The sequence below is a fragment of the Macaca thibetana genome, chromosome 4, assembly GCF_024542745.1.
Source record: "Macaca thibetana thibetana isolate TM-01 chromosome 4, ASM2454274v1, whole genome shotgun sequence".
NCBI classification, from domain to species: Eukaryota; Metazoa; Chordata; class Mammalia; order Primates; family Cercopithecidae; genus Macaca; species Macaca thibetana.
The window spans coordinates 126,060,774-126,132,862 of record NC_065581.1 but is presented as its reverse complement, the minus strand read 5'-3'; the positions used below and the strand labels follow the sequence as shown (position 1 = coordinate 126,132,862).

At 41.2% G+C, this 72,089-nt stretch overlaps 1 protein-coding gene across 1 annotated transcript; it reads left to right on the top strand.

Annotated features, from left to right (window-relative positions):
• Positions 1 to 11,884: 11,884 nt before the first annotated feature.
• Positions 11,885 to 57,838, top strand: HECA (hdc homolog, cell cycle regulator). Its single transcript, XM_050787373.1, has 4 exons — positions 11,885 to 12,472; positions 42,946 to 43,986; positions 51,108 to 51,262; positions 53,971 to 57,838. Exons 1-4 carry the CDS (start codon positions 12,202 to 12,204, stop codon positions 54,133 to 54,135), a joined length of 1,632 nt encoding a protein of 543 aa, XP_050643330.1. The 5' UTR covers positions 11,885 to 12,201; the 3' UTR covers positions 54,136 to 57,838.
• The last annotated feature ends 14,251 nt before the right edge of the window (positions 57,839 to 72,089 follow it).

The following is a 72,089-nucleotide window of genomic DNA, read 5'->3' as shown; positions in this document are numbered from 1 at the left end:
AAATAGCTGTTATTATTTTGAGATACATCTCATCAATACCTAATTTATTGAGAGTTTTTAGCATGAAGGACTGTTGAATTTTGTTGAAGGCCTTTTCTGCATTTATTGAGAAAATCATGTGTTTGGTTCTGTTTATATGATGGATTACGTGTATTGACTTGCGTATGTTGAACCAGCCTTGCATCCCAGGGATGAAGCCCACTTGATCACAGTGGATAAGCTTTTCGATGTGCTGCTGGATTTGGTTTGCCAGTATTTTACTGAGGATTTTCACATCGATGTTCATCAGGGATATTGGTCTAAAATTCTTTTTTTTTGTTGTTGTGTCTCTGCCAGGCTTTGGTATCAGGATGATGCTGGCCTCATAAAATGAGTTAGGGAGGATTCCCTCTTTTTCTGTTGATTGGAATAGTTTCAGAAGGAATGGTACCAGTTCTTCTTTGTACCTCTGGTAGAATTCGGCTGTTAATCCATCTGGTCCTGGGCTTTTTATGGTTGGTAGGCTATTAATTATTGCCTCAATTTCAGAGCCTGTTATTGGTCTATTCAGGGATTCAACTTCTTCCTGGTTTAGTCTTGGGAGGGTGTATGTGTCCAGGAATTTATCCATTTCTTCTAGATTTTCTAGTTTATTTGCATAGAGGTGTTTATAGTATTCTCTGATGGTAGTTTGTATCTCTGTGGGATTGGTGGTGATATTCCCTTTATCATTTTTTAGTGCACCTATTTGATTCTTCTCTTTTCTTCTTTATTAATCTTGCTAGCGGTCTATCACTTTTGTTGATCTTTTCAAAAAACCAGCTCCTGGTTTCATTGATTTTTTGAAGGGTTTTTTTGTGTCTCTATCTCCTTCAGTTCTGCTCTAATCTTAGTTATTTCTTGCCTTCTGCTAGCTTTTGAATTTGTTTGCTCTTGCTTCTCTAGTTCTTTTAATTGTGATGTTAGGGTGTCCATTTGAGATCTTTCCTGCTTTCTCTTGTGGGCATTTCGTGCTATAGATTTCCCTCTACACACTGCTTTAAATGTTTCTCAGAGATTCTGGTACATTGTGTCTTTGTTCTCATTGGTTTCAAAGAACATCTTTATTTCTGCCTTCATTTCGTTATGTACCCAGTAGTCATTCAGGAGCAGGTTGTTCAGTTTGTATGTAGTTGAGTGGTTTTGAGTGAGTTTCTTAATCCTGAGTTCTGGTTTGATTGCGCTGTGGTCTGAGAGACAATTTGTTATAATTTCTGTTCTTTTACATTTGCTGAGGAGTTCTTTACTTCCGACTACGTGGTCAATTTTGGAATAAGTGTTATGTTCACCTAGAACTTTCAAGTCATGATTCATAGTAGATTAATTTTGTCCTTTAAAAGAAAATAAACCAACATAGCAAATATTGGGTTATTTTTTCCACTTGCAGGCTTTACTAGAATAGAAAATGCTAGCAATTTATTTGTGGGTACTGAAACTTATGGTATAGATCTAAACAGAATAAGATGTTGGTGGGATGGCTTTTCTTTAAGATCAAATTTTTGTCTTTAAGTCCCATGATTTTTTTCCCCCTTCAAAATGTCTCCTATAGACATCCTTTTCCTCTGTTCTTCTTTTAACTCCCTAACCCCAAATTCTCATCGTCTCATCCCAACAATGATACAACAGATTTTCAGCTGGCTTCCTTGTCACCGCTTTTTCTATCAAATCAATCCTGAATGTTACTATCAGAGTATTCTTCCAAAACGATATTTTCATCACATCATTCTTATCTAGTAACTTACAATAACTTCTTAGAGCTGGACAAATCAACTTCAAACTTGGGCAAGGCATTGCTTCTCATCATCTCCTCCCCCACTGGCTCCCAGCTTTGTACACTAGAGTGCGCTCTGTTGCAATCTTAGCATCCTGCATGGGTCCCTGGTACAAACTGTCCCTTTAAGGTATCTGTATCTGCATGCAACAGGAAGTGGGGTGTGGTTTGTTCTGGGATGAGACTACAGTTGTATGCTGAAAAGAGTTTATCCTTGACCTAGAACTAGTACTGCTTTTAGAAAAAAAAAAAAATCTTGTTTACAGTTAAAAAGCATAGCACTTACAGTTAAAAAAGAAGAAAGGCAAATAACAACAAAGAATATAACATTTAAATGCTCCTGGTAATAACAACCACTATTTATTGAGTGCTTACTATGCGCTAGGCACTACACATACATTATCAGTCTTAACTCTGAAATAGATACCATTATCCCCATTTCACAAATATCTTGCCCACAATCACACAGCCAGCAAGCCAAAACTGCAACTCGGGAAGTCTGGCTCCATACACAGGCCCCTAACCACAAAATTATAATAACTCTTCATTGGATCTAAAGCTGGCATCTATCCTGAAACCTGAGAATTGCCTGCCCTAGGAAATAACAAATGTTTTCTGCTTACATGCTAGATAGAAGGAATTTCCTCTATCTTGAAGGGAAAGTTTTTTTTTTTGTTTGTTTTTTAAACGAAAGCACACTGTAGTGTGGGTCCAAACAAGGCACAGTGGTACTCTTATCACCCTTGCTTCCACTTTCAAGCAGCTCCTTTAGGTATTGATCAGGTGTTTCATTTTACAAAGAAACCCCACAGATTACCGAGGACAATGTTTTAACCCAAACCAGACCATGGGCCACAGTATGACAAATTGGAGAGTGTGGTAGGATTGGTTCAGAGTAGAGTCCATGCTGTGATCCTCTGTGGGAGACTCTTGAGTAAACCCAACTTGGCAAATTTAATGGTGCAAAAAAATGGCCCAAGCCAGGAAGGCTGCAGAATCAGTGTCTCAGCATTTCAAACAGAATTTTCTAATAAAAATGTTAACACAATATACAAGTAGAGAACTATGACTAGGTGATCAACAGCATATAGGAAGTGGCCATACCTAGAATTTCAGGCATAAGAAGATCTTGTACATGGGATGTTGCCTCCATTGCCTACTACAATATCACAATTTAATCATTTCCCATTGGCTCATAAGAGCTGGTTGTGCACGTCTCTTCCCAACCTTGAGTTCAGTGGCTTGTGCTGATAACCTAAAATTGGCCACAGTAGGAGTATTTATACCATGGGCAACTAGAAATGCTACAAATCAGGGTTCCCTCCCACCTCCCTTCCCAGCCAGTTTAGCAACAGCACAGCACTAAAACTACCTCAAGAGTTGCTTAAAACAGCAACTATTTATTATTTCTCACAATTCTGTGGGTTGACTAGGCTCATCCGGGCAATCTGTTCCATGTGGTAAAGCTGTGGTGACTCATACGGCTATATTCAGCTAAGATAGGATTTCTCAAGCTTGGCACTAGGTTTGGGGCTGGATGATTGTTTGTTGTTGTGTCCTGTGCATTGTAGGCTGTTTAGCAGCATCTCTGGCCTCAACCTACTGGATGCTAGAATCGACAACCAAAAATATCCCTGGACACTGCTAAATGTCCCTAAAGGCAAAATTGCCTGGGGTTGAGAAGCACAGAGCTAAGACCTTGGCTGGGGCTGGAACAAGAATATCCCTTCTCATCTTCCACATGTCCATGATCTTTTATTAAAGAAAAATGTTATTCATGACATTTGTTAGAGATGGTAAGGCAAACTTTTCAAGGGGACTACTACCGTGGAGTTTTGTATTAAGAGAGAGAGATTGGACTAAACTCCAAATACAACAAGAAAAAGTACGGATTTGTAGCCAAGAAGCAGGCATGGGAGTCAGTGGATGGACAATTACTAAGACGAAACATCAAGGTTAGGGGGATTGTGGCCAAACTGACTTGAGAGGATTCTTGCCGAAGGCAGTCCAGGCTGATTTCATATGGAAAGTTGGGGATTTTTATGAAATTGACCCAGCAAGATTCTTGCTAAAAGAGAACTAAGCAGGCTAAGGACAAGGCAAGGTTGGGGCCTCGTCAAAAAGACGAATCAGAGGGACCTGACTCAAGTTTGGTCAAGGACAGAGTCTTTGTCACCTTCTCCATGTGGCCTCTCATCATTCCATAGTCTGTCTCAAGTTTCTTTGCAGCATGGTGGCTGGCTTTTGGGAGAGCAAAAGCAAATTTAGGGTCCAGACTAGAGCAATTGCACTTTTGATGCATTTCTAATCGGTCAAAGCAAGTCACAAGGCCAGGTTAGATTTAAGTAGAAGGCAAATAGACTCCACCTTTTGAAGACAAGAGTAGCACATTTGTGTTCATCTTTAATCCATGCAGTACCATGTTTGCATTTAAGGACTTAGAGCAAATATTCTGCAGGAGGAAAGGAAATCTTAAGACATAATTATCTTCAAGATTGACTGAAATTAACTCCAGAACCATACATAGCAGTCCTTATTACTGGACTAACAGTGAAACTGATTGTTCATATGATGGTAAATTTTTGTTCCATGTAACAATTATAGCATATTTGAAATTTCTTAAAATGGAAGCAATACCATGAATATTCAACTGCTTACATAATTTAGAATTAGTAGTTAATGTATTATATCTTCTGACAGTTTCAGTTTTATAGTTTTGAAGATATTTCCCAAGAAGTCTTCTAAAGAACTGGTTGTTTACAAGAGGGATCCAATATCTGTCTTTTCACCATTGTATCAATACTCACCTGATGGCTAGTGCCAGAAGTAGATTATTTTCTTTTCTTTTTCTTTTCTTTTCTTTCTTTTTTCTTTTTGAGATGGAGTCTCACTCTGTTGCCCAGGCTGGTGTGCAGTGGCACCATCCGGGCTCACCACAACCTCTGCCTCTCAGGTTCAAGCAATTCTCTTGCCTCAGTCTCCCGAGTAGCTGGGATTACAGGCATGCACCACCACACCCAGTTGATTGTTATATTTTTGGTAGAGATGGGTGGGGGTTTCACCATGTTGGCCAGGCTGGTCTCAAACTCCTGACCTTAAGTGATCCGCCTGTCTCAGCCTCCCAAAGTGCTGAGATTACAGGTGTGAGCCACTGTGCCCAGTTAGAAGTAGATTTTTGTTGTTGTTGTTCCAAGGCATTATTTCCCATAAAAATATACAGCAGGACTCTACTTCCACAGAATGTTAATGGGCATTACATGTAAAAAGATTTATAGGTTATATACATTTGGGAAATTCTAAGTTGAGAGTAAACAGGTTTCTTTACTGCTGGACTTTTAAGATCTTTACTATGCTAATATATATTGTGACTCATACAATATACAGTGTTTCCTAGACTTATTTTACCACAGAAATAGAGGCATATCTTATATAACTAGTGTTCCTTAGAATATTCTTGGTAGAAATCATTCCAAGTAGAAATAAAGGAGGAAGCAGAATCTTGAGAGAAAATTCTAGCCAGGATCAATCAAAATAAACTCCAGAAACAAGCAGAGCAGTAGCCTTAGGACTTAGAAAAAAATAGGTGTTCTTGAAGTAGATCCTCAGATCCAACAATGAACTAACTACACTGATTGTGTTTGTTCTAAAAGTCAACAGTTCTTTAACTGCAGGGGCCTGAAACACTTAAGCCAAAGATCTTTTGCAAAAGTTATTGTAAATTAATGAAATTTTATCATCCAAGATCATCAAAGATTCATTAGTTGAAACAGCAGTGTGGAAAGGAAGAACTGGAATAAGGTCTTACCTTTTTCCATGCTTTTTATCTCATAAACTACACTTGAAGTCCTTGAAAATGAGAACTTAAGAGTGCAAGCAGTATATTAATATATTTGTGGTAAGTAGCTTCTAAGATGGTTTTGTTGTTGTTGTTGTTGTTGTTGTTGTTGAAACAGAGTCTTGCTCTGTCGCCCAGGCTGGAGCTCAGTGGTGCAGTCTTGGCTCACTGCAACCTCTGCCTCCCAGGTTCAAGAGATTCTCCTGCCTCGGCCTCCCAATTAGCTGGGATTACAGGTGCGTGCCACCACACCCAGCTAATTTTTGTATTTTTAGTAGAGATAGGGTTTCACCATCTTGGCCAGGCTGGTCTCAAACTCCTGACCTCATGATCCACCCGCCTCAGCTTCCCAAAGTGCTGGGATTACAGGCGTGAGCTACTGCACCTGGCCCTAAGGTGGATTTTAATGATCCCCATCCCTTCGTGTTCATGCCCTTGTGTAATCTCCTCCACCCAAGCTTGGGCTAAATCTGGTGACTTGCTTCCAAGAAACAGAGTACAGCAAAATGATGGATGTTACTTCTGAGATTAGATTACAAAAAAGATTGGCATCTGTCTTATTTACTCTCTCATGCTCCCTGTCTTGCTCCCTTGGATGAAGCCAGCTGCCCTGTTGTGAGCTGCCCCAGGCTGAGGCTCCTGTGGTAAAGAACTGAGGGGAGGTCTGGGGCCAGCAACCCACGAGGAATACTGAATCCTGCTGACAACCCTAAGAGTGAGTTCGGAAATGGATCCTTCCCCAGTTGGCTGACTATAGCCTTGTGAGGACTCAGCTAAGCCATCCCTAGATTACTGATTCACAGAAACTGTGAGATAATAAATGTTTGTTGTTTTAAGCTGTTAAATTGTGGGGTCATTTCTTAGGCAGCAATAGATAACTAGCACCGTATTAAAAGAGGCATTTAGAGAGGGCCAGTGTTGTATTATCTAAGTCAAATCTTGCAGACAGCCTACAGAAGCACTGTGGTTAAGTCAAGCTTTAGAATGGCAGAATAGAAAAGTGCTGATTTTAATTGGGAAGAAACATAGGGGATATTGATAAAAACTAGGTGACAAAAATCTTTGAGATTTCAGTGACACTCCAGAGGAGATATCAGAAATACAAAGTGTAGAAATGGATAATTCCTTGGCCACTGCAATTGCTGATGAAGGTATTGCTATTATATGGGTTCTTGTTATACAAATCGAGACCAAACTGAGCCATTCCTTTTTGGTTTAAATATTATGCTAGCTGAACATAAAAATGTGGTTTTAGAAGAATTCTTTTTTTTCTTCATTAGGTCTGGCTCAAATTATTCTTTCAGGTGCTCCTCTCCATTCTCTTTTATTGAATGAATATGTATTAAACACTTACTATTTGCCAGGCCCTGTTTTATGTATAGGAGATTAACAGAGAAATCCTCACCCTCTTGAAACTTACGTTCTAGTGTGGAAGGACAGACAGTAAACAAAATTAATAAACACAAAAATAAATCTCTTAGGCCAGGCGCGGCCTCTTAGGTGGCTCACGCCTTTAATCTCAGCACTTTGGAAGGCTGAGGCGGGCAGATCGTGAGGTCAGGAGTTCAAGACCAGCCTGGCCAATATGGTGAAACCCCGTCTCTACTAAAAATACAAAAATTAGCTGGGCGTGGTGTCGCACCTGTAATCCCAGCTATTCAGCAGGCTGTGGCAGGAGAATCACTTGAACCTGGGAGGCGGAGTTTGCAGAGAGCAGAGATCACACCACTGCACTTCAGCCTCAGCAATAGAGCGAGACTCCATCTCAAAAAAAAAAAAAAAAAAGTAAATAAATAAATAACTCTCTTGAAGGAAATGTCCTTTTGGGATTACTGGGGCCTAAGATAGTACTGATGTTGAACTGGGACAATAGTATGAGCAAGGAAGGCACAGAGGTTGGAGTAAGCAGCAAGTTCAGGGATCATTCAACAAAATTCTGACCGTTTTTTATGACTGCTTTTATAGATTATGAAAATAATCTGAAAGTCACAACTAAAGGATGGAAAAGGGATTTTAAGGGCAAATATTTGAGAAAAATATTAATATTGGTAATCGGGAACAGCCTAAAGGGACAGTAGATCTATGGAATTTATTAATCAATATTCTTATTTGCTTTAATATTCCATTTTTTCAAAGTTTTTATAATCACAATTGTCATTATTCCTCAAAGAAAACCTGTGGCCATAGGAGAGGCTATTTCCAGAAGAAAAAACTGATGCATAAAGACAATACATTGCTCCAGGTATATTTATTTGAAGTGACCTTTTTAGCAGATCAGGCTTTAGTACCTTTTAACTTATGTTTCCATTGTGGACATATTCTTGTGTGCATTACTGTGTTATCTGCAGAATTCCTTCTGAGCTCCTATATGATCTTTTGGATCAAGGTATATTTGGATATTTGGCTTCTTACCCATATTCTATGTCTTCAATTATCCTTAACACATATATTTTGTACTTTAAACCTAATCCAAACTTAGCTGACCCCAAGAGCTCAGAAGACAGGCACAAAATGTCAAATGAACAAAACTAGGGCACTGAAACAATGACTGCTTATTCCAGTTCAGCCTGAAAATTAGCCCACCCCTTTCTCAAGGGTGTAAATTGTTTGCTTTTGATGCCCTTGATTTGTTGCTGTGCTTTATTTTGTTTTTGCAGTGAAGTGAGCGATAGGGTGGGTGAGGTTTCGGGGAAGGAAACCTGGGATAGAGGTATAATTTTTTTTTTAAGTTTATTTCAGAGCATGAGTTGATCAGGGAAATTGAAGAATGAGAAGGCAAGTGTAGATGTACAGAACAGAGTGGCTTCCTCAGTTCCTTGGAGTTCTTTATACTTCTGGAAGTTTCTAAGGGGAATGTTCCATTGTACCATCTGCCACCTTTTGTCTTTTGGTACGCTGCCTCTCTCTCTCTCACCTTGAGAAATGGTGGGAAAAGGGCTAGGACAGCAGCATAGAACATAGGAAATGGAGTCCTTTAACTTCACCTAAATTTTGTTCCTAACATCTTGATTTTATTATATTGTCTTTGTAGCAATAAAATCGTAACTATTGCCTCTGCATCAAATTTGACTAAGGCTAAAAACAGATTAGCAAGGTTGAGCATGGAAGAAGTGGCAAGCTTCTCCTTCCTCCTTTTCATTTTGTTTCAGTTTGAATAGAAGGAGGTAGCTTACACAATTAACTAGAACAGCAACTGGCTGCATGTCTGGGTGCTTTGAGCCAATTAGGATATTTTTGTGGAAAGTTTCCAATTCTTAATTCTCAGTTATGTAGAGGTGGGAGGCAGCTGGTGTGAATGTCTGTCTGCAGGGTACATGCATACTAACTCTGATCCAATATGGCATGACAGCAATGTGCTTATTCAAGAAAATAATTATCTCAATTTTCTTGTACTCTAACCTAAAATGTCTTCACCTTCATGACTTAAAAAAACAAAACAAAAAAACAGAAAAAAAGAAACGCCAAAGCTAACATCACCAACATATTTTGAGACCTCTAGTGGTATCAATAATGATACTAAGCTAAGTCTGAATGGGCAACACTAATTCACTATCTTCCTCCACAGCTCCATTGTCTTCCCCCGGAAGTCTCCCTTTAACCACCATCATCATTTCCTCTGATTTTCAGAATTTCTTGACTTCACTTGCTCCTTCATCTCTCATTTTTGGTGTCCAGGTGGCCACCAAAGCAATATCCCAGTGTGTAAGCTGCTGTGGTGAGGGATGTGCAGGGAGTATATGGGGACAAGTCTAGTTTTGGGTTGTCAGAGATTTCCTAGAGAATTGATGATTTACCTGAGATTTTAAGGTTTGGAAAAATATAGCCAGAAGAAGAGTGCTTTAGGTATCTTCCATGCAGCAAATTTTTATTGAATACTTACTGTGTGTCAAGGTTTATGCTAGACTCTGTAGAGTTAGAAAGCTAGGCACAATCCCTGCTCTCTTAGCACTTAGGGGATTTCAAGGTAGGGGAGAAATAGACATGAAAATATAAGCACAAAATATCTAACGGGTCACTATCCTCTAATACACATTAGGGAATTAAAAGTTTCATCTTCTTTTTTCTGCTAAACAGTCCAACCAGCAATTTCCCCTGAGTATCCAGTGCTTGCTCCTCCTTGCTGCTCCAGGCTCTGTTATGCACTCTGCTGTGGTTGCCTAGAGCTCCCAATCAGAATCCTCTCTCCATTACCTGAATGTGGGGGAGGGTATTGTTTCCTGTACTTTCCTGTCTGTATCTCTATAGTTCACAATGAGGCAGAGAATAGAGTCTGGAGGCAGGGAACCTAAGGGCGTTTCACCCCGACTTCCTAAACTAAATTGAAAGGAAAACCCTAACTTTCCACACCTAAGTAACAAAAGAACCAGAAGCTGCTCTCTTTGCAAACCCTCAGCTTTTCTGCGTGGCAGATGGGAACTTGGCTGTCGGCAACCCATCAGACTGATTGCGGGTGGAGTCTTTGTTTGCATAGAAGTGCAACTTTGTAACTTCACCTTAGCCTCTGGTTGCTTTTTGAACAGAAGTGTGCAAAAAGTGTGTTTGCACAGAAGTGTGACCTTTATAACTCCACTTCAGCCTCTGATTGGTTGCCGCAAGCAACCAGACCAATTGTGGGCCACCACTTCATTTACATGGTGTGAGGATGAAGTGGCCAGTAGGAAACCTCCAGGGGGTATTTGGACCTGAGAAGATTCTGTATCCGGAACCTTGAGCCACTACTGGGGCCGCTTCCACACTGTGGAGTGTACTTTCACTCTCAATAAATCCCTGCTTTCTTCTTTCCTTGCTTCCTTCTTTCCTTGCTTTGCTGGGCGTTTGGTCCAATTGTTTGTTCAAAATGCCAAGAACCTGGACCACTTGCAGTCAGGACCCTCTAATGGTAACAACAACACCGTGACAGAGCTTTTACCGAAGAGCTAAATTAAAGATTACACTATAAAAGGGGAACACTGTAAAACTGTCAGCTAAACTAGTCTTTCCTCCACAGTTCGTGAGGAAAGAACCTAATTTATACATTCAAGAAATTTATGCTAGCTGTTCTCTGATGTGCCCAAGGCAGATAAAATCTATCCATGGAGGTTTCATTTGAGTGAGAGGGAGATATGCAAGAAATAAGTAAACACGTACATTGCCAACATAATTAGAGATGGAGGAGGAAAATAACAGGGTGGAACTTCTGACAGCTCTCCTGGGAAGGTCTCTGTGGAAGTGATGTATTTGAGCTGAGACCTGAAGGAAGGGAAGGAGTTGGCTGAAAAGGCAGAACAAAATTGCAGAAAGAGATCAAGGGGAGCTCTTCCCAGGGGTCCCCTGCCCTCATGTTGCCTGTCTTCACAGGTATCACCTAATCTCCTACTGCTCATAACCTGGCTACCCATCTTTCAGGACAACTGAGCCCTACGCATAGGGATGGGTTCCCCCCAAGCAGGGACTGCTTCAAAGTCCAGGCAACATCTAGTTACATCCCTGGATGATGGGTCTTGTTTCAATGAATTGTTTTCACCACCAGACTGTGAAGGCTCCCATTCAAGACCCTGGTGTTCATCCCCATTGTCTGGGAACCCTACCCTGTTTCTTTTTTCTTTCTTTTTTTTTTTTTTTTGAGACAGAGTCTTGCTGTGTTGCCCAAGCTGGAGTGCAGTGGCGCGATCTCGGCTTCCAGGTTCAAGTGATTCTCCTGCTTCAGCCTCCCGAGTAGCTGGGACTACAGGCGCACGCCACCACGCCCAGCTAATTTTTTTGTATTTTTAGTAGAGACGGGGTTTCACCATGTTGACCAGGATGGTCTCGATCTCTTGAACTCGTGATCCATCCGCCTCGGCCTTCCAAAGTGCTGGGATTACAGGCATGAGTCACCGCGCCCGGTCCCCTATTTCTTTCATTACTGTTACTGACGGGCATAGCCTTTGAATGAGTTATTAATCCAAAATCCTTTGTTTTCCATTCTTGCTCTAGTCACAGCTTATTTTTCCAGACCATATTGTTCTAAGCCTCAATTACATTAAGGTCAGGAGGCCACCAAAGAACTCCACATGCCACCGCGCTGGCGGGTGGAGCAAGTCAAACAGGGCGGCTCACGAACACCCAGGAGTCCAGGAGGCCGGGGTGGGGACGCCTGGATGACGTCACTGGAGGTGGCCCGGCCCCGCGCGCGGCGTGACGTCACGCGGGCGGTCCCGTCAGCCGTGAGGTCACCTGGTGGGCGCGGCCAGGCCGAATCCCCAGTGTCGTCACGGGAGGGGGCGGGCCCAGAGCGTGTCAGCGCAGCCGAATCAAAACAAGCCGGAGACCCGCCTTTTCCCTCCGGCTCGGGAGAGTCTCGCTCGCGCCCCGGGCCCGCGGCGCCCGCGCGGCTGCGAGCCTCGGGTAGCCGCGTGCCGGCTCCAGGAAGCCGGAGAGGGCGCGGCGGCCGGGATGGCGCGGCACGGGCCGTGCGGCTAGACGGGTGCCGAGGGAATCGCCGGCTCGCGCCCTCCGTTCTTTCCCGGAGCCGGCTTCGCGCAGGGCCGGGAGCGGCCGTGCAGCTGGGATCCGCCTTCGCTGACGCCGGGCACCTACCTGGACGCTCGCGAGCGAGATGCCCAACCCCAAAAACAGCAAAGGCGGCCGCAAAAACAAGCGCGCCAACAGCAGCGGCGACGAGCAGGAAAATGGAGCCGGGGCCCTGGCAGCGGCGGGCGCGGCAGGAGCGGCGGCCGGGGGGGCCCTGGCGGCGGCTGCCGGCTGCGGGGCGGCGGCGGCGGGTACGCCGGGCACCGGAGGCGCGGCGGGCGCAGGAGGCGCGGGGACTGGCGCCGCGAACGCCGCGGCCGCCGCGGGGGCTGCAGCCGCGGGCGATGCCAAAAACGGTAAGACGGGGCTGGCGGGGAGAGCGCCAACTTCCTCCCCGACGGGGACGGCGCGGTGGCGGGGCCCTGGGTGGCGCGGGCGGTGCGTGGACAATGCGAGAGTCAGGAAGTGCTCACCCCGCCCCTCCGCCCCGCCGCGGCTGCCCCTTCGCGGTCCCCACGCCTGGCGGCGGGGACGGATCTGCGGCCCCTGCCGGGTGTCCGCGCGGGGGGCAGCCCGCGCCCCACACTCTGAGGGACTCCAGGCTGCGGCAGCGCTGCCCTCGGGCCCAGCCTGCTGCCCGCGCTGGCACTGCCCCGCCGTGTGTGCCGGGCCGCAGGGAGGAAGGAAGGGAGGAAAGAGCCGCCCAAGTTGAGAAGAATGATCCGACTGAAAACTTAGACACCGGTTCATTCTTCTCGGTGCTCCCAGGCCACCCATAACCCCCGGAGTAAGGGAGAGCCTCAATTCTCAGCACACCCAGGCTTGCTGCGTCGATCGCCACAGGTGAAGAGGCCTCGAGACATTTAGGGCCTCTGTGTTTGCTCTTAATTTTTTGGCTTGCTTGAGGAAGGAAGAGAATCTGAACTTGACTTCCGTTCTCAGCCCGTAGTTAAAAAAAAAAAAATCATTCTCTATGTCATTCTGCTTAACATTGTCAGAAGGAAGCTTTATAATCTTAGGTAGCGCCTGAATGCTCTTTTTGAGGGGACACTTAGGAACTGGCCAAGATGTGACAGGATTTCTGTTCTCATTACAGAGCCGTGGTTTTCGTTAGAAGGTGCTGGGCAAACACTTTTACTCATTTGGACAGTTCTTTGAATTCCTCTAGTCAGGCACTTTTTCCAGGAAGACAACCTAGGTATTTTAATGAAGGGAGACTTGAATTGTTATATCTGGCTTTTAATTTACAGCTTCAGGTTTTCAGGTTTTTAAACCATTCTTTATGTAGATCAGGCACTTTTTTTTTTTTTAGACGGAGTTTAGCAATTTCGCCCAGGCTGGAGTGTAGTGGCGCGATCTCGGCTCACTGCAACCTCCGCCTTCCGGTTTGAAGCGATTCTCCTGCTTCAGCCTCCCGAGTAGCTGGGATTACAGGCCCCCACCACCACGCCGGGCTAATTTGTGTTATTTTTAGTAGAGACAGGGTTTCACCATGTTGGCCAGGCTGGTCTCGAATTCCTGACCTCGTGATCCGCCCATCTCGGCCTCCCAAAGTGCTGGGATTACAGGCGTGAGTCGCCACGCCCGGCCAGATCAGGCACTTTTTAAACAGGGCACCTGCACTTAAAAGCAACCTATAGCGCTCTGAACATAGGCGGCTGAATGTCGCCTGTTAGAAACAGAACTGTAGGCCCCGTTGGCTGTGTCTCTGCAATATTGAAATAGGAAGATTTATTTATTTATTTTCAGAAACAAACTTACCCCGTTTGTGAATGTCTCAATACTAGTTTTGGGTAGCCTGTGTTCTTCATGTTCTTTTGTTTTTCTCCTGGCTTTAACCTTCATTTTGGTATTGATGTGGCAGAGAGAAAGGTGCTCAGACTCTGGGTAGGACAGACTCCTAGCTCAGCCATTTAGAGCTTCGTCATCTTGGAAAGGTCAGTCTTCCTGAGCCTCAATTTCCTCATGTGTAAACTTGAAAAAAAAAATTACCCTGGCTCCCTCCTAGCGTTATTGAGAGGCTCGGAGTGTCCCTTCCCTATTATGCTCCCAGTTCTTGTTATTTTAAAGGTTACATATATAATGAGCTTAAGGTTTCTCACAAAGAGTGCATGAACAATGATGACAGCTTTCGTTTATTCATTCAAAAAAGATTAACTACCTGCAGTGTTCCAAGTACCGTGTTCAATACTAAGGGATCCAGCGGTAATTAAGAGGAGACATCCTGGTCCTCAGGGAGCTTGCATTCCTGTTCTGCTGGTGGTTTTGGTTTGCTCTGCCACCCCCTCCCCCACCGCCTCCTTTTTTTTTTGCCCTATGTGGAAGCCTCAAGTTCTCAGTTTCCTTTTATTTTTCTTACTCCAAAAGATTAGTCCACTTTAAGGTGGTGAGAGGAAATTTTTTTCTTAGGCTACTTGTACCTCCTAGTTTGTACATATCAAACTGGTTAAGGGGCCCCTATTATTCTCTGAAGTGGCAAACTCAAGTATATTTAGCAGCACAGTGTATGTGAAGAGCTGTGTTTCTGATTAGGAGCTTAAGTGAAAGTCAGAGAGAAAAAGGAATGGGCCAACATTCCCATAGTCAGGGGCAGAGAATGTAACTTATATTAGAGGAGTGAACCAGATTTTATGATGCCCAGTTCTTGGTTCTGACTTGGTGTGAAGTCTACGTGAATGATTCACCTTAATTTGAAGAACCCCCCCCCTCAATTCTGCAGTTGATGATAACTGAACTTGTATGCTGAGGACTCCTGTGTGCAAAATCAATGAATACGGAAATTACAAATGCCTTTTTTTTTTTTTTGCTTTGCTTTCTTTCTTTCTTTTTTTCTTTGCTATTTACAGCTATACTTTAGGTTTGGGAGAGGTGTTACTGGTGAATTTTTAAACGAAGGGGCAAGAGATGTGTCAATTCTTAAAATCAACTAAGGACCAATATTTGGATTTTTAATGTTAAAATTGTTATTGGTACTAGTTTTAAGTGTATTTCAATTTTTTACTTAACCGTGACATTAGGTTTTGTAATTACGAATATTACAAATCAAGTAATTATTACAAGAAAGGAGGTACTTGATATTTGCTGAAAATTGTAAATAGTTTGTTTTCACTGTTCAAGTCAGCTATCTGCATCTACAAACATGCAAACTTAATGACTTCACTTAAAATTAATAGTGTTTATTTGTAGTTGTTTGGAGTTTATAGAGTGGTTTTGTGTCTTGTAGCTCTTGGGCAGTGTGGCCACCAGGGCAGGGCAATATTAGCTTTTATTTTGTTCAGTTTGTCAAGTGGGCATAAATACTTATTCTATAAAGGAAGATTACTAGCTAGGGAGAGCTTGGGGAAGCTGTGGTATAGTTGTGGTTGGAGAAGTTGAACTGGCTGCAGTTGTGCATCTTGAGTAAGTTTAATATTCTTAGGATATCATACCTCTAATAATAAATTTATTGGATACTAATTTTAAGATACTAGTTTATGAGGCCTATTTTTCAGGGATTGGAGTAAAAGACCACCCCATCCTCTTCCTACGTAGTAATCTGTCTGCACACATACTGTTTGCATTTTCATTGTAGGTACACAAGATTACCAATGGTTATATTTAGAATCTAGTTATCAAAAGGTAGATATGTAGTTTCATTCTGGTTCCATTAGGCCTCTGCAATTTTGCTTCAGTACTAAAAGTATTTGAAACCTTGATCATGGTATATCTAGTTTTCAATGGGCCTGGCTCTTAAGTACTTTTATAAATTCCTGTTACTGGATGACCATGGTCCATCACTCCACTCATTCCTGACTGACACCAGAACCCGTGGGCAGCAGAGTCTGCCTTAATTCATGGAACTGTTTCTAGCAGATGGAGTTCGTTTGCATAGAGATTGGCTTTCCATTTGGTGGACCTAAATTCAAATTCTGGCTCTTCAAATTGCCTGTCAAATGACCTTGGGCAAGTCATTTAACTTCTCTGAGCCTTGGTTTCTGCTTTGTAAAATGGGATTGTAGTACCTACCCATACAGATGTAGTAAAATATCTATATAATATATTTAAAATAAATAGATTACATACACTAGATAGATTAGAACAATGTCTGACTTACAGTACCAGCTTATGAAGTGTTAGCTGTTTATCTTAGATCCTGGAAATAGTCTGAGCAGAGATACACGTGCTGGAGGTTTACTGGGAGTGCTCTTGGCATCGTTCCTAGTGGAGGAGGGAAGGAAGCAGAATTGGGCAGAAGCAGGAGTTGAACTGTGTTGCATCTGTAACAGAGACCCCAGTTGACCCTCTCTTGGGGAGCTCTGGAGGTGGGATGGCCTTTCAGAATTATCTCACCTTAAATAATAGGGGCAGGGCCTTCTTGCACACACTCCCCTGACTCCCAGTTGACTGATCATTTCAACTTGGGCTCCCTACAGGAAGAGAGTATGACCTTGAGGGTGGCATCTCTTTACCTGGAAACCCTTTGTGGAGAAGGACTCGACTGAGAAGCTTCAGCTCTGAGTGAAAGGAGAGCCATTCTTATTCCCCTAGCATTATGGGTGTCTTCATTTAGACCACCAGTACCATTCACATAATACAGGTGTGGGATAAATATTTCTCACTAACAACTAAATAGACTGTGGAGGAGACTGGGAATTAACCACCTTTATAACAATGTTTCCATGGGAAAATGCGTTCTGAATTCCATATATCTGTTTACAAGTAGTTTTTTTGGAGTACCACCTGCTCACTATGCACAGGATTTGTATTTTGCTGCATATTTAGGTCACTAAAGACACTTTTTATAACCCAGGTTTGTAGTATATTTTAAGTAGTTTCTTTTTAGATGTTTACTTTAATTCCTACTACATTTAAATTACCTATATTCATCAGAAGGAAAATGAAAAATGTTTGCTTGCTGTTTGTTTTCAAATCAAGGAGTATCTGTTGAGGATTTAAGGTATATAGACTACCATTATAATCTTAGAAAACATTTTCTTGCCTTATCTAGAAGTCAGTTTTTTGGGTCTTCAGAAGTGTTTGCCTTTGGATGTTGTCTTTTGAAATTCACCTTTTTAATGGAGATTGGCAGAAAATATTGCCTCATGCATCAAAGATTCTTCCTGTACACTTTGTGTATTAAAGTGAAGAGCTCTTCTGTGCGCCGTTCATGGCACTCTATGCACAGTCTCGTCTTTCTCTCATTCTTTACTTGTTACAGGACCTGTGATCTGTCCTTAAGTTCTAGAAACTAAACCTTCAATGTCAATTTTCCTGTAAGTCCAAAAATTTCATTCTATGGAGAATTGAAAACAGGAGATAAAATGGGAAAATCTCTTGCAGCTTAATCCTCCTATGAGTTTACTTCAGGCTTTTAGCTATGAATAATTTAAAGAACTTGAAGGTATCAGAAGAGATTCTTTACAGGGAAAAAAAAAAAATCTGTCCTGACTCATTTTGATCACCAACTCTTTGGCATTTTTAAGGGCTTTATTTATTTGAAAATATTGTGTAATTTTATTATTTTACCAGTAATAAAATAAGCATTGTAGAAAAAAGCTTTCCTTGCCTTTCTGGTTAAACACATAATTCCACCACTTAAGAGATCAACATTATTAGTATTTTGATATATGTTCTTGCAGCCTTAAATTTTTTTTTCTCACAAAACTTTTAAAAGTACGTATACAGTTTCTGTAAAAAGAAAGTCATATATATTATAATCTGATTTTTACACATAGAATCGTTTGTGGACATTTTAGCAGAGCAGTAAATATACCGGTGCATCGTCATATGTCTGCACCTTGGAAATTTGATCATTCCACTATTGTTTACCTTTAGGTTCTTATTCATATATTTCTGGGCATTTGTCCACTTAATTACTTCATGTTTTAGTTTGTTTCTGCTGCCACAACAAAATACCTCAGTCTGGATAATTTATAACAATAGAATTTTATTTCTCACAGTTCTAGAAGCTGGGAAGTCCAAGGTCACAGCCAGCAGATTCTGTAGCTGGTGAGAATCACAGCATCCTTACATGGCAGAAAAGGTGAAAGGGATGAACTTGTTCCTTCAAGCACTCTTATGAGGGTTCTAATCCCATTTATGAGAGCCCTCATGGCCTAAACACCTTCTTTTTTTTTTTTTTTTTTTTTTTGAGACGAAGCCTCCCTATGTCGCCAGGCTGGAGTGCAGTGGCGTGATCTCCACTCACTGCACCCTCCACCTCCCAGGTTCAAGCGATTCTCCTGCCTCAGCCTCCCTAGTAGCCGGGACTACAGGCACGTGCCACCATGCCTAGCTAATTTTAGTATTTTTAGTAGAGACAGGGTTTCACCATGTTGGTCAGGATGGTCTCGATGTCTTGACCTCATGATCCGCTTGCCTTGGCCTCCCGAAGTGCTGAGATTACAGGCATGAGCCGCCACGCCCGGCCGTGGCCTAAACACCTTCTAAAGGCTCCACCTCATAATACTGTTGCACTGGGGATTAAGTTTCAGCATGAATCTTGGAGGGACACAAACATTCAAACCATAGCATGTACTGAGGAAAAATTCTTCCTATGGACTTGCTATGTCAAAGGATATGCATATTTTCATGACTTTTAATACATGCTGACACATTGCCCTGTTGAAAGGTTGTACCAGTTCGACATTGCTGTGATCAGGGTACTTTTCCCATGGTCTCATCATTCCGTGGTTGTTTTAAAGGGATGCTGGAGAATTGCTCAGCAAATTCTCCAAAATGTCTTAGCAACTGGAGGGCCGCATTTGCATCCGGAATTTGGAGCAGATGCTATCATACATAGGGGGACTTTCCAAGGCTGAATGTATTTCTGCTGGAGACTTCTGTAGTCTTTAGTGATTTGGTAGCATACAGAGATTTTAAAAAGTATTAATGGTGGCTGGGCAATGGTGGCTCACGACTGTAATCCCAGCACTTTTGGAGGCCGAGGCAGGCGGATCACAAGGTCAGGAGTTCGAGACCAGTCTGACCAACATGGTGAAACTCTGTCTCTCTACTAAAAATACAAAAATTAGCCGGGCATGGTTGCGGGCTCCTGCAATCTCAGCTACTCGGGAGGCTGAGGCAGGAGAATTGCTTGAACCCATGAGGTGGAGGTTGCAGTGAGCCGATACCGAGCCATTGCACTCCAGCCTGGCGACAGTGAGACTTCGTCTCAAAAAAATAGTAATAATGTGTAGATGATATTTTAGTAACTGATGATAGAGTTAGTGAAGATGAAAGCATAGACCTTTGAAATTCTGTCTGCATCATGATTCTAATCTTATAAAGTAAGGTCTGGAGTTTTTAAAGTTTTAGTGAAAAAAGACTGGGTACTTCAGGCCTGGATGTAAAGCTAGGTGCCATAACTTACTAGCACAATGGCTTTGGGGCAAGCTATCTAACCTTTCTCAGCCTCTGTTTTCTAAATGCAATCCTTTGGGATGTTTTTTTTGAAGGAAAACAATATATGTGAAAGACTTTGGCACAGGGCCTGGCAGATATGAGGCTTGTCAACAACAACTTTATAAATTTTGTGGTTTGTTCAACCTTATCCAACTAAAAAACTTGTTAAGCCATTGTGCTGTTAAGAACAGACACTAAGACATTAATGTGGAAAAAGACTATAGTACCATGCACGTTTTTATTCAAGCACTGCTTTGATTCAAAATGATTATCTACTCTTCCTCCATCTTCTCTTCCTTATAGTTTACTGGGAAAAAAATCAGATGATTTAGCTAAAAATAAGCAAGCAAAAAGCAACATGTAAAAATGGGTACATCTTCCTTATCTAGAAATAAATGCTGCCGGGCGTGGTGGCTCACGCCTGTAATCCCAGCACTTCAGGAGGCTGAGGCAGGCAGATCACGAGGTCAGGAGATGGAGACCATCTTGGCCAACATGGTGAAACCCCATCTCTACTAAAAATACAAAAATTAGCTAGATGTGGTGGCACGTGCCTGTAATCCCAGCTACTCAGGAGGCTGAGGCAGGAGAATCGCTTGAACCCGGGAGGTGGAGATTGCAGTGAGCCGAGATTGCGCCACTGCACTCTAGTCTGGCGACAGAGCGAGACTCCGTCTCAAAAAAAAAAAAAAAAAAAAAAAAGAAAGAAAGAAATGCAAGTAAGTTATTGTATGTATTAAACAGGGGCAACTGTGAAAGAGCAGGAACATATGAATGGCAGAATATTGGGTTAAATCTAAGTACTGGATTTGAAGATGGAGAAGTCACGTGAGTATGTGGAGTTGTGTAGCTGAAGGAGGTGAGGAGCACAGGTTGTACTTTGGGGGATCAGCCAGGGCTTAGTGTTACTGAGAATTAAACACAAGACCCTTCCCTCTCTCTAGGCAACTACTGGATTCATTAGGTCCTCATTCATTGTTTATGCGCTCATCCATTTACTACATATTTATTATGCACCTACTGTCTCCTATGACTGAGAAGTACAATGTTAAATTATACTTGGGGGCATCAGAATCCACACCCTCAAGGGCTCACTGTGAAGCTGGCAGAGAGACATGGAAACAAGAGCCATGATAAGGTACTGTGGGTACCCAGTGGGGAAAATGATGTTTCCTGGAGGAGGGGACATTTGAGCTGAGTCTTACAGGAAGAGAGACAGTGAATTCTAAAGATAGAGAGAGGATGTTCCAAACAGAGGGAGGTGAGAAAGGGCCTTGAGTTCTGGTTGCTCCAAAAGTTTGATGTGGCTCGTGTCAGGCACTGTGGTAGGACTGGAGGCTGGAAAGGGGGCTGGGTCAGACAGTCAAATCTGGATGTTTTGTAGCCAGTGGAGAACCGCCCCCCTAGGTTTATAAGCAAGGACATGGTCAGCTGAATTTGAAAAGGGGGTAATCATAGGTTGTTGACAAGTTTGTAAAATTATATATTTTAACAGAATGAGTATCTTTTAATACAGCTAATAAAGGATTGGAGGTGGTGCCTGCCATGGACCCTCAGTTGAGGGTCTGCTGATCAATGAAGCAGATTGCACATGGCCCTTGCTGCTTTTCTGCCCATCAGGATGACAGTGTTGCAGGATCCAAGACTCCTGTATGGAAAGCCTGTCTTAATTGTGGGCAGCAGCAGCCCCATGCTTTCTGAGCCATGTGAGGTTACTAATTGAGGTTAACATCAGAGAACTAGATGCCAGGGGGAGGGATTGGGACCATCTGAGCAGATAAGATTTTCTCTAGAGGCAGGGGCTTGTCTCTATGGCTTATTTTTCATACCTAGGTAGAAAGTGTATATCTCTGTGCCAAGTTGTACTAATTATCTTGGTTTGTCATTTTATTTTTGTCAACATCTTACCAGTTTTTAAAACAATAAACTCTAGTGAGGGGAGATGCTATTTTGTACAGTGTGACTGTGTGTGTTTTAATTTTGTATATTTCAGAAAGCTTCCAGTTTTCAGTGGTTAGTGAAATAGCAACTTGCTTTATTTAATCAACAGGATGTTTTAGCTTAATTGTACTTGAGAGCTTTTTATAAACTAGCAAAAAGTCAGTAGCATTTGTAATACTTTAAAACGTTACGATTTTTCAGACAAATTATTTTGGCTAAATTATACAGATAAGGGTAATACTTGAAAAGTCTAAGAGTGAGAAACAAGAAAGATATTAAGAGGAAGCTTAAAAAAAAGTGAGGGAAGAGGAAGACCAAGTGTTGAATGTAGTCACATAATTGCTTAGATGGCATTTAATGAGAAAGTTAGCATTGTTCTCATATATCCTCATAGTGTATTCTGTAGATTTAAATTGTCAAGGAGAAGAAACTTTCTCTACTCTCTTAGGCTTAGTGATTGAGGGTCTGCAAGTTAAACTGGCAAGAGACAGATTGCAAGATAAAAGACATTTAATCATAGAAAAATGTGACTCAAAGGAGTGGTTAGAAGCAGGGGCTTGTATGTTATTTAAATAGGGGAAGGGGGAGGGGAGAAAAGAGAACTTATGGGAAAACAGAGGACTTTTTGGAAAGATAAGTGGGCCTTTTGGAGAATACATGGAAGATACGATCGTTTTGTGGTAATATCAACTTGGTGTGGGGTGAAGACTTCTCATCTCTGGTGATGAGTCACTCTTCCTTGGTTGCTCCTGGGGAGGGGATTTATGTTAATCGAATGCTTTTGAGAGCCTCTGCTTTTAGGCCAGTAAGAGATTTCAGGAGCTTAATCACTTTCAGCTCTTTAATTTTTATGCCACAGTGGCATATTCTGGACCGCTTCAAAATATATTGCCACTCAAATCATATTACCCCCCTTCCCACCAAGAACAATTACAGATAGTCAGATAGGAAAAGATGGTCCAGGTGTCATAATTCACATTTCTCTTTATTTCATTTTATTGGAAATTCATTAAAAATAGAATGCCTTAAGGTCTGTTCCTTCCTAACGCTGATCAAGAGGATGAATTCAGACAAAAGTTAGTAAGGTATCAAATTGCTCAGGTAAGTTAAGCAGCTACTTGCCACATTGAAAATGTATGTTTTTCCCTAGGGGTAAGCATAGGTTTGATTATACTTTAGATCATATTCCTTCAAGTTATAAAGTCATCTCAGGAGAGTCTTTTGACACTAATGTTGAAACTGAATCACAAGTTTTGTTTTCATTTTATAAATGAGCACTCCTGATTGTGATGCTTATTTCAGTATAATATTTAGTATAACACAACTTACTAAGGTAACACACTAGTTGTTATGCTTAACACAGCTCAGTGGGCAGAAGTCAAAACAGAAATGTACAGAATCAAGTTCTGGCTATTTTTGATTGGCAGCAGGTACAGTCTGTAATCTGAGAGCGGGAGCCCGAGATGGCTGGTGATAGGTGTCAATGAACAGACACGGAGAGCCCAGAACAGTGCTGCCAGAAGCCATGAAGAGGGCCTGGCATTAAAAATAAGAAGTGCCTGCAGTGGTGGAGGCAGAATTGTACATACCTAAAAACACAGGGAAGCTCAAAGAATTCTTCTAAATGGTTTCCAGCTCCTTGGATCCGTTCTTACTGGGCAGTGCCTATGTGTCAGTGACTTTCTTTACCTCAGTAATGATACAGTTCCACTATGTTAGGCATATAGTTTTAGTAGTGAAGGTGATACGCTGTAGTGCAGAAGCAAATTAGAGAAGATTCCTGGGTGATTGGTGTGTTGGGGCTGTAGAACTCACAGAAAGGAGAAGCAGCCATTCCTAGTGACAGGAACAGTGAAGATGCCACAGCTCCCCTTTTTTAGTGTTTAATAGGAGTCAGGTGTGATCCCTGTAGTCCGCAGTCTACATTTGAGTATGAGGACAGTAAGCTTCTGAGATGGCCTTCCCTTCTTGCTCTGAGAATAGGCTTGGCTGTAGGGAAGTGTGCCTGACCCCCATGCTGTATAGTTGGAATCTTGATGTTGGGTCCGTCTTGACTCACACACATACGTACAGAAATAATGAAAAACTATATGCAGGTTTTTAGAGGACAGGACTGAAATTCAGTATGAAAACACCAGTATGGTTTTTATACTGAATAGGGACATTTACATTACTTTTAAAAGGTCTTGTGGGTTGGGCATAGTGGCTCATGCCTATAATCCCAGCACTTTAGGAGGCTGAGGTGGGCGAAACACTTGAGTCCAGGAGTTCGAAACCAGCTTGGGCAACATGACAAAACCCCGCCTCTGCAAAAATACAAAAATTAGCCAGATGTGGTGGTGCGTGCCTGTAGTCCCAGCTACTCGGGAGGCTGAGGTGGGAAGATTGCTTGAGCCTAGGAGGAAGGGGTTGCAGTGAGCTGTGTCTGGCCTGGGTGATAGAGCGAGATACTGTCTCAAAAAAGAAAAAAGCCTTATGCTTGTCATTCTGGTACTTGAACTGAAATTACATTTGTAAAACAAAATACTTGACCAAGGGAGCACTTTATTCACACATTGTACACGTATGTTGATCTGATCCTTCCATCACAGAAGGACTTCCTGGTCTTGGCTCGGGAGATTGTGAACATTTGAACTGGCACTTCCTGTACTTAATGGACCAGAGTTCATAACTAGCATGTGATTATCTTTAGGGTAAAGTCCTAGCAGTAGGATCACTGGTTTGATACATATTGCCAAACTGCTCCTACAGACGAGGTTTGCCAGTTTACACCATCAGTGGCGATAGTTTCTTCACACTCTGTAATGTAAATTTCGATAATCATTTTCATCTTTGCCAATCAGATGGATGAAAAATCACATCTCATTGTGTTAATATTTGCATTTGTTGGATTGTCAGTGAATATCTTTTTATATTTATATTGATCATTTGTATTTTTTTTCTTGCTTGTGATTTTTGTCCATTTTACTAATAGGGTATTTGTGTTCTTACTGATTTTCACAAAGTGTTTGTATATTCAGGGTACTTTTTGACATAGCTTTCCCTAGTTTATTGTTTGTTTTTCAGACTTGTTTATGGTTGTCTTTGCTGGTTAGAAATTTTACAGTTTTGTATGATTATGTTAACATCCATATAGAAATAAAGGTAAAGGTAAGGGAGCGTGAGGAAAGTTGTGAAATTACTTGTAGGCAAAGCAGTTTGGGCATGGCATAAAGTTAGCAACTTTGAGTTCATTTGTATACCAGTGCACAGTAATGCTATTACATTTATGAGATTGTGTTTACTTTTTAATTTGGAAGGCTCTGTTTCTCAGAATTGGTTGCAACCCGCCAGGTGTGGTGGCTCACGCCTGTAATCTCAGCACTTTGGGAGGCTGAGGCAGGCAGATCGCTTGAGGTCAAGAGTTCGAGACCAACTTGGCCAACATGGGGAAACCCCATGTCTCTACTAAAAATGCAAAAATTAGCTGGGCATGGTGGTGCATGCCTGTAATCCCCAGCTACTCATGAGGCTGAGAGGTGGAGGTTGCAGTGAGCTGAGATCATGCCTCTGAACTCCAGCTTGGGCATTAGAGCGAGACTCTGTCTCAAAAAAAAAAAAAAAAAAAAAAAAAAAAATTGGTTGCAACTTCTGCTGCCCTCCCTTACCTCCTGTCCGAGTCTCTGGCCACTCACTGCTGTCTTGTCAACAGGTGAGCTCCAGTGCTCAATACCCGTCTCTTCTTGCACATTTCTAAAATCCCTTGTAGTTTTTTTCCAGCTATGTAGGACTTTGACACTTGTAGATAAAGACTCATTATTTACTTGTAATTGCCTCTTCTCAAGAACCAGGCTGCAAACTGAGGCCTCTTAAGGCTAAATTGCCCATAAGTTGCTCATAATAACAGACTTAAATGCTGAATCATAAGAAAGTTCTCGTTTTTCTCCTTCTGGCACTTGAACTGAAATTACATGTGTATATTAATAAAATGAGAACATAGCACTCAACTGAACCAAGAGTTTATTCACATACCATGCATCATGCTGATGCAGGCAGCCTTTGTGCCTTCTCAGATGTCTGTGATTTGGAAGAGGTTTCCAAACTCATTCCTGTTCTAAAGAGTGTGAGATTTGGGAGACACAGGTTATAGGTGAAGATCTGGCTCTGCCATTTTGCAAGACTGCTGAACCTTGCCAAGTCCAAGTTTTATCTGCAAAAGTGAGCATAACATGATACTGTTTGTGATGAGCTTATTTTTCAAACCATAGAGCTGTTTGGAAAAGCAAATTGTTGTGCCATGATTTGGGGATTTTAGTTTTTTCTAGGTGAGTTTTTGGTTCTCTGTTTGTAATGTGGTGTTGGGTGGCTGCTTCCCAACCAGAGATGAATGCACACACTGATTTGTTGGAAGAACCAGTGCTGACCTTGGCTTTCCCCCAGGGAGTTTGCAGTGAATGCTGGTCTTCCAAATCTGTATTCTGCTGCCTGGGGGAGCCTTTCGTTTCTCTGCAAGTTTGGATCTGGGAGCTCTTGCTGTGCAAATTTTGCCCAGAGAATCTGTAGTATTCATTCTCCTGCTGGTCTCAGGGCAAGTCCAGTTTTTTGAACGAGACCTTCTGGAGCTACTGCAAATGGCCTTTCTGATCCCACAGTGGGGAGAAACTGAGGTAACTGAAGTCTTGAGGAGGGTTCTTTCACTAGTGTGAGCATAGCTGACTGGAATTCTTTTGTTGTGATCTGTGGATCAATTCTGTTCCCGAGCTCTCCTGGATTTTGTTATAACAGCAGAGTCCACTTAGATTTTAACCATTTGATCAGCAGAGCCTTGTTTTTGGCCTGTTGTGCTGCATGATTTACAGTGTGCATCTGGATTTGTAATTATGCCTCACATAGTTTATATTTTGATTCGCTTTTCCGCTTTCTCCTCTTTACTTGCCTCTAGGACCATATGGAGTGGAAGTTTGCATGTTGTTGTAAAAGCATTTTGAAATGTTCACCAGACTTTCGTGGTTTCCTTACTTCCCTTTTAGGTTTTGCATTTTAAATTAGGTTATAGAATTGTGAATTTACCAAACTATATTGTGGATTTTATCCAAACAGTTTCTGTGGGTATGAAATACTGGTCATGTGTATGTATCAATATTTTATATGGAATCATTATACTTCTTGGGGTTAGGCTGACAAAAAACAATTTGTTAGCTTCATTCATGAGAGGTATTCAGATTTGAAATTTTTGACTTTGGAATTAATCAGTTTTCCTCAACTTATATTTTAATGTTCTGTGTTATATGTGATCTAAAGATGACTTTGGGGGTAGGAGTGGGGCTAAGAAAAAAAGAAATAGATGATAAAAAATATGACTTTGAATAATTTTAAATAATTTTAAATATTTTTTTCTTGATTAATTTTGGACATATGAATTAGAATTCATTTGGAATACATATTGAATATAATCATAGTTATATAACAAATTCTCTAATGGTGGAAAGTAAGTTTTAGATTTTCTTTGGTAACTCTTTTCACAAATGTTATATTATTTTTCCCCTCTGGTTTTGAAATGAATAGTTTTGGGTCTTTGAGAATGGTCATACCATAAAATTGTATCTGTGTTCCACAAAAGTTAGTAATTGGAAAAGGAATGAACATTTAGTTAAAATATCACTAGCTTAAACTATCAATGGGAGTCTGTAACTCTAAGTTTACTTAGTTTTCCTTAGAAAATTTTATGAAATACTCCCTTGAAATCAAATCATATTATAGCAAGTTGCTTCAAGTTAGTATATGTGAACTGCTAGGCTAAGACATAGTCATGACTGATTGTTGAGTCTAGTTTTCATTTTTACTGAGGTATGGATAAGACTTAGACATGCCCTCTTCTTTGACAAGTTTTTCCTTGTTGCAACAGATTCTATAACTTGCCTGTTGGTTGCTGATGCAGCTTTTCAGAAATAGGCTGTGCAGTGTGGCCCCAGGCAAAAGCTTTGTCTTTTCTCCCCAGAACCTAGCAAAATGACTGCCAGAGTGATCACTATAAAGCATTTTACCAGGTTATTTTGAAGGGATGCAGGGAGCAGAAAGAGTGTATTTCAGGAAGTTCAGCAGGGCAGAAAAGGCCTGTGGAAAACAAAGAAGTGTAAGGATTTCATTTATTTTAGGGTATGCGTAGGGTAAGGAAATGAATTTAGCTACATTGTGCTGAGATTTTATTGATTTAAATACAGTAGTCTTAAAATCATCTTGGGAGTTGGTGTGTTAACTCAATCCATTGATCCAAACAGAATGCAGGCAAGGCAGGCTGAACTTCTGTTTCTCCCGGCAGTGCTTTTTCTGCTACTTAATTTGACATTCTCCATACTGAGAGAATGATGTTTTTTTACATTCTTTCGAAGGAAAATTCTCCTCTTTTGAGTTTAGCAATTCTATTAACTAGAGCAGATTGTCGTTATTTTTTTTTTATTTTTTATTTTTTATTTTTTTGAGACGGAGTCTCGCTCTGTCGCCTAGGCTGGAGTGCGGTGGCTGGATCTCAGCTCACTGCAAGCTCCACCTCCCGGGTTCATGCCATTCTCCTGCCTCAGCCTCCTGAGTAGCTGGGACTACAGGCGCCCGCCACCTCGCCCAGCTAGTTTTTTGTATTTTTTTTAGTAGAGACGGGGTTTCACCGTATTAGCCAGGATGGTCTCGATCTCCTGACCTCGACCTCATGATCCGCCCATCTCGGCCTCCCAAAGTGCTGGGATTACAGGCTTGGGCCACCGCGCCCGGCCTGTCGTTATTTTTAAGGAGTGCAAAGATTGGGGTCAGGAAATCTTTATACTGTAATTGAGTTTAAGTACTTTTTTAACGTGGTCTACTTAGGTTGGTGCAAAAGTAATTTGTGATTTTTGCCATTACTATTTTTACCTACTTTTTTAAGTACTCTAAGGATTAATATGAGGATTGAACATTTTGAATAAGATCCTATTCTTAATTGTAGAACTACATACTACTATCTGGTTACACAAAGCTGTGGGGTCACTGCCTCTCCATATAAGCTGGCTCTGTGCTCTCGATTGTCCTGTGTGCAGTATGGGTGGAAATACAAGAGAGACGGCCACTTACTAGCGGAATGGCCTTGGGCACATCACCAAAGGTGAGCCTTCCTGTGCTCAGAAAAAGTTTGTGGAATCTAGACCAAAGCGATTGTCCTATATCTATTCTGTGAAACTTTGATACTTTTAAGAAACGTTTAGGATAAACTATGATACTATTATCTTCATCCTAATGTTCAGCCTAAACCAGGCATATTCTGGGTCCATATTCTTTTGGCTCTAGACGTGGCTTCTATTAGAAAGGAAAATATGAATCTTCTACTTTATAATCATTATTGATGTGATTTCTTACTGAGATCAGAGTGTCAGAGCCAGAATGGAAATAACAGGTAAAATAGAAGCCTGTAGTTTTTAATTTAGTTTGAATTTGAGGCTGGGTAGACTGAGGTTTTAATTTCAAAGTAAGAAAATGGTGGGTCTAGGAGAACAGACTAAATATATTAAGAGAATGTTAAAAACCCAAGTTGTTAACTGTATTGAAGAGTTGGTTTTGTGTGTGTGTATGTGTGTGTATGTGTAGCTTCCATGTTTATTTTGACAGAGTGGTTTGCCTGAGTAAAAGCTTTGTGTTTAAATCCTACTCTAAGCAAAGAAAAACATGTTTAACTGAATGTAATTGCCTTGTGTTCAATTTGCTACCCACTTTGGAGCAGGTTCACACACTGAAATAACATAAGGGGAAGTTAAATTACATCAAAGGTTAAGACAGATAAGCTTAAGTGATTTCATTGTAGCTCCTATACTAATTAAAACAAGTTGACAAAATATTTTTGTAAGTACTAGCCTTCCTTTATGTGCAGTGCTTAGTGTCTTTATTTTTAGTAGAAAAAAAGATCTTAAAAATATTTGAGGAAATTTATATTAAAACCTTTTGAGTTTTCATTTAAATAATACTTGCCAGTTAATCAGGAAATGATTCTTTAAAAATTTTTTTGTTTTTAATTTTTGTGAGTACCTAGTAGTATATAGGAAATGATTCTTAAACACCCTGTGAATTTGAGGTACAGTGTGGAGCATCAGTGGGCTGCAGTTAACTTTTTTGTGCACTCCCATCTCTTCTCATCTAATTTCCATGTTACAGCCACAGGGATGGGCCAAGGCTGAAGCAGAGACTTTACCGTAGCTGGTGATCACGTGGAAAAGCAAGGCTGGGGCCTAATTACAGGAGCTCCTTGAACATGACCCAAGCACTTGGAGCATTAGTCCGAGTTTCTGAGGTTTCTGAATGTGTGTATGACATGATCATAGTCAAGGTTTCAGAATGCCGATCTGAAGGTATTAATCAATCAAACTTTTTTTTTGCTGTGTATCTCCTAAGAGAATTAGAAAAAAACCAGGGTTCTTGTACATTTTTAAGTTGTCACACCCAGTTTTTCAAAGGCTTAAATAGATGCTGAGGATCAATGAAAAGTTTCCAGTTCATTATAAACATTGTCATTTACTTTTATGCAAACAGAATCCTAATTATCATAGTAACTTGGTAACCATTATCATCCATTTAAAAAATTATATATATATATGTGTGTGTGTGTATATATATATATATATATTTTTTTTTTTGAGATGGAGTTTTGCTCTGTTGTTGCCCAGGTTGGAGTGCAGTGGCACGATCTTAGCTCACTGCAGTCTCCGCCTCCCAGGTTCAAGTGATTCTTCTGCCTCAGCCTCACGAGTAGCTGGGATTACAGGCATGTACCACCATGCCCAGCTAATTTTTGTAATTTTAGTAGAGACGGGGTTTCGCCATGTTGGTCAGGCTGGACATTCCTGACCTCAGGTGGATCCTCCTGCCTCAGCCTCCCAAAGTCCTGGGATTACAGGCATGAGCCACTGTGCCCGGCCTAAAAACATAATAGAAATTTTACATTCTTTTCTTTATTTCCATTCAGTTTGTACTCAGAATTTGATCCTAAGACAGAGTGTTGTCCTGCTTAAAAGCATTTTATTGATCATCCTATCATATTTTCCTATAACAAAATATATATATATAAACTTAAATTTTTATTAAGGTGGACTTCTGAGATGGCAGAGTAAGGGCCTCCAGAAATTTGCTCCTCCATGAGAGCAATAAGAACACTGGCAAGAATTACCAAAATTAACTTTTTCAGAACTCTGGAAATTAACCAAAGGCTTACAGTAATTCTAAGAGCGTTCTTTCAAGAGAAAGGACTGAATCATAATAAAAACAGTGAGCTGTGGCGTTTTAACTTGTGTTAGTCCCACCCGCTTTCCCTAGCTCTGTGGTATCAAAGCAATGTAAATGCTATGTAAATAGTTGTTATACTGTAAATTTAGGGAATAATGACAAGAAAAATAAACCTGTGTATATTCAGTACAGACACAACCATCCGTTTTTTTTTTTTCCATTGACAGTTGGTCAGATCCATGGATGTGGAACCCACAGATATGGAGGACAGACTGCATCTGAATAGGGTAGAGAGGGAGTCCTAGCTACCTGGAGAATGTGTGCTGTACCAAAACAGCATTCTGATTCACATTCCATAACAAAAACTCTGGACTGGTTTAATAAGACACAATGCAGGCCAAACTGACCCATTGGAACTCTGATCTAGGGGATATGTAGACATCATATCACCTATTATCAGTTGAGCTTTTAGAAGATTTTGAACAGCAGGGAGTTGTGAGTTGTATTTTCTAACCAGTAACTGGTCCACAGATGACCCATGTTGCCATTTAATCATGCAGTCATATGCTTTACCTGTTGGGCAGACTAGGGAAGGGATAAAGTCATTAGTCTTTTCAGCAGAAGTCATTGGGATTTCAGAGGTAAGGGGAAGGGGCCAAATCAGCCATGGCCTTTGGCCTCCAAGCACCATTTTGGAGCTCATCAAGGGAGAAGAAGCAGGTCCAACATTTGGGACACTACGTTGTAATTTACGTGGTAAATGAAAATCACATAGATAAACTATGAATAAAGAGGTTTGAGTATTGCCACATTTTGAATATTTGTGCTGACAAAGGAGGACATTAATATGGATAATCAAAATCAAGATTATTGAGTATTGCCACATTTTGAATATTTGTGCTGACAAAGGAGGACATTAATATGGATAATAAAAAAATCAAGATTATTTTCCTAAGCAAGGATAATATTGGAATACGGCACTAAAGACTGACAAGAAGTCTTTAAAAAAAGGATTGTTTAACAACTGGTTGGACAGTTTCTCCACAGTTGTACATATACAGTCATGCATTGCTTAATGACAGGGATACATTCTAAGAAGTGTGTCATTTGGTGATTTCATCCAAAGGCATACATCGTAGAGTGTACTTGTACAAAGTATAGCCTACTACATACCTAGGCCAGATGGTATACCCTGTTGCTCCTATGCTACAAACCTGTACATCAAGTTTGTTGAATACTGTAGACAGTTGGAACACAATGGTATTTATGCATCTAAACATACAGAAACATAGAAAATGCCCAGTAAAATACAGTACAAAAGATAAACAGTGGTACACACATGTAGGGCACTTACACATGAAAGGAGCTTGCAGGACTGGAAGTTACTCTGGGTGAGTCAGTAAGTGAATCTGAAGGCCTAGGACATTACATTACTGTAGACTTTGATAAACACTGTACACTTAGGCTACCCTAAATGTAGGGAAAAATGAGATAGGTATACTAGGACGTCACTAGGCAATAGGAATTTGTCAGTTTAGTTACACTGTTATGTGACCACTGTTGTGTATGGAGTTCATTGTTGAATCAAACGTCATTATATGGCACATGACTGTATATGCACATGTACATATACATACATACATTTAACACATATGCTTAGTTTGGAGTCTTCTTCCCATTTTATGATAGTGTGATTTGGTTCCAAGAGCTCCTGAATCTACATTTCCTTCAGAGCACATTATGCAGTGCACGTTCGTGCTAGGATGCTGCGTAGTTTTCAATGATTTAGTACCCTCAAGATCTAAATCTCCAAACAAGAGAAAAGGCAGCCTGCTAATTTGTTTTCCAGTACAGTGTGATCCCATTATATACAAATTGAATTATGCAAATTTCAACTAATCACATACAAATAATATTAATAAAAGCTTCACATTGTGTGCAAAATTTCAGTAAGCATGTTTTCCCAAATTATGTGTGAAGCCATTTCATATTTTCAAAGCTGTCAGGTCAACTGAATTATAAAAATGCTTTCTTACACAGTGGCATCATTTATATTTTTTATATTTTATATGTTTATATTTTATAAATATGTTTATAGTTTATATGTTTTTATTTTCTTATAAACAGAAATAGTAACTTGTAGCAGTATTATGTGACCTCTTCTCATTGCTAGAACTTCTGTAAGGATTTTGGTGACATTTGTATTATTATTATTATTACTTTTTACATTCACCATTATAATTTATAATCTTTATTATAGCTTTTTCTTTTTTTTCTTTGACAGGGTCTGGCTCTGTCGTACAGGCTGGTGTGTAGTAGCATGATCTTGGCTCACTGCACCTTCTGCCTCCCAGGCTCAAGCAGTGCTTCCACCTCAGCCTCCTGAGTAGCTGGGACTACAGGCATGCACCACCACACCAGGCTAATTTTTGTATTTTCTTTTTTTGATAGAAATGAGATCCCACCATGTTGCCCAGGCTGGTTTTGAACTCCTGGGCTGAAGTGACCTTCCTGCCTTGGCCTCTTAAAATGTTGGAATTATAGGCGTGAGCCATTGCATCCAGCCTGTAGCTTTCAAAATATCACCTAAGTGTGCTAATACTGGTGCTGAAAAACATCCTGGAAATCAGTAACTTTGGAACAGAAATTAGATGTGATAAAAGATACCAGGACATGACACGCTGTTAATTTATGAAATAAACTCAGAAGTATGAGAGTCAATGCTGATAGAATTAAAAAGTATGAGTAAAGCAGAAATACAGCACAATAACTGCACGTGTCTGTGTTCTGAGTGTGCGTTCCCCATACTCTAGATTATGGAATAATCTGTTCTGAATTATGTAAGTTCTTCAGAACCATGTCCCATGAATAAAATGCAGTCATGCTTCATGAAATCGCTGTTACCCATGCTAAGGAAAGATGGCTTAGGTTTAACATATTGTTACAGGACAGGGGTCCTGATCCAGACCCCAAGATAGGGTTCTTGGATCTCACACAAGAAAGAATTCAGGGTGAGTCCGCAGTGCAAAGTGAAAGCAAGTTTGTTAAGAAAGTAAAGGAATAAAAGAATAGCTACTCCATAGACAGAGCAGTCCCAAGGGCTGCTGGTTGCCCACTTTATGGTTATTTCTTGATGATATACTGAACAAGCAGTGGATTATTCATGCCTCCCCTTTTTAGACCATATAGGGTAACTTCCTTGTGTTGCCATGGCATTTGTAAACTGTCATGGTGCTAGTGAGAGTATAGCAATGAGAATGACCAGAGGTCACTCTCGTCGCCATTTTGGGTTTGGTGGGTTTGACCGGCTCCTTTACTGCAATCTGTTTCTGTCAGCAAGGTCTTTATGATATGTATTTTGTGCCGACCTCCTGTCTTATCATGTGACTTAGAATGCCTTAACCATCTGGGAATGCAGCCCAGTAGGTTTCAGCCTCATTTTACCCAGCTCGTTTTTAAGGTAGAGTTGCTCTGGTTCACACGCCTCTTGACAATATAACAGAGTACTTATTTGTCTGACACTGGGAAGAACATCTTCACGGGGTTAGAAGAAGATAATTTTGAAGGTCTCCTTTTCCTTCTATTTCTTTGAAACTAGTTAGTAAATATTGAGTGAATTACTTTATGCATGCTGTACTGCTTTGTTGTGAAGAAGCACTCTACTTCTTGCCCCTCATAAGCCTAAAGCACACATAGAAAGTCATGATCGACAAAAGTGTAAGTTGGGAGAGCATGCAAGTGGCAACATTTGGCCCAAGAGTAATATAGAGGGCTGCAGAGAGCGGGATGGTACTTTCCCAGCTAAGAGAGGCTGGCACCTCCCTGGGCTTGGGAAGATGTGGAAGGGATTTGGGATTGGGACAGGATTGAGGCGAGGCACAGGTGGAGGAAGGTGTGTGCCTGCATGTAGCAAAAGGGGGCAAATGAGAAGGGGTGAATATACTGAAGTGCTCAACTCCTGGTGGACTTAGCCAGCCTTGCACTTAACGTGGAGAAAGGAGGATGGATGGCCACTTCCTGGTTGTGACTTTGCTCTGAACTTGTTCAAAATCCCTTGATTTTTATGACAAGTAATATAAAGTGATATGGTGTTTATTAACAATTGCTTATAGTTAAACAGTGCTTGGCCAGGTGCAGTGGCTCACACCTGTGATCCCAGCACTTTGGGAGGCTAAGGCAGGAAGATCACTTAAGCCCAGGAGTTCAAGACCAGCCTGGGTAACAGAGTGAGACCCCCATCTCTACAAAAATTTTTTTATAAAAAATCGGCTGGGGCTGGGCACGGTGGCTCACGCCTGTAATCCCAGCATTTTGGGAGGCTGAGGCAGGCGGATCACGAGGTCAGGAGATCGAGACCATCTTGGCAAACACAGTGAAATCCCGTCTATACTAAAAAATACAAAGAATTAGCTGGGCATGGTGGCGGGTGCCTGTAGTCCCAGCTACTTGGGAGGCTGAGGCAAGAGAATGGTGTGAACTCGGGAGGTGGAGCTTGCAGTGAGCGGAGATCACGTCACTGCACTGCAGCCTGGGCGACAGAGCGAGACTCCATCTCAAAAAAAAAAAAAAAAAAAAAAAAAATCAGCTGGGAGTGGTGGTGTGCATCTGTAGTCCCAGCACCTGTAGTCCCATGCTGAGGTGGGAGGATGGCTTAAGCCTGGCAGGTTGAAGCTGCAGTAAGCCATGACCATGCCACTGCACTCAGTGTGAGCAACAGAGCAAGACCCTGTCTCAAAAAAAAAAAAAAAAAAAAAAAAAAAAAAAAAAAAAAAATTGTGCGTACGTGCCAAGCACTGTTCTAACTACTTTAATAACTTTTTTATTCCTCATGGCAACCCTTTAGGGTTAGTTATTAGGGTATTAATATTATTATTTCTGGACCAGGCATGGTGGCCCACGCCTACTATAATCCCAGCACTTTGGGAGGCCAAGGTGGGCAGGTCGGGAGTTCAAGACCAACCTGACCAACATGGAGAAGCCCTGTCTCTACTAAACATAGAAAATTAGCCAGGCGTGGTGGCACATACCTGTAATCCCAGCTACTTAGGAGGCTGAGGCAGGAGAATTGCTTGAACCTGGGAGGCGGAGGTTACGGTGAGCCGAGATAGCACCATTGCACTCCAGCCTGGGCAACAAGAGCGAAAATCCATCTCAGAAAAAAAAATTGAAAAAAAAAAATTATTTCTGCCATTTTACAGGATTTTACAGGTGAGGAAACAGAGGCACAGGGAAGTTCGGTGATTTGCCAAAGGTCTTTAATAAGTTGCAGAGCTGAGTCACATCCAGGCAGGCTGGCTCTGTGTCATGTCGCATAGTCGGGAGTCGGGAAGCTGGAGATGGAGGACACTGGTCAGAAATTCATACCCTAAGAGGACCATGCTCTCTGCAAACAAGGGGACTTGTTCCCACATAAGAGGAATAATCAGCGATCTAATAAAACAGTTTTGAAACCTTACATTTGTAATAACCAGTTCACTTTTACACAGCTAGTATCCCAAGGAACCGGGACTTACACATACATGTCCTTTTTTTTCTCTTTTTTTTTTTTTTAAAAAAAGTACCTGGGTGATGTTAGTTTGAGGAAGTGAGGGTGAGGGCCAAGCTCTGTCCTGACAGAGAAGGCCTGGACTGAGTCTGGGAGACCTGGCTGGAGCTCTGTAGCGGCCTCCCCAGCAGCTGGGTTGGTTCTCCCCATGGGTTCACCCTCTCTCTAGCACTATGGTCACAACCAGAGGACTGAGTCTAGTTGGGTCATTCTTTCCTTCGTCAGAAGATTTATTAAACACCTATTTACACAGTAGTGGGTTTACATGGATGAATGTGACTAAGTCGTCCCTACTTTAGATTTTGCCTGGAAAGCCTCGTGTGACTTAAGAAGACCCTCCTTACCTTCGTTCCACCCAACTCCCCACCTGCTTATGATGCAACTATTTTAAGGAGGATACAAATATTTAACTCAGTTAAAAAGCTGAAAATAGCAATGTCCTGTTTATGGGGCTCCTCAGTGAATGAGGTTGTCAGGGGATTTGGGCTCATTGGGCAATCAGTGTGATCCTCCTCTTTCAATAGGTGGGGAGCACAGAGTTCTGAAGTGCTGAGGGCAGGATGCAGGGTAAGAAAGCTGGAGAGACAAGATAGGCTTGGCCCAGGTGACTTCAGCCTAGCTACTCTGTTGTCCAGACTTGAACTCTTGAGATTTTTGCCCAGAATCACATGAACCCTGTTGATTTTAACTTGAGCAGGAGAAACAGAAGCTGGGTACTGAACACTTGATGATGAACCTAAAATACAGGCCTTAGAAGGTTCATATACTTTTTAAAAACAATGCCAGCTCCGTGTAAAGGAGCATTTTTCTGTTTTGCTTGTTAGGTTATCACAGTTTAGATTAATGCCCCAAGGGAAGTTGGTAGCACGAGTGTATGATACCCTTCTCCCATCTCTCCTGTTGAAGATTTAGTTGTATCAGATCAATCTATATTCCATTTATGCCTTTGTGGGACTGCTATTCTCTTTTTTTCTTTGGAGACAAGGTTTCACGCTCTTGCCCAGGCTCACTGCAGCCTCAATTTCCTGGACTCGCTTGATCCTTCTGCCTCAGCCTCCTGAGTAGCTGGGACTATAGGCACATGCCACTGAGCCCAACTAATTTTTAAAAATTTTTGTGGAAATGGGGTCTCACTATGTTGTCCAGGCTGTTCTGTAACTCCTGGCCTCAAGAGATTCTCTGGCCTCAGCCTCCCAAGTGCTGGAATTATAGGCATGAGCCACTGTGCCTGGCCATACTTACTTATTTTCTAAATACCTACTGTATGGCATGTTTAAAACATTAGAAAAAGTAGAAAACATTGGAGCAGTTTGCATTTATCTGGGGAGTGAAATACACCAGTGTAAAATTATGGTAGAAGTAGCATATAAGTAAACATTTTTATGGAACTTTATAGTGTTTCCATGTACATGAACTGAATAGGGCAAGCATTTTATCCCCACTTTACAGATGAGGAAACAAAACTGCTTAATGTCAAACAACTAATCAGGAGCAGACCTGGCACCAAACACCTCTCTTCTATTATTTCCTGCTGCTTTTCCAGTTTGGACAGTGTGTGTTTGTGTGTGTGTGTGTGTGTTTTGTGTGTTGTGTGTGTTGGGGGGGGCGGTGCTAATGAGGGAGGAAAGTGTGTTTGAACCGAGCCTTGAAGGAAATACTGTCCGAGTTTAGAGGCCAACACACCTCGGCAAAAGCATTGTCAGATGTCCTCTGACTATTCCCGAGGGCCCACCCTGTTACGCCATTTTGCCTGTCTCCCTGGGAGCCTCACCCTGCTGGTGTGTAATAGGGTGAGGTGTCTGTTGTGCATATTACTGGGCATATTTAACATGCTCTTGGCCTTGTATTTGTTTTTGAAGCCTACCCGCAAGGCCACATCAAAGTGGCTGACTGTAAACAAGCAGGGCTGGCAAGTTGGAGTGGGGGCTCTTTATACAAGGAAGAGGCTTGCTGGTTAGGAAATAGTGGAGCATGGCTGTGAACATGACAAATACTGTTAAAGGGACAGGGACGGGCACAGCTGTGGTACCTCATCTGTGTTCCATGTGTGCACTTCTGTTAGACTATTAGGGCTCTTAGCTCAAGACCTGGCATGTAGGAAGTGCTCAGTATTGGTTAAATGATATATTTGCTGCTTTTTGAAAAGATACAGAATTTTTCCTCTCTTAATACACCTTTCTTTAATGTGAAAATACTTTTCAAAGAAATATCAAGTCAGTCTCAGCATTTACATTTGGAATATTGTGAATGCAAATGTTAGTTAGATCTTCCTTTGACCTAATTTGATTTTATTGGTCTTGGGTTAGTAATAGTTGGTTATTGTGGTTACATTTCAGTGACATTCACTTCAAGGCTCTTCATTTGAAGGATCAAGATTAAAAAAACTACACTTAATAATTGACCAATTAACATTTTAAAGGCCTGTAAAAGTCACAGCCCAGGTGACTGGTAAATTTACTCAGTTTCAACCACTCTTCTACTACTTTTTGGTGTGCTTGAGTACATCCAGGTCTGTCTGTCTAGGATTACAGCTCTCTTTTTCCCTTCTGCTCCTCTTGTCATGTGCGGGTTTGGTGAGCCAGTGTCTTTAATGCGACTTCATTCAACACTGGAGTTGTACAAAGCCTGGGCCCAGTGGTGCCAGGAACACTAAGATGAGTAAAAGGCTTCCTTTCCTGAGTCATCAGCTGGTGAGGATTATGAAGAGAGTCCCCATGATGAGGGACTCAAGTAAGATTGGGGCCAGACCATCGGGGAGGGGAGGGGAAGGGTTGGACTCAGGATAGGGGGCAATCCTGGTAAAATTGGTGTGTAGAGAGGTGGGCCTTGAAGCAGTAGGAGTGGAGAGGAAGTTTACTAGATGCCAGGTGCTTTCTCAGTACTTCATGTGTATAGTTTTTTTCATTTCATTCTTCTGAACCATTAAAGGTACATTCTGTTGTTTTCTATATTTTATACAGAGGAAACTGACACAAAGAGAAGTAACTTGTCCAAGAGCATGCAGCTCATAAATGGTCCTGCCTGGATTCCAACTCAGGCAGTCTGGTTGCGGAGTCTGAACTGTGAATTGCTGTCAGTGGCTGAATGGGATTTGGACAAATGAAGATTAAGGGGAAGCCACGGTGATCAAATATTAATACATAGAGGTAGACAAATTGGTTTAGGGCCATTTTGCCAAGGCCCTGGAATCCCACACCTGAAGGGGATAATTGTAACATATGACAGAACTAATATTTGTACAGGCTTTATGGGTCCACATTGCCACCACCCTCTGCTGATTGATTTGGTGGAATGTTGTGTCTGTGTTTCAGTGTGCAGGGATAAGGTTGGGAAGGTTGTTGAGTAGAGGAGTCACATGGTTTGTTCCCTCTCGTATGTCTTTAAGCTGTCCTGAGGTTTTGGCCTGCATTCCCTGAGCTCATGAACATGGTTAAGGCTCAGCCTCTGCTGTCTTCTGTCCCTGCCCATGCTCTTTCCCTGCCCTACAGTTACCATGTGGAAAGAGTTTCCTGGAGTCTCCCTGTTTCTGCCTTTTCATCTCACTGTCCACCTCTGCCTGCCCTCTATCATCCCTGAGGAGACAGTGCCCTGGCTCACTGCTCATTTTGGTTGGGACTTTTCAGGCTTATTGCATCCTGTGAGTTCTCAACCAGGGGTGATTTTGCCCCCTAGGGGATACCTGGCAGTGCCTGGAGACACTAAGTGGGGCTGGCTTTTGTGAGATGGACAGTGAGGTTGCTGCTAGGCATCTTACAGGATGGCTCCCACAACAGAGAATGATCCAGCCCAAATGTCTGTAGTGCAGAGGTGGAGAAGCACTGATGTTACTTGGTGCTCTGGGACATTTTGCAGTTCTTCATTCTTTATTTTTTTGAAAGGGAGTCTCACTGTGCCACTCAGGCTGGAGTGCAGTAGCGCAGTCTCTACTCACTACAACCTTCGTCTCCCGATTCAAGCGATTCTCCCACCGCAGCCTCCTGAGTAGCTGGGATTACAGGTGTGCGCCACTACACCCAGCTAATTTTTGTATTTTTAATAGAGATGGGGTTTCACCATGTTGGCCAGGCTGGTATCGAGCTTCTGACCTCAGGTGATCCACCCGCCTCGGCTTCCCAAAGTGCTGGGATTACAGGTGTAAGCCACTGCGCTGTCCCCTAACTGCCTGGACGTAATTCTCTCCTGACTTGTTTTTCAGTAAATTCTTAGTTCATTTCTTACCAATCTCTGCAGGGGAATCTTCTCCTCCAGCCTTGGTTCCAGTCCTTGCATCCCAGGATTCTTTTCCCGGCCTCTGGTCTCTGCCCACTCCTCACATTTTTCTTGGGCATCTCATTAGTCCTAGGGATTTGACCTTCATCTGTGGCTGAGTGACTCCACATCTGTATTCACAGCTCTAGATGTCTTGAACTCCAGTCAAATTCATGTCTTCTCCACCTCCGTGGTGCACAGGCACTTCCAAGTCGGTGGGTCTTAAGTAGGGCAGCCCTAAGACTTCTTCATCCTCCCTGCCCCGCTCCCACATTGCTGTCCATCAGCATTCTCTCTCTCTCTCTGTGTCTTCTCATGCTGCTCCTGAAGCACAGGCACTCATCATTTCTCAACCTGCAGCACCCTCCCTCTGGCCTCCCTACTTCCAGTCCTGTACCCCACTCTGCCACCGGGGAAGCTTTCTACAGCAGAACTCTGAGGCTGGGAGTCTGACTTTAGCTTCTGTCATCTATACACGTAATCTAAACTGCTTCATGACCAAGCCCAGTGGTTCCCAATTGGGAGAGTAGTATTGCCCCCCAAAGGGGCCCTTCGAAAGTGTTACGAACGTTGGGGGTATCATGATGGGGAAGGTGGGGTAGGTGGGCTACAGATACTGAGTGCTCAGGCCCAGTGATGCTTCTTGCAGTGTGCTGTGCAGATGCTTCTTGCAGATGCTTCTTGCAGCGCATTACAGGAAGAGAATTGTCCAGATTACAGGAAGAGGGCACTTAATAATAGTGCCCTCATTAAGAAGTGGTGATGTGGTTTTTAGCTTCTGCCTAGAGGATTAGGAGAGAAATGCTGAGCACTGGTCCTGGAGAGTACTTACTTTGGGGATCAGGAGGCAAAAGAACTGCATGGTATAAAACACTACGGAAATGCAAGCAAGAGTGTAAGGGAGTGATGAATTGTATTGAAAATTGTAGAAATGCCAAGACACAAGTGGGGAAATCTGTTAGTTGTGTGACTCCCTGAAGCACCCTTCTCATCCCGGCCTGTAAGCCGCACCAGCCCCCGCTCATACAACCGGCAGCCACTCTTTTGGGCCTGTGGCAACAGGTATGCTTCCTTGGTCCTGCACTATGAGACTCTCAGTCTCCCTGTTTGGCCCCACATTTGGTCAGTTTTGCCATCTCTGCCTTAGCCCCTTTCCACCTCTGGCCACCCATTACACAGCTGCTTTTATAAATAAAAATATCGCAAGCTGTGTCACAGTCAGTTAACGACAAGAACAGCAGCAACTACATTAGTAATCCTTTATGTGCCAGGTACTGTGCTAAACTCTATAAGCATTTCTTATTTAATCTTCAGAAAATCTCTATAAGGTAGCTACTATAATTATGCCCATTTAGGGTTGAGGAAATTGAAGATTAAACAGATGAAATAACCAATTCACTTTTACACAGCTAGTATCCCATGGAACTGGGACTTACACATGCATGTCCTTTTATTTGTCATTTTAAAAAACAGATTTTATTTTTTAGAGCAGATTTAAGTTCACAGAAAAACTGGAAGTATAAAGTGTTGCCATATACGTCCTGCCCTCCTCCAGCCTCCCCCACTATGAACACAGAATAGTCCATGTGTTAGAATCGATGAACCTACATTGACACATCTTTGTCACTTAATTTCATAATTGACATTAGGGTTCCCTTTTGGTGGTGTACATCCTATGGATTTTGACAAATGTATAATGACATGTATCTGCCATTATAGTATCATAGGAATAGATTCACTGCCCTAAAAATCCTCTGTTTCACTTGCTCATCCCCCACCCCCCGTGGCAACCACTTTTTTTTTTTTTTTTTTTTCCACGACTCTATCATGTCTTTTTGACATTTTAGAAATAAATTCTAAGTTCAGATGTTCAGTTATCATTGAATATCTATAAGGAATCAGTGGAGTTCCCATATCCATGAATCATGTTTATTTCTTAAGAATTGGGTTAGTGGATTCTACTTTCTGTCACCATGTTTTCTGTCCTTTCTGGGAACCGGCTTGGCTATTTGCACCATGTGTGGGACATGTACTTAAGAAAGAGTATAACTATGTTATTCCCACTTCCTGTCCTGATAGCTTTGGAAGAATTCTGGTTTTTCCCTTCACAGCCCGTCTTTGTAATTTTGTTTAGACCAACAAATTAGTTTGATCCATTATCCCTGACATTAGGTGTCAAACCACCTTAGATGAGAAATGGGCATGAGTTCGTCTATGTTTCAGCATCTTTCTGGTATTCAGGACAGCCTAAAGGTCGGGATGAAGGGCTTTGAAGGCCCTTTTTAGAGATTCCACCGGACTGGTTGGTTAAGTAGTGATGAAGCTACTTATATTATTCCCTGGTTCACTGGAGTGATTCATCTTTAAAGGAACCCTGGAACTGCCTTTCATTATATTCATGTATTAGAAAAACCTTACACCATACTGTTGCAAGTACAGGTTGAGTATCCCTAATCCAAAAACCTGAACCCTGTTCTCTCTCTATTCCTCCCCCAGAAGCCCCATGTGCCACTCCCTTGATCTGCAGCTTCGGGAGGCCAGTGGACCTGGAGAAGGACGACTACCAGAAGGTGGTGTGCAACAACGAGCACTGCCCCTGCAGCACCTGGATGCACCTGCAGTGCTTCTACGAGTGGGAGAGCAGCATCCTCGTCCAGTTCAACTGCATCGGCCGTGCGCGCAGCTGGAATGAGAAGCAGTGCCGCCAGAACATGTGGACAAAGAAGGGCTACGACCTGGCCTTCCGCTTCTGCTCCTGCCGCTGTGGCCAGGGCCACTTGAAGAAGGACACAGACTGGTACCAGGTGAAGCGGATGCAGGACGAGAAAAAGAAGAAGTCTGGCTCCGAGAAGAACACAGGGAGGCCCCCTGGTGAGGCGGCGGAGGAGGCAAAAAAGTGCAGGCCGCCAAATAAGCCCCAGAAAGGCCCGAGCCACGACCTCCCCCGCCGGCATTCCATGGACCGGCAGAACTCCCAGGAGAAGGCAGTGGGTGCCACGGCTTACGGTGCCCGCTCCCCCGGCGGCTCCCCAGGCCAGTCCCCACCCACGGGCTACTCCATCCTCTCTCCCGCCCACTTCAGCGGCCCCCGCTCCTCCAGATACCTCGGGGAGTTCTTAAAGAACGCCATCCATCTGGAGCCTCACAAGAAGGCCATGACCGGGAGCCATGTGTTCAGAAATGCCCACTTTGATTACAGCCCTGCGGGGTTGTCAGTTCACAGGGGGGGACACTTCGACACCCCCGTGCAGTTCCTTCGGCGGCTGGACCTCTCCGAGCTCCTCACTCACATCCCCAGGCATAAGCTGAACACTTTCCACGTGCGCATGGAAGACGATGCCCAAGTGGGCCAGGGGGAGGACTTGCGGAAGTTCATTCTGGCCGCGCTCAGTGCCAGCCACAGAAACGTAGTAAACTGTGCCCTGTGCCACCGGGCACTCCCGGTGTTCGAACAATTCCCACTGGTGGATGGAACTCTGTTCCTAAGCCCGTCCAGACATGATGAGATCGAATATGATGTTCCTTGTCACCTTCAAGGTATAGGTGTTAATTCACCTTGCCTGCTTTCTGTTTGTTAAAAACCAAACAGCAAACAAGACGGATTGCTCTATTTTGGCTTAGTTTTCACCAATGTTGTTTCTTTGTTCTAGTCAGGTGCTAGGTAACATTTGAATATTTCAGCTTCGCCCAGTGACGTGGTGATTTTTTACTCTGATGTGGCAGTACCAAGTACAGTTGTCCTAGTGGATAATTTTGTGTGTGTGTTCTGTAATTTGAAGAGAGGATTGCTGGCGTGTGGTTTTGCATAATGGGGAAGGAAGTTAGTGGAGTTTTTGCATATTTGTCACTTACTGTAAACCTGTTTAATGGGTCCAACTAGCCGTGCATCCTCTTTGATCCTTATAACAGCGAGGAAAAGCAGTGGTCAGAAAAGGGCCAAGGTGTTTTTAGATTAGTTGAATTAATTTTGAAGTTATGAAAGATGAGACTGTCTTGATAGCAGCAAAAGGTAAACAGGATTATTGAAAGCTCAGGCATTAGCCTGGTGTTGGTGGTGGATGGAGGGAGGGGCGATGGGGAAGCTTATTATTCCTATGGATGACATGTAAGGACTTAGTATGTTTCAGCCATAAATTGAATAAGATGAGGTTGGTTAGTATAAGAAATCTGTCAGTTCATATACAACTACTGAACTTCCATAAAGGTGAGACACATCACATATAACATGTTTATACTTTAAATGTGTGCTAAAAAGCTTGTTGTAAAAATGATATATCCCTACGTGTCTCCTTCCCGCCAACCCTGCTGTGTCAGTACCCAGACAAACATTTTCAAATCTTAGCTTATGCTTCAAGTTTTTAACATCATGATTGTAAATACTGCTGTCTTCATTCTCCAGTTTTACATATTATCTGTTTATTGACTGTCTTTGAAGGTGGATGACTATGCATCCCCCTTCTCCTCCCTCTCAGGATGAGATACCACAATTCTTGGTTAAATCCTTAATGTTTACTAACGTGAATATATATTTAATATTGAGCCAAGAAGTATGGGGTTTTTTCTTATTATATAGTACCGTATATTCTAGGACTCCTTTTGTTTTTATTAGGATTAATTGATTATTTTCATTTGCATAGGTTTTTTTTTTAATAACCTTGGCTAGTTCTCACTCTCCAGCAGCTTTACAAACCATCTTTCAGAAACATTTCCACATACCTGTCAGATTTTTTTGGAAAAAAAAAATTTTGCCCCTGAAAATGCCGCTCATGGAGACTCTTACCCTCCTGCTTCTACCTGTCCTGGTGCACTGAGGACCTGGTGTACCACATTGCTGTCCTTCTAGGAATGCCTTCATTTCTGTCCTATTTTTTAAAATCTTGTTTCCTGGATCTCAGTATTTTATTTTTTCTCGGTTGGTTCTCTCAGCTTTTAGGAAACATCCCCCAGGAGCTTTTTGAGAAAGGGAATAGATGATTTGAGACTTTGAACATCTTGAGAGTATCTTGATTTTATCTTCACTCTTCATTGCTATTTAGCTGGGTGTAGTCTTCTAAGTTATACATATTTTGCCCTCGGAATTTTGAAGACATTTCTTTACTGTCTCCCATCTTACAATGTCGCTATTTTGAGAGGTCTGATGTTACTCTTATTCCTGTCTTTGCCTCCATCTCCACCCCTCCATGAAGGTTTTAAGATTTTCTTCATATATCCCTAATGTTCTGAAATTTCACCATATGCTGGTCTTTTACACAGTTTTCTCTGTTTGTTGTGCTTTCTGCACTCTCTTGGCCCTTTGGCTCTATAAAGTTACCATCTTCCATTTGGAGAAATTTGTTGTTGTATTATTTCTTTGATAATTTCCTCTACCCTATTTTCACTTTTAAAAAATTCTGTGAAACTCTGTATTAATCAGACATTAGACCCCTTAGATTATCTTTTGTTGGAGTGGAGAACTCCTTTATTTTATATATAATAAAGGATATATAATATATACATGGCCCTGTTCATCTCTTTTTTCTGCTTTATGGAAAATTTCCTTGACTTTTTATTCTGGTGTTTTTACGGAGTTTAAAATTTTCTGTTCTTACATTTTTGATTTCCAAGAGCTCCTTTTAATAGCATGCTCTTCTTGTTTCATGTATGTAATTTCCTGTGCTACCTTTCTGAGCAAGGAAAGGGAGCTGAAATTGCAGAGAGAGTAGTCTCCTTCATTTTGAGAATTGTAACTAACTTTACCTTATATCTTTTAGCATTTGTTATAAAGCAGAACATTCCAAAACTTAGTGGTTTAAAAGGATAATTTAATGACTTCTCACAATTCTGTGGGTGGATTGATTAGGACAGTTAGGTTGGCTTAGGGGGTCTCAGCCGGAATGACTTGTCTTATGTTCCATGTAGTTTCATCTTCCAATAGGCTAGCTTGGACTTTTTCACATGGTGCTCTCAGGATAGCATTCAAGAGATATGAGTGGAAGCTGCAGAGTCTGTCTCTAGAGGCTTAAGCTTGGAACTGAGTAACATCACTCCTGTCACATTTTGTTCATCAGCATAAGTCCTAAGTCTAGCCCAGGTTCAGATGATGCTGAAATACTCTGTTTTTTGATGGAAAGTGCTGCATAGAATTTATGGTTGTTTGTAATTTATTGCCCCCTACGATCTCCCTACAAACTCCCCAGTGCTTGTCCAGTTTCAGAGCTTAACCATTTACTATCCCTCACTGCACTTTCTGACTTCATATAGTTTGATTCAGGGTTGAAATAACTTCATTGTTTCATGATGGAGTTTGTGTTTTTGTTTTTTTATCCTGTTTAGGGGTAATTTTAGAGGGAAGTGGATGGAAACACCTTTATTTCTCCATCATAAAACTTGAAACATTTTTTATGAAGATGAATATGGGTACAGCATATATGAGAATAGTAGTGTTCTTTTTCTATCTGTAATGGACAAATTATTTTCATGTAATCCATTCATCTGTTGATCAAACTTACGGATTTCACACATTCTGGGTACTATCAGTTCTTGCTTGTCATCAATTTATAATCTTAGGATAAGATGCTTTTATAAAATGTAACTTACCAGGCTTCAAGTTCTAGTATCACACCTGGATATGATGTACATTAAGTATCCTTTAATTTCCAGAGGAAGGGACCACTTTGGCTGGGTTCATAAAAAGAGGCAGCATGAATGCTGATGTCAAAAGGTGGGCTGGATCTTGGTAAGCAGAGGGTCTACCCAGGTCAGGTGTTTGTTGATGAGGAGGGAGTGCCTGCAAGCAAAGGAAGGGTGGTTAAAAAGAAGAGGGGCAGGTTGTGATCAGGAGATAGGGAGAGAACTGGTTGGAGCCAAGGGTGTTCTAGAGTGGGAAAGGAGTAAGATAGGGAGAGAATACATTGCAGAAGTACTTTCAAGCCATAATAAAGAGCTTTGCTATATGTTCTTTATGAATGTGAATGGACAGATTTTCAACGTTTTTTTAAAGCAGGCAGTCACGTGGAGGAAAGGGACAGGAAAGGGGTTTGAAAGGGGTGGGATCTACAGACAGAGTTGAGACTTTGTAGTCTAGATGCAAGGATATAAAAGAATGCTAAGGTGTGGACAGAATGGAAGGGAGGGGATATTGTCAAGAGGTTATTTTAAAGAAAAATTATAGCTTGTAAATTCAGAAACAAAATTCACTTTGTTTCTAGACCAGATAAATGGTGGAAGAGTAGAGAAAGGAGATGGGTAGGTAAAGGTGGAGAAAGGGCCTGGTTTTGGGGGCAGAAGATGAGGTTCGTGAGTCTTGGGTTTGAAGGGATGTTAGGACTTTTGTGTGGAGATGTCTAGCAGACACAGTTAAAAATAAGCATTTGAGTTGAACACTGGGGAGTTTGTAACAGTGGTGGTTAAAATCCTAAGGGTGGAAGAGCTCTTGGATAGGAAGAAAAGAGAAAGAAAAGGAAGGAGGATATGATAAATCCATGACCAAATCTTGAGGGTACTTTGCAAGGAGCAGATGAAGAAAGAGGTAAAAATTAGGCCGAAGTACTTGTGTGTGTGTATATACACATCAAAACATAGACATACATAAATAGATAATGCGCACATTAGATGTGCATCACAAAGATACTGAGAAGTTGAACGTTTGATATAAAACCTGAAGATCAGGGTATTTAATTATTACCAGAGAAGTCATCATTGCCACAAGTGAGTCCTTGACCACATGTCGGCATTTTTATTGCCACATCTTTGAGAAATCCATGCCATCTTATTTGTAGTAAGAAAATGTAAATCATGTCTTTAATCACCAATTACTGACCATGCATTCTTCCATTTTCCTTTCCTTTCCTCTCCTCCCCTCCCCTCCCCTGCCCTCCCCTCCCCTCCCCTCCCCTGCCCTCCCCTCTTTTCTTTTCTTTTTTCTTTTCTTTTCTTTTTTTTCTTTTCTATCTCACTCTGTCACCCTGGCTGGAAAGCAACAGAGTGATCATAGCTGCTGCAGCCTTGGACTGCTCAGCTCAAGCAGTGCTCCTGCCTAGCTTCTCCAGTAGCTAGGACTACAGGCTCAAGCTACCACACTTGGCTTATTTAATTTTTTTAAACTTTGTTGTTGTTGTTGTTGTTTTGTTTTGTGACGGAGTTTCGCTTGTGTTGCCCAGGCTGGAGTGCAATCCTGCGATCTCGGCTCACTGCAACCTCTGCCTCTGGGTTCAAGTGATTCTCCTGCCTCAGCCTCATGAGTAGCTGAGACTACAGGTGCCTGCCACCACGCGCAGCTAATTTTTTTGTATTTTTAGTAGAGACAGGGTTTCATCATGTTGGCCAGGCTGATCTAAACTCCTGACCTCTGGTGACCCACCCGCCTTGGCCTCCCAAAGTGCTGGGATTACAGGCATGAGCCACTGTGCCCAGCCTTAAACTTTTTTAAGAGATGGGGTCTCACTGTATTATTGCCCAGGCTGGTCTTGAACTCCTGGCCTCAAATGATCATCCCATTTCAGCCTCCCAAAATGCTGGGATTACAGGCATGAGCCACTGTGCCTAGCCCGACCACGTGTTTTAAAAAGCATTTTCAACTCCAATAGAAGGGCCACACTACACTGCAGGCCACAGGATTGCATAGCGTGCAGGGCTGACACAATGCTGCAGTACTTGCTGTGTCCAGTGGCCCTCTCTGGATTACTACTTCCTCGCCCTGCCCTTTACCCCTCACTGCCCTCCCCGGACTCTGTCTCTGGACTTTGTTTGCTCTCTTTTCCTCTGAAAATAGGTTTTGTTTAGCTTTAATAATTTATTAAGATTGATCTAATTAAGAAGTTCTTATTGGGCTTCTTTACCACTTTGAACCACATGTGATTGTTCTCCAGAGAATCGGCTTTTGGTTTAAATTCACAAAGGGTTTAGAAATTCAAAATTCTCTGTGGTCAGGACAATGTTTAGTAGAACTGAAACAAATCTAGACTGAGTCCAGACCAAGTGTTCCTGTTAGTTTACCTGTAGGTTATGGATCCAAGAGACATGAATCAGTCTGGACTTGCTACTTAATTATCTCATGAACTTGGGCAAGCTGCTCAGCTTCTAAGCCTCACTTCCTACTCTCAGAAGTGGGAGCAACAGTAATGCCTATTTTGTAATGGTGCTGTTAGGGTTAAATGAAATGATTCACATGGAGCTGGTAGCATAGTGCCATACCCTCGGTTAACTCTTAGTAAAAGTTACTCTGTCTTCATCATTATGGTCATTGTTAGCAACACCTGACTTCTGTGTCTAAGGCTGCCCTTACCCTTCTTAGCTGTGACCTCTGTACCTGTGAATGTTTGGGAATTGCATTGAGTAAGCAGGATGAAGAGTGCAAATGAAGTTGTTTCCAGTGGCTCCTGGATCCTTGAATGGACTTCCTAACATGCCCCAAGGCTAGAGTAGATGTGGCATGTGAGACCCTTTTATTTTCAATGCCATAGAGCAGAGGTGGGTGGCATTTCAAGAAGTTCTTGTCATCCTTCCCCTTTTTGGCATAAAGGCCCCCAAGGTTATGCTGTCTTTGGCTGTTAACATGCCCCATCCATTTACCCAACATACGCTTACAAAGTGCTTTCCACATCCTAGACATTGTGATAGTCACTGAGTCTACAAGGATGAATAAGACATGGTTCTTGCACTGAAGGAGGAAGGGGGTCATGCAAGCAAATGCGAACGAAGGGCTCCCCCTAAGTACTGTAGATGGAACATATATACCTTTCCATCGGGTAGGGAGCAGGTTGGTCCTTACTACTGAGTGCTGAAGACCCATAGTCTGACTGATGGCAGTGAGCAGCACATTCTGAATATGAGGCCACTTAGGATTATGTGTTCTCCTGATGGTAGTTTTTTACATGGGGAAGCGCCCTGGGTCCCACACAGAGAGCAGAAATGTTGCTGTTATATGTTGCCTGGGCAGATTCTGGGCATTCTGACTTTTCCCTAATTATTTAAACTGTGATGCTTCCATATACACTAGGATGACATCTTTCCTTTATAAACATTAAGATGTTATCAAATAATGGAGGGGGATCATGTTGTAACTTTTAAGAGCTCAGTGAATAAAATGTTGAACTTCTTTTAAAAAATTACAAGTAAGATACAATTCTGGTTCCTAAATTAGATGTGGTGATGGCTGAGCATTTTGAGAACAAGGATAGTTAACATAGTAATTTTGGTTGTGGTGTAATTTTGGGCTATCAGTCCCCAAGACAGACTTGATTTTTATGATGGACTTGTCAGGGGGTGAGAGCTTGTGACAAGACCAATGTTATTGGTTAAGTCTATATGCTAAACATAAAGTTTTGAGCAGGAAGTCCTGCGTAAATACAGTACAGGCTGGTTTTGAGTATATGTGGCTTTTGTTTCTTGAATTTGGATGGACCCATTATGTAAGTCCAGCAGCACTTTTTGGAAAAGCAAATTGAAGCCAAGTTTTTAATACGCTTGAACTTAAAATACATGTTTTATTGACAATAACTAGTAGTTCATCATTATCCTGAAAGGACAGCTTGTGTACTAAATATTGATTTTTCTTTTTATATTTATCCAAAAGATAAAATCTTTGCTTATAATTGGTAGATGAAACATTTTTTATCCCCTTGGAGATGAAACATGATTTCCATGATGGCCACTCAGAGCCTTGTGTCTTCTGTGCACAGGGAGACTCATGCACCTGTATGCGGTGTGCGTGGACTGCCTGGAAGGGGTTCACAAGATCATCTGCATCAAGTGTAAGTCACGGTGGGATGGCAGCTGGCACCAGCTGGGCACTATGTATACCTACGACATTCTGGCTGCCTCTCCATGTTGTCAGGTAGGTATTGAACACACTGAGGGAGCAGTGGGTGATACTAGGCTTCTGTCCCCAAGTGAATGTAGGGAAGATGCTTCTGGCAATAAAGAAGAAATTCAGTCTAGCAATGATGGCTGAGTTACTACTTGTAATGTAGTCATTTAGTGGAATACTGTGCAGTCATTAAAAGGGATAGTGCATAACATATAATTATGTGGGAAGCATTTCCAGTATATTAGGTCAAAAGAATGGGTTATAAAATGGCATAATAATATGCTTGCATTTGTAAGTAAGTGAGCATGAAAAGGGAATTGCTAACCTGTTACCAGATGGTCTCAGAGGTGGGAGGCTGAAAGATGCCTTTAGTTCTCTTTTTCCTTGAGTATATTTTCTAAGATTCTGTATGATTAGCTTATACTAAATTTATAATAGAAAAAAAGTTACTCAAAAGGAAGAAAGTCACTTTCTTAAATAGGATTTTCTTGTTGTTTTCTTTCTGTGGGATAGTACAGTTATCTAGGAATTGCCTGTCTTGTAAGGTGTTTGAGGTTGTAATCCTTAAAGCACTCCTAAAAGGAGGCATTGTCTCATGCTATGAGAACATCTGAAATTTAGCTGTCATCAGAAAAAGAGGGAGGTATTCACATATGAAAACACAAATAACCTATAGAATCACAGGAGACAAAATCCTTGGAAATATCTTGCTTTATTTCCAAGTGCTTGGGAAAGAAAATAGCTTGTTAAATAATTCCTTGATACTGTCATGGGCAGGAGAGAAATTTTTCTTTGCTCTAAAGTGTTCCAGCCTGGTTTTGTAGTGCAAATAGCTGATACATACTTTATTAGTTACTGTATAGTTTTATGTCTTTAGCATTATGGCTTGATTTTTCTAAAGAGAATATCTTTACTGTTATCAGTAGTTATTCACTGTAGCATTTTACGATAGTTATTATGCCTTAATGCCAGCTCATGAGGAAAACCAGAGGAAGTAGCTCCCCTCTGCACACACAGCGTGGAGGATTATCTTTTAAATTAAAGAAATAAGGAAGCGAAAGAACGTTTGAGCCTGTTAACTCAGAAGATTAGCACTGGAAAGGACCTGGGATCTAGACCAACCTCCTTATTTCCTCATACAATGGAGGCCTACAAACTTGGGATGTTTTACCCAGGTCTACATACATTGTGTCACAGCCATGACCGCACTGTGTGACTCCTGTTCTGGTGGTCTTTGTGATGCACCATTGAAAGGCAATGAGATTATTTCCATGTCTTTAGGAAGAAAAACAGAACAGCATCTTGCCACACCCAGCCTCTTGGTATTCATCATGCACTGTATTTCTTCCTTAAAACAATTGAAGCCCAGACCTTTCTTTTCTGGCACCCTACTGAAATGGAAAATATGTTCGATTACTATTAATTTAAAAAAAATCTGTGAGGATACAAGTGTTAGACGCTACTAATGAATCAAGAGAAGTCTTCAATAAGATGTAGCCAAAAATAAGCAATAATTGATTCTTAGAAAGGCATAACAGGGTGAAGACAGGTTTGCTCAGAATCACACTTTTAATCAGAGAGATTACATAGTTAAAAGAGTGTTTATCTCAGGTTACAGGAAAGTAGTTCCTGCAGTGGTTGGGGATCAGCAGGCTGCTTTGGTTCACTCCAGCCTTGCTGCTTTCTAAGCGTGGTCTTGGGCATGGTGCTTTATCACATGTGCCTCAGTTGCATTATCTAAAAGTCAGCTAATACTACCTACCTCCCAGGAGTATTTTGAGAGCAAGTTGAGATTATACTTTTTAAGTACATTTTTTAAATGAGTCTAAATTTAGTCTGTTTTATTTATAATTTCTGGTTATTCACTTAAGTCCTGGACCCATTGCTGAAAGGTTCCAGGACTGTGCTGTTAAGGAGAGGCTAGGCATGAGTGAAGATGCAGGGTGCTGGGAACTCCAGAAGCCTCAGACCAGCACCACACTTCCTGGATTGCTAATTTTACTTGAGTATCTTGGGAAATTTTATTTTATTTTATTTTATTTTATTTTTTTTTTTTTGAGACGGAGTCTCGCTCTGTCGCCCAGGCTGGAGTGCAGTGGCCAGATCTCAGCTCACTGCAAGCTCCGCCTCCCGGGTTCCCGCCATTCTCCTGCCTCAGCCTCCCGAGTAGCTGGGACCACAGGCGCCGCCACCTCGCCCGGCTAATTTTTTGTGTTTTTAGTAGAGACGGGGTTTCGCCGTGTTAGCCAGGATGGTCTCGATCTCCTGACCTTGTGATCCGCCCGTCTCGGCCTCCCAAAGTGCTGGGATTACAGGCTTGAGCCACCGCGCCCGGCCGGGAAATTTTATTTTTACATCAAAGAAAATGCAAGTTTTATATAGAGTAGAATGAAAAATGAAATTTTAAAGAAGTTTCGTGGAGGTTTGGGTGAGGGAAGTCAGCTTCAGCCACTGTCTTAAAATCCAGGGGGAGGGGTTTCTGATTGTTAGGGAACTTCAGTTAGGCAGTACTAGTTTAGAATTTTCTTCTCATAAGTAGGTGAAACAACTAGCAGTGCTGCATATCAGGAGAGAAGTTGGGAGTCTTTCAGGCATACCCTGTTTCCCTGTTTCTGGTAATAAAGGGGATCCTTTACGAAGCCCTTGGTCAGTTTCCCAGCATTTTGGTTTGGGTGGCTTTGACAAGTGTTGGGTAGTGGAGGGGTGTTGTGGCTGATGGTGTCTGTTTCCCCCAGGCCCGCCTGAACTGTAAGCACTGTGGGAAGCCGGTGATCGACGTGAGGATCGGAATGCAGTACTTCTCAGAATATAGCAACGTCCAGCAGTGTCCACACTGTGGGAACCTGGACTACCACTTCGTGAAGCCATTTTCCTCCTTCAAAGTTCTTGAAGCTTATTGATGAAAGCTTTGCTTTAGTAATAGCTATTTTATTGATATTATTACTTTATTACATATCTTTTATAGGGAAACATTCTGTGACATTAATTTCTTTTCTAATTTAAAGGAGAGTTACTTTGTTGTATGTGTGCCACTGAAATAGGGGCTGCCCTTGCCCTGTCTTGATTCCCGAGTGTTAGTCTGTGGTTTTGACCAGAGCCCAGATGGGTAATCCTGTGCATTTGGGTCGGGGTTCACTCTTACCAAGAGTCTTTGATGCAGCTTTAAGATGGTGGGGAGGATGGGGTGAATTTAGGAAAGGAATTTGTGGTTATAAACTAAGAGCTTGATAGGAGTTGGAAGGAAACACTTACTAAAATGTTAACTTTCTAAAAACCTTCCTTTAGATCTTCCTTGGGCCTTTGGAAAAACATGTGACAAGTGAATGTAAGTCTGTGCCTGGAGAGCTAATAGTGCATTAGTCTATCTCAGCCTAGTGTTCTGCAGCACACATGGGCAGGCCGTTTACTCACACTGACAGGTGATCTGAAAGTGGCACAAGTGCTGTTTCTATCGCTATTGTAATTTGCCAATTCATTTTTCATGCTGAAAACAATATCCAAATTGTAAGACATATGAAAGATACTAGTGTTGCAAATTATGTTTAGGTAAACTGACCTATAACAGAATATGTGAAATGAATTTGGAAATAATGCAAGAAGGCAGAACTCAATCATTTGAATTGTGTCTTTGAAGTTGGTAAAATAGCTCTTAAGGAGAACCCATGAATAACATGATTTGGGCAGTGATGATTTATTACAGGTTGCACTGTTGAAGTGTCATTTGGTGTCATATTCTTCTCACAGGTAAATCAGCCACAGAATCTAACTGGTGAGCTTCAGAACCAATAATTGCCACACTTATTGTCCTCAAAATTACTTATGGCCATGTTTAACCCATTTAATTCTGAGTTTCCAAAATCAAAGATTTGACCTTAAGAGGGAAGGGAAAAAAAAGTATGAAAGGATGATGAAGAAAATAATTTTACTATTTCTTTTTTAAGTATGTTTTGGAAAATCAATGATTGTAATGCATAGCAGTACGTTTGAAAAATAGACCATTCTAAAAAGCCCATGATACCTTACTGTTGATGAAAAAAGATGATCATATATATAGAACTTGATTAGTCAGAGCATTGGGCATTCCAAAATACAGCCTTTGGTTCAGTAGATTTTAATGCTTTAAATAGACTGACATCCCATACCCTTATAGAATTGGAATATGATTTCTCAAAAGTTAATTTCATAATTTCATGTATGATGTGCATATATGCTAAAAATGCTGAAAATCATTTTATGAATAGCCAAATTTGGGGTTGATGTGGACATTTTATATTATTCATTTGGTTTATACCTTTTTTTTTTTTCCTGTGTGTTTTTTCTTTTCAGAAGTATTTAGGCAATACTGCAAGTGAGTTTCAGTTCTTTTTTTCTTTTTTTGAGATGGAGTCTTGGTCTGTCACCCAGGCTGGAGTGTGGTAGTGCAATCTCGGCTCACTGCAACCTCTGCCTCCCGGGTTCAAGCAGTTCTCCTGCCTCAGCCTCCCAAGTAGCTGGGACTACAGGCGCATGCCACCACCCTCGGCTAATTTTTTGTATTTTTAGTAGAGACAGGGTTTCACCATGTTAGCTACGATGGTCTAGATCTCCTGACCTTGTGGTCCACCTGCCTTGGCCTCCCAAAGTGCTGGGATTACAGGTGTGAACCACCGTGCCCAGCCGAATTTCAGTTCTATATGAAGTATTTGATGTTGCGTTTGAAACAATGCAGCATTAAAGAACCAATGTTATTGACTAATAGTTTTTATCTTTCAGTTTGGATGATTTGGTTTGCTGCATCTAGGTTAGTGTTTGATCATCTGAAAAAACTTTTCAGTGGGAAGAAATGCATGAAATGCCTATAAGAAGTAGAAAGTCATTGAACTGACAGTGTTTGATGCAACTAAAGGAGGAGGATTGTAAGACATAGCTTTCTGCAAACTTGTCTTTAATGCACAAAGCTGTAGTGGTGAATTAACTATTTCCTTATTGATTCTCTCATGTACCCAGATGCAAAAAGTGCTAAGTTTCTCTTGTCCTCGTAATACCATTTGGATTTTATTTCTGAATTTAAATAGTAAAATATTGATGATGCTGATCTTTAACCCACCTAAAATTTTATAGTGAAACCTGCTTTATATTGTTGTTCTGAAGCTTACAATTGACCTATACATTGCATTCAGCAAGCTCCTGAATTTAGAACTACTGTCGGTGTAGTGTATGCTGTGTTCCATGTTGCCTTTTTAGATGGTTTTCTACCCCCTGAACAATAAATAGGATGAGGTTTTACTGTAATTGGATAAAGTTTACTCTTGGACATTATTTCAATGCTAAATTAAGGATTCTATGGATGTCTTCAGTTACTTAAAGAGAAAATAATGAGAGCATGAAGTATATCTGAGAATATCTTTCGCCTTTAAGGTGATTCATTCTTGTCTAGAGGGAAAATTTGGTTGATTTGGGAATAAAGTATAATTGAGTATTCAACACCATGAAGATAAATCTTATTTTGGAAATCTACTGACCTTAATACCCCAAGCTTGCCCTGAATACTTTGATTGGAATTGGAATATATCAAAAAAGGTTATTATTTTTGTTGTAGTTAGGATACTAAAAGAATATTAGTTACCCAAGAGATCCAATTTCTGTTTTTCTGATGAATAGTGTTCAGTAAAATGAAGCAGTCTTAAGAGTGACTAATAATTTCAAAGTGTTTTTTCGTCTACTCTTAATATTTTTTAATTATTTATTTTTAAGAGTTTTATACCTTGAACAAATACAGTGATCTGCTTTAGTTTAGTGAGAGTACAATTTCTGATTGATTGTTTTCTCTTCAGGCCATCTCACCTCTTCATTCTCTTGGTACATTTGAAGCAGTTGATATAATGGGTTTATACTTTAAAAGAGATATGGTGCCATGAAGTTGGGGAGTTGGGTGAATTTTCCTCTTCTAGTTACAGAGGAGCTTTCCTCAAATGCCCTTTAACTTCTAGGTTTTGTGCAAGAAGTTCATTTTCTGAGTAAAAGTTGTTTTCATATATGTTGGGGGAAAATTAACTCATCAAAAAAGAATCTTATTAGGTATTTGAACTCTGAAACTAACAGATAAGACTTATATGTACCTTATTAGAGCACCAAAACTAATTTGCTAAAATCTTTTGTTTAGTCCTGCAAGACTGATGCTTAATACACAGTCTGTTCTCCTGTGTCTAGGTCAAGAACTCCAGTTTGCTTTTCTGTTTTGTATCCTGGTAGCAGCTGTTGAGTGACTTTCATTGGAGATTGGAAAGGAAGTGAGGAGAAAGTGTTCTTGTTTAGTGTTTTATTTCCTATAATAGGATGCTGCCTAACCCAGTTCATCTTTATGTCCTGTTCACTAAATATTCCAGGTAATTGAAAGAAAATAAAATGGATGGGCTCCGTTAAAACCAGCTCAAAAATAAATTCTTGTCAGTAAAGATTTCTTGTCAAGATGTCTTGGATTGCACTTTTGTTGAGGAAAGACAGTGTAAATAGTTAAAGAATGTGGATAAAATTGAAACATTTGGTTGTGGAACTGTGTGTGGTTTTAGAGGGTTTCTGTTTGTGAAATGTATGTATTAAAAATAATAAAATTCCAGAAACTAACATTGTACTCTGTCTTTAGTTTGTCACTTTATTTTTCATTGGGATTTTTGAGCAGTGGGATTGTCTGGTCAGAATAAGATGAAGAGAAAGCTTTCTGAGGTTTTGATCACTATTCAGATAACCATTTCAAAGTCACTCCTGCAGCTAATAAAAACTACCAACTTTTTATGTTGCTTACAAGTCATGTATCACATGTAAACTCACTTTGCAATAAAAGCTTTCTGTATAACAAAATTGATTCTATGTGAATAGTCCAAAATTGTTGTTCTGGTTTTAGGGAATTCTATTGGATAGATGGTATAGTGTTAAAGATTAGATATACCCCAAGATCAACCACCCATAGCCACATAACCAAAACTTAAGTCATCCTGATTTATCTGAAATGCTAGTTCTAATCAAACAAAACAAAATGCAAGGCCTTGTCGGCATGATTTGGTGAAATCAAACTTACTAGCTACAGTAGTCCCCCCTTATCTGCCGTTTTCTTTCTGCAGTTTCAGTAACCCATGGTCAACCTAAATGGAAAATCCAGAAACAATTCACACGGTTTAAATTGTGCACCATTCTGAGTAGCATCATGAAATCTCAAGTCCTGTGCCACCCTGTCCAGCAGGCGAATCATCCCTTTGTCCAGTGGATCCATGCTGTAGATGTCCCATGCCTGTTAGTCACTTCAGAGGCTGCTAGATGAGTCCCGGTATTGCAGTGCTTGTATTCAGGTCACCTTTATTTTACCTAAAAATGACCCCAAAGCGCAAGAGTAATGCTGGTGTACTCATACACTTATTCTGTGTTATTACTGGTCATTGTTGTTAATCTTTTACTGTGCTTAATTTATGAACTTTATCATAGGTATGAATGTATAGGAAAGGTCTTGGAAAGGATCCCCTAAGGATAAGGGTGTGCCTACTGTGTAGACAAATCGACAACTGGTCTGCTTTTCTTATAAAGAATATTAACATGTAATAGCCAGTTATAAAAGAGGGTGAAGATACTTTCTCCCTTATGTTTTATAAATGGTGCTGTAACTGCTGTGCACAGACTTCTAACCATTTTGGTTTGAGGTCTCCAAGTTTGCCAACTGTTCTTTTGTATGCACAATAAACATACAATTTTAAAATTTGATCTGATTTTATTTTTGACAATAGATTATTCTACAGATGTTTTTGTTTCCTAGGCCTGTAACGATTTTCATAATGAAAAGACTTGATCGTATGCTTCTTCATTATAAGCAAAGAGAAAACAGTCATTGAACGTCTTGCTGACTTCATACACTGTGATCAAGAATAGTTTATCCTTAAATCTCCTTGTCCTCTTCAATTCAAATGTCATTCTTGACCAACGGATTGAAATCCACAAACATTAGAACACAAGATAAGTTGGGGAAACTGGGTTAAGAAAGTCTTGAGTCTGCCAGTGGATTCAAAGCCTGTGTTGCTACTTACTAATGCAAATGTCTGAGGCATAAATTTTATTTTATTCAAAGCCTTATAAAAGACTTGGGATATGATTTCTACTGATGTAATTTATGGTCAGCAAAATTCCTTTGAAATTTTAAGGAAAGTACAGTTCTTACTGCAGAAGGAAAATAGTTGCAGAAAAAAATGAAGTTAAATGGTGGTTGGTAAGCATTAAGTTTAATGGAAGAAAATTCTTATTTCTTCTTGGTGGTTTCTGTTACTTTAGATCTCGCTTATATTGTTTTGAGTTAAATTTGGCAAATCCGGCAGCAATTAGATTGCTAATTATGTAGGCTGTTAAAGGGTTAAATTTTCAAAGGGGGAAAAATTCTTGAGCTTTTCTTCTTTTTTCTGCTCTCTCAAGTCTACAGTGAGGTAAACCTTACCTGCTGAATGTGAACTACCTTTGAGGACAATAAAGTGCTGTACAGATGTAATAGTTGAAATAGTAATTATTTTTAAGGCATATTTTTCTTTTTCTTTTTTTTTTTTGTTTTTGTTTTTTTTTTGAGACAGAGTCTCGCTCTGTCGCCCGGGCTGGAGTGCAGTGGCCGGATCTCAGCTCACTGCAAGCTCCGCCTCCCGGGTTCACGCCATTCTCCTGCCTCAGCCTCCCGAGTAGCTGGGACTACAGGCGCCCACCACCGCGCCCGGCTAATTTTTTGTATTTTTTAGTAGAGACGGGGTTTCACCGTGTTAACCAGGATGGTCTCGATCTCCTGACCTCGTGATCCGCCCGTCTCGGCCTCCCAAAGTGCTGGGATTACAGGCTTGAGCCACCGCGCCCGGCCGGCATATTTTTCTTTAGTGGAAACTTTTAGCATTGTGGTAGTTATACTAGCTCTACCTGGCATTGCTAAGCCTCAGAAACAGCAAAAGTAAAAATAAAGCAGTTTGTCTCATGAAGTTCAGTAAAACAACACTGGTTACATTCATCAGTGTTCAAATGGAATTGGCTACCATAGCACCATTTCTTGGTGATAAGCACCATCTTAAGCGGTTCTGTTACACTTGATTAAAAATTTAGATATCTAAATCAAGCATAGAACTGTCTAATTGTAATTCCTAATAAACCCAGTTATTCTAAGAGTGAGAAAGTCATAGCCATAACAGTCATAGAATTTAGATGTGTCAGAATTTGGAGCAAGGGCTATGCTTTTTGTTTTACCCACATGGTAAATGTTTGTTAAATTTCATTGACAATTTTACTCATTTTAGAGGTGAACTGAAGCCCAAAGAAGTTACATCTAAATAAGTTCACATAGTTAATGACTAAGTAGGAATTCAACCTGGATTCCCACTCCTAGTCCTCAAAGTGAGATTCGGTAACATATTCAGGTAGCTAACTCTTGCTCAGAAGTAGAGAATCCATGAGCTTCAGTTTTCCCTTCTGTTTTCTGTTACCATTTGCATACTGGCCACCTTTAGCATATTAATTGTCAGATCTAGACATTAGTAGCCGGAAGAGATCGTTGCCAGTTGTCCATGTTACTTTTGAAGCTGTTTTAAATGTGAACTTTAGATCCTGAAGTTAATTTTTTTGTTGTTGCTTTCATTTTGGGTTTACTGATTTCATTTTCTGATGCTAAGGGTAAGAAATCGGGGGGCCTATATGAATGGCACTTAGACTTGCTATAAAGGAAAGAAAATGTCAGTTACAGCCATGTACACTTTTACCAGATATGTAAATAAGATATCTATCTAACCTGATGTTGACTAAAGAAAAAATATCAACCTTTTAAATAATTAAAGTTAGTTTTATTCAGAAGTCTTACTGAAGACTAGGCTGAGGCCTGTAGCCCAGGAGCAGCCTTTGAGAGAGGTTCTGCCAGGCTGCTCCAGCACAGGTACTTCAACCCACTGCTTATATACAGATGCTGGAGGTTCGGTACATGCAAAATCACATCAAAGTTTGGGTGTAAGAGTACACCTGGTTATAGATTACAGAAGTATAATCACGAAGCCTGTCAGACATTGTATGTCAGAAAAGGCAAGGACTAGGGTCATTTATCTTTTGAAGAATATAGTGACCAGGCAAGAGACATGGAGGACCATCTGCTAATACTGCATCGTCCTCAAAGTATCCTTTCGGAGAGCTGCACATTGTCGTGGAGTCAGCAGCTTTGTGAAATTATGTTAGCAAGCAGAAATGAGCAGACATGGCTGCTTATGTTTGCTACTTTTGTCTCCTAGGAGGTTGGGTGTAATACACAAACATGGAAGGAGAAGTGTCTGGACATTGTACAGAGCAGTGAGTCCCCAGAAATAAGTGAGAGGAGCCTTGTGGGTGTGGAAGTTACAGATATAGTCAATATATGTATCTGGATGGGCACCTTGTTTTCAGTTGAAAAATAATTTGGGCTTGTGACAAGGCAGTAGACTTAAAAGCTATAGCCCATGCTTCAGCAACACAGGTGCCAACATAGAAGTAATTCTGTGAGGCCTAGCTGGGCCCTCTGCATAGGGGTGATGAGCACATTGGAAGCATCCCGTTTTAGAAAGGGGGGATGTACTTTCTAAAGGGAAAAATTTTGAAATCAATAGTTGTGTCTTTTAACCTCATCTTTTAATGCATTAATTTGTTGACATCTGTTCTCTTTTGTTAAGGTAGATGACTGCTTAAGGTGACGTTTTCACAGTCTACACCAGGAATTCATTTTATTCACTTGGGGATCTAGCTTTGAGTTATTTTTGGATTCAAACATGTCAAGCTGTCGGATTTGATAGCATTGATCTATCCAGTTTGGGCAGGCTTTTCCTTTTTGACTAACTTTTCTAACAGTTCCTCTAGGTGTGTTTAATTTTCAATTTCTCACAATCTTGTTAGAAACTCTGGTATCCCAGACTTTTTAGGGTTGCTTAACTTGATTAGGGTTTATTGCAATTCCATAAGGTCTTGGAAAAAGTGCTGGTTACATGTTTCTCCTAAGGAATGACAATTTTTTATGGTTTAGGGGCTGTCCCTTGCTAATTAGCAGTATTCTGAGTTACTGCCGAACCATTGGTTGAATAAGTGCTTTATGTCTTTTTGTTATTTTCATCACATTAACAAACTGCATATTTTTCTGAAGCTCTGATGACACTGCAGGTGATTGATGAGGGAAGTAAAGCCGGGTGAAGGATATAGGCTTGTGTTCCTCTGAGGTTCCAGAACCCCATGGTTCTAAAAAGAGAATGATTTGGGAAGGGAGTGGGATAGTGGGAGTCCTGGGGCTACTGTGAATATTTCAGAAAACTTAATGGAGATCACAAAGTTACCCACCACAAGGCTGCACAGGACACCTAAAAGGTCAGTTTACTTTTGGCAGGAGTTACAGCAATCTTGCTTATCAAGCTGCTCAGAAACACTGGCAGTAGCATATGCCTTTGATGAATAATATACAAAAGCAAATGAATTACCTAATAAATGCAGTTTACTTTAAAGACATAAGTTTTCAAAACATAGGATAGAGTTGCAGCCAGGCATGGTGACTCAGCCTGTAATCCCAGCACTTTGGGAGGCCGAGGTGGGCGGATCACGAGGTCAGGAGATGGAGACCATCCTGGCTAACATGGTGAAACCCCGTCTCTACTAAAAATATGAAAAATTAGCCAGGAGTGGTGGCAGGCACCTGTAGCCCCAGCTACTTGGGAGGCTGAGGCTGGAGAATGGCGTGAACCCGGGGGGTGGAGCTTGCAGTGAGCTGAGATCGCCCCAGTGCACTCCAGCCTGGGCAACAGAGCGAGACTCCGTCTGAAACAAACAAAAAGACACACAAAAACATAGGATAGAGTCATATTGGGTTAAGGGTAGTCTTTGGTGATGGGAAAATGCCATTTAAACAAATGTCCTCCACTTTTTTTCTAGTCCTTTTTCTTCTACCTGTTGTGATAGTTTTGCCTATCTTATTTTATCCTTACCTGTCTCTCTCTGTTTCCTGCTTTGTCCTTTCTCTTGTCCTTCCTGTTGCAACAAGTTTCTTAACCATTAGGATATAGTAAAAGCTCCTTGACAAACCCAGACATTTGTTAGTCAGCAAATCAAAAAAGAAGTTAGTTGAGAAAATAATTACCTACAATCAGCAAGAAGATCAACAAGTTGACCCTATAGTCAGTTGATTTTCGGCAAAGGTGCAAAGATAATTGAATAAAGGATAATGTAACAAATGGAGTTGGAACAATTTGATATGCATATGCAAAGATATATAAATAACACAATCTGGATCCATATTTACACCATATTTTTAAAACTAACTCAAAATGGATCAGATATAAATGTAAAATCCAAAAATGGGTAGATTAGATGTTATTAAAATTAAGAATTTCTCAAAAGATATTGTTAGGAGAATAAAAAGACAAGCCACAGACTGGAAGAAAAGGACTTGTATCCAGAATACATAAAAAGTTGCCCCCAAAAACATTTGAACAAACACGTTAACGGAAAAAGGAATGATGAACACATAAGGTACTCAATATTGTTAGTCATTACGGAAATGCAAATTAAAACCACAATGAGTTACCACTTCACACCCATTTTAATCACTGAAAAAGAATATCAAGTGCTGGCAAAGATATGAGTAACTGGGACTCTTACACTGCTGGTGGGACAGTTCCACAGTTTTCTTAAAAAGTTAAACATATGCCCATCCTATGTTCCATCCATTCCACTCCTGTGCATTTATTCAAGAAATGAAAGTATATGTCTACCCAAGGAATCATTCATGAATGTTTATAGCAGCTTTATTCGTAATAGCCCCAAACAGAAACAATCCAAATAGCCATCAACAGAAGAATGAACAAAAGTACAATATGCAATTGTAGAGTACTACCCAGCAATAAAAAGGAACAGATTCTTCATACATGCATCACCATGGATGGACCTCAAAATAATTACATTGAAGTGAAAGAAGCCAGAGAAAAAGACTACACCCTATATGATTCCATTTATGTAAAGCTCTAGCAAATGCAAACGAATCTGGTGACAGATTGGTGGTTGCCTGGAGATGAGTGGAGGAATATTAATGAGAAGGGAAAGAAAACGATTGCAAAGGGCATGAGAGAATTTGGGGGTGACTGATGTTTTCATTATCTTGACTGTAGTGATGGTTTCCCAGATGTAGACATCTGTCAAACTTATTAAATTGTATATTTTAAATATGTTTATTCTTTGTCAATTATACCTCCATCAGCTAGAAAAAAATACCCTCTTCTCCCCCCTGCACCTCCCTACCCAGGATAACTTGTATATCATAAACATTTTATTTATATGTAAATCAGTAATACACTTTCATTTGCCAGATTTGGTTCTTTAACTAGACCCTCTAGTTGTAGGACTACACTCTCCTGCAAAACCTTCATTTATGATGCACTCTAAGAATGCTTCCCATTGGGTTCTTTAAAGTGGAAGTAGAACTTAATGATACATGAGAAATACTATAAATGTAGAACCTCTCTAGACTTGAAGGATTTCCATTTTTATAATCTTTTGCTGTTTTATTTCCCCATGTTTAATTCGGTATTTTGTGTATATGATTTGCCTCATCTGCTCAAAGCATCCTACTGAGTTATTGAAACAGTATTTTCTTTTTATAATTATATTTCATTGGTTTATGCACTGTTTTATTAAATTACATCATTGCAATGGCAAACATAACTGTGGCATAAGCAAGTTTGGGAATAAACCTGAGTAACTTTTGGTAAGTACACAACTCTGCTGGGGGAAACCATATGAGATGGTGCCTGATAGCGAGGAGGCTCCCAGCTCCCAGCATTCGTCTGGCCAAGGTCATTCATCACAATGTGGCTTTACAAAGCAATTTAGAGGCAGTTAATTGCTGGATTGGTTAAGGAAAGGTTGATTGAGAGAAGATTCTACTGCTCAAGCTCATTTAAATCCTTACTTCCCTCACCTGTAAATATTGAGAGTCCCTACCTGGGGATGTTAAATGAAATAATATAAATAAAGTGTTTAGTGCAGTCACTGGCATGGAGTAAGTGCCAAAGATGTTCTATATTAGGATCATTTATGTTATTTCTGGAAGCATTCTTATGTTAGGGCAAGATTGTCTGACTCAACACTTTTATTTTACGGATGAGGAAAATGGCTCAATGTTAGATGGCCTTTTCCATCACCAACCAGTTGGTAACCCCTAAGAAAGCTTCCCAGGGGCCTTCTTACTAAGAGGCTCCTGAAGAGTTCTCCAATAGCAGTGAAGGAATTGCAGACCCTGTGTCATGGATACAGCAGTTCTGAGAGCTGCTTTGCTTTATGTCTCTCAAATCGATAAGTGTGTTGACAAAAAGGGAGATAAAACTAGGCCTCAGTGAGGCAGTGAGATGAGAAGAGGGTTGAGAAGGTTGTGCAACTGGTAGGCAGATAAAATCTGTCTTAATAAGGAATAGAAATTTTGTGAAAGCCATATTTGTTTTTCCCTACTTGGGTCAACTTCAAACTGAGACCTGTGCTCAAAAACCTATTTCTTCTTTGGTTGGAAAAATGATCCATTTAAGCTGCCCATCAGTTATGCTGGTTTGTTTTTTTTTTTTCATCTGAAGTATGCCTGTAAACTATGGCATCCAAACTCCTGAGTTAGTGCAGTGAATGTCACCAACAATAATGCATGGAATGCGATGGAAGCAGATTATGGTCATTCTCTGCTGGCCAGGATCATGCCTTCTAGCATTATCAATGCCTTCTAGCATTATCCTGGTCTTATGTGTCTTGGGCAGTGTTAGAGTCTCAATGTTTCTGTCTCCCCCAGATTCTTATGTTGAAATACCCAAAAGGTGATCATGTTAGGAGGTGGGACCTTTTGGAGGTGATTAGATCATGAGGGCCAAACCCTTATGAATGGAATTAATGCCCTTCTGAAAAAGACCCAAAGGAGCTTGTTTGCACCTTCCACCATGTGAGGACACAGTTAGAAGGTGCACCTATGAGGAAGATGCACCTCAGCAGACCTTGAATCTGCCAGCACCTTGAGCGTGGACTTCCCAGGTTCCAGAACTGTGATCAACAAATTTCTACTGTGTTTAAGTTATACATTCAAAAGTATCCTATTGTAGCAGTCTGAATGGACTGAGACAAGGGCTCTCAGTTGCAAGACACACCTGCTGAAATGCTGCAGGGTTGCTAAACCCTGACAGGCATCTGAACTCATTCAGCCAACCAGGGCCAGTGCGATGCATGGCAACAGTGCTGGACTCAGACAGGAAGTCTGGGTTTGAATTGTGATTCACACACTCAAGCAAATCACTTAGCCTTTGGATCATGTTTTCTATTACAGCATGAAAATGCAAATACCTTATTTCTGATATTCATAGGGAAATCTAATGAATTATTCATCTAAAATAATTTATAAACTTTTCACTAAGAAATAGGCATGAGGAATGATTAAGACACCTTTGATCTTTGGTGATAAAGAGTTGTCTCAGGCCGGGTGTGGTGGCTCACGCCTGTAATCCCAGCACTTTGGGAGGCCAAGGTGGGTGGACCACCTAAGGTCAGGAGTTCAAGACCAGCCTGGCCACCATGGCGAAATCCCGTCTCTACTAAAAATACAAAAATTAGCTGGGCGTGGTGGCATACTCCTGTAATCCCAGCTACTCGGGAGGCTGAGGTAGGAGAATCGCTGGAGCCTGGGAGGTAGAGGTTGCAGTGAGCCAAGATCATGCCACTGCACTCCAGCCTGGGCAACAGAGCAAGACTCTATTTCAACAACAACAACAACAAAAAAAGCTGTCCTACCAAATTTAGTCTTTTCATGTGACATGCTAAATGCTATTCAATTCAGCATTTATTGAGCACATGAACACATGTTATGTCCAGAGGCTAAAAGGTGCCAAGATCATTTGTTCAGAAATCTGATCACTTTCGATACCTATGAACCTCTTTAAAAAACGTGAGCCAATTTTTTTTTTTTTTTTTTTTTTTTTGAGACGGAGTCTAGTTCTGTCACCCAGGCTAGAGTGCAGTGGCACAATCTCAGCTCACTGCAAGCTCTGCCTCCTGGTTTCAAGCAATTCTCCCTGCCTCAGGCTCCTGAGTAGCTGGGATTACAGGTGTGTGCCACCACACTCGGCTAGTTTTTGTATTTTTAGTAGAGAAAAGGTTTCACCATGTTGGCCAGGCTGGTCTCTAACTCCTGGCCTCAGGTGATCTGCCCATCTTGGCTTCTCAAAGTGCTGGGATTATAGGTGTGAGCCACCGCACGGGGCCCCAAATTTTAATTTTGAAGTGGTGGTGGTGTTCCAGGAGAGATGACAAGACTCCTGGTGGTATAGACACCTAAAATAGTTCTTGCTGAGAATTGCAGATTCATCTGTGATCTACCCTAATATGAAATTTTAAATGTAGACTTTTTTTTTTAAATCTAATTGAAATTCTGACAAAGCATTTGACTTATAAGGTTTGCATTTTTATATTAAGAATTTTATTGAAACTGAAAAATTTCTGAAAGAGAAATTTCACTCCTAACGTCCCTCATTTACATTTTTGTTAGATTTATTAATGCATATGTAGCACTTTGTATGTATGCAGGGAAGCAAGAGTTTTTTGAAAAATTGTGTTGGAATCTCAATTGTTTTCCAGATTTCATTTTTTTTTTTTTTTTTGAGACGAAGTCTTGCTCTGTTGGCCAGGCTAGAATGCAATGGCACGATCTCGACTCACGGCAACTTCCACCTCTAGGGTTCAAGTGATTCTTCTGTCTCGGCCTCCTGAGTAGCTGGGATTACAGGCGTGTGCCACCACGCCTGGCTAATTTTTTGTATTTTTAGTAGCGACAGGGTTTCACCATGTTGACCAGGCTGGCCTCGAACTCCTGACCTCAAGTGACCCACCCACCTCAGCCTCCCAAAGTGCTGGGATTACAGGCGTGAGTCACCACTCCCGGTCCAGATTTCTTTAGCCTGGTATTCTATGTAGGTGGGATATAACCTGTGGTTCTTTAGAATTGGGGTTTTAACAGTAAGCAATCATATGATGTATAGTGTAAGAAGCACTAATGTTTTATTATAGCTTTTAGGGTAAAAGCATTGTAAAGGAGGTGACAGGCATAATCTGTTGCCAGAAAGTTTATGATTATGTTTTTCATGTTGCATGTTTGAATTTGCATTAATTGAAAGTTTTAAGAAAACATCTAGCTAATTAAGCTACATGAGAAAGCTTTATTCAAAACTGCTAAGCATTAAAATTCAAAAGTGATGATTTTATCTAAGAAGAACATTTAAAATAGTCAAATTGATGTTTTTTATTATTAGAACTGCCTCTATATTGAGGTTAGAGCAAGTAATTTGGCACTTAGTTTTCTTGGTTTACATATAATTTTAATTAACAAGATACCCTATGAGTCTGAGGATTTCAGAATTTATTATTAAACCCAAAAGAAAGGATATAAGAAAGGTATGAAATAAATGGAGTTCTCAACTTGTAGAGATGTGCTCTTTTCGAAAATACAAACTTCCAGGTCAGATTTCCAGTTTGGGCCAAGGAAGTAAGCTTTCACCTCTTCAAAGACAATATTGTCTTTGCAGCTGTCGGGGTTTGTGGAGAGAGAAGTCAGAGCCAGATGAAAACAGAGTTTTATAGGATCTATGTCAGCATTTAGCAAGGTTGATCTTGTCGAGCATGAAGTCACTCAGATGGGGCATACAGAGATATTGCTAGCTGTTGTACTGTGGAAATCACGTGATGGGATTCCATGTAAATATCACTCCAAGTAGGCTCTCCTCTAGGGCAGGGACTATGTCTTTGACAACTTCTATCCATAATGCCTACTATAGGGCTGTGCCCATTAGCTGTCTGTCAAACAAATGTGCTGGCAGCTGTGGGGAATTCAGATACTTTTCTTTCCTAGTTTTGTTTTTGGTTGCTACTACCCTGGGGATTCCTTTCAGAAAACCAAATGTGGCTGGATCATAAGAACTACCATGGGATAAAAGTGATTCTTACCTTTCAGAAAACTTTGGGAAATGGGCGGATCAAAATATCGAACATGGTGAAACCCCGAAAAAATACCGGGATCAGGGGCGGGCGCCTGTAGTCCCAGCTAAGAGGACTGAACCCGGGAGGCGGAGCTTGCAGTGATTGCGCCACTGCACTCCACACATTTAGAAAAAAAAAAAAAAAAAGTGATTCTTAGTCTGTTCAGGCTGCTATAACAATACCTTAGACTGGGTAACTTATAAACAACAGAAATGTTTTATTTACAGTTATAGAGGTTGGGGAGTCTAAGATCAAGGTACCAACAGATTTCGTATCTGGTGACGGCCTGTTTCTTTTCTCTTTCTTTTTTTTTTTTGAGACGAATCTTGCTCTGTTGCCCAGGCTGGAGTGCAGTGGTGCAATCTCAGCTCACTGCAACCTCCGCCTCCCGGGGTTCAAGCCATGCTCCTGCCTCAGCCTCCCAAGTAGTTGGGATTACAGGTGCCTATCACCACACCTGGCTAATTTTTGGTATCTTTAATAGAGACGGGGTTTTGCCATATTGGCTAGGCTGGTCTGGAACTCCTGACCTTGTGATCTGCTAACCTTGCCCTCCCAAAGTGCTGGGATTACAGGAGTGAGCCACCACACCTGGCCAAGGGCCTGTTTCTTATAGATGATGTCTTCTAGCTGTGTCCTTACATGGCAAAGGTGTGAACAAAGCATACTTGGACTTCTAAGGGCACCAAACTCATTCTGATTAGATCAGAATCCCGATAATCTAATGGCCTCCCAAAAGGCCCCACCCTTTCTGTTGTTTTTTGCTTGCTTTTCTCTTCTTTTCACAGGTGTTGAAGGTCCCACCTCTTAAAGCCATCACCTTGGGGCTTAGAGTTTCAACATATGAATTTGGAGGAGGAGGCACAAACATTCAGACCACAGCAGTGCTCCTGTGTGGGATTATTTAAGTAGTTAAGATTAAAAAGTTAGAAAACGGCAGAAAAAGAAGGCACCTTAAAAATCCTGTTTCCCAATCCCTGTACTGTATAGAAAGGGGGACAGATACAAGAACTGCTTAGAATCAAGACCTCTAGAGCTGTGTCATTCAGTACAGCCGCCTAGCCACATACTGCCATTCAAATGAAGTTTAATTTTTTTTAATTAAAAATCCAGTTTATCAATTGCACTAATGATATTTCAAGTTCTCCATAGTCACATGTGGCTAGTGGCTACCATATTGGACAGCAGCCATTATACAACATTTCAATTACTGGAGAAAGTTCTATTGGGCAGTGCTGGGCTAGATTTTTTTCACCAAAATCTTTCCTCTCTGCTGTGAAAACCTTAATGAGTGGGATCTGAATGATTAGCCCTTAACACTGTTTCACAGATTTCAATAAATGAATTAAAATTAGAAACAATGTATGGAATATTTCTGTTACTTATTCATTTTTGGTTACCCCGGGTGTGGGGTGGTGTACCTGGGAGACTCCGGGAGTTGTGTTGAGTTCATTCAGACATCAATGGCCTTAAATAAGCAACCACAGGGACGCGAGACAGAATGGAAAAGGGCGCACCTGGCCTCCTAAGAAACACAACGCTAATTTCAGGTCTGTGTCAAGCGAAAGTAACTTCCCAAAGCTGGAGTTCCTAACATCCCTGCTCAATTTATCCTCTTCTGTGAGCAGTTAAGCATACAGTTAATTCATTTTTTAATAACCTAATATTAATGGCTTTTTTTGAGTTGATAATCCCTTATGAACCTTCATTGGACTTAATCCAAGATGATTTTTCTTCGTTGAGTGGTTCTCATAGATCACAGTACTAATTGGATTACTCTAAGTATAACAGTGAAATAAGTGGAGGCTGAATCTTGGTTTTTTACTTCTGATTTATTTATTCAACAAGTTAACAATTTGGGAACCCTCTGGAGTCACAAGTCTTGCAGACATACTTGATGGCTTAATGCCAGCTGAAGACTGTAAACTGAGCGCATCAAGGAAAATAAAATCCTTGAATACAGTCTTGGATCAAGAAGCCAGCTCTTTAAAGCTATTAATTAAATGTCACCTTCTTATGAAGCCTACCCTGACCACACTATTTAAATTGCAATCCTTTGGGCTCCTTTTCAATGACACGTATAACCTTCTGTCACATTTAGCATGCTTATTGTTTATTGTGTGTCTCTTCCCACTGAAATCTAAGCCTGTTAAGGACATGAGTATTTGTTTGATTTGGGGGAGTCTATTTCACTGATAGATACCAAGTATCTAGAATAGTGCTTGTCACATAGGAGATGCTCACGAAATAGTCATTGAATGCATGAATTGAGTGAATATGATCACAAAGAGTGATTGTTTTTACTTGATCACTCCATTAAAACTACTGTTGTGGGTCGGGCACAGTGGCTTACGCCTGTAATCCCAGCACTTTGGGAGGCCAAGGCAGGCGGATCACGAGGTCAGGAGATTAAGACCATCCTGGCTAACACGGTGAAAATCCATCTCTACTGAAAAAAAATACAAAAAATTAGCTGGGCGTGGTGGCGGGCGTCAGTATTCCCAGCTACTTGGGAGGCTGAGGCAAGAGAATCACTTGAACCTGGCAGGCGGAGGTTGCAATGAGCCGAGATTGTGCCACTGCACTCCAGCCTGGGCAACAGAGAGAGACTCCATGTCAAAAAAACAAAACAAAACAAAACAAAACCAAAAACCTGCTGTGAAGATGACTGGTGACCTCCATGTGTTAAAACCTGTGGTCATTTCTCAGTCCTCATCATACTTAAATTCTTAAAAGCTTTTAATACAATAACTTCCTCCTTTAGGACTCCATGTGTTGCTCCTCCTAACTTACTGGCTAGCTCCTTCTCAATTCCTCCTTAGCTCCT

Coding starts and splice junctions, on each gene's coding strand:
- HECA (XM_050787373.1), top strand. CDS start 12,202: ATGCCCAACCCCAAAAACAGCAAAGGCGGCCGCAAAAACAAGCGCGCC. Junction 43,987..51,107: donor TGTTCCTTGTCACCTTCAAG/GTATAGGTGTTA, acceptor TTCTGTGCACAG/GGAGACTCATGCACCTGTAT. Junction 51,263..53,970: donor CTGCCTCTCCATGTTGTCAG/GTAGGTATTGAA, acceptor TGTTTCCCCCAG/GCCCGCCTGAACTGTAAGCA.